The 58454-nt window shown below is 37.4% G+C and overlaps 1 protein-coding gene across 1 annotated transcript; it reads left to right on the forward strand.

Moving 5' to 3' along the window:
- The first annotated feature begins 14310 nt into the window (after nucleotides 1-14310).
- LOC105698961 (neuronal calcium sensor 2) lies at nucleotides 14311-53884 on the forward strand. The gene is made up of 2 exons (XM_023432934.1): nucleotides 14311-14433; nucleotides 53398-53884. Exons 1-2 carry the CDS (start codon nucleotides 14323-14325, stop codon nucleotides 53620-53622), a joined length of 336 nt encoding a protein of 111 aa, XP_023288702.1. The 5' UTR covers nucleotides 14311-14322; the 3' UTR covers nucleotides 53623-53884.
- Nucleotides 53885-58454: the final 4570 nt, after the last annotated feature.

Genomic DNA, 58454 nt, shown 5'->3' on the forward strand with positions numbered 1-58454 from the left:
ATGTTTATAAATTACTGAAACTAAATATGTCATTGAGATATTCAAGAAATGTTTCAAATATCTTCGAATGAAATCTGCAAGAAATCTTAGTAAATCTTTCGCTTGAAATACTTGGCAAAGATTGTAAAGAAATATTTCGAAATTATTCCGTGCTACTGGGAGTACGTATCCGTTTATCGCACTTCCGTTCAGGGCCAACTATGGCGGATTGCGGGAGAAAATCCGAGGCCGCAACGTGGGCCCTCGTAGTTTTCCGCTTCGGTTGTTCTCAGCTTGGCGCATACATTTCACCGGTGGTTTCCAGCCCTCTAGGTGTTTTCTTATTTCTCGTTCCCGCTCTTCCTCCGCGTCTCCTCGCGCCCCCATTTCGTCTTCCACGTTGCGCGCCATTTCGCGAACAGCTTCTCCCGGGTTAACGATTCGCCCTCCGGCGCGCTTCGAAGTGTTTTCCCGAGGTTTTCCTCGATGCGAGAAGAAAGGGAAAGCACGCCGGCTCGGTTTCCTAAAACGGAACTGTTTTTAAGGGCCCCTTCAAAACAAGTCCTTGGCTCCTCTTTGGCCTTCTTTCTCGAGCGACTCGCGAGAGAACAGGGACCGGGGAGAATTTCATGTACAAAGGTACCAAGGCGAGTCGAGGGTAAATTTACGGAACGAGTACACCTCCTTTTTCCTAGCGGAAGATAGAAGACGCAACGAACATAAACGGTTGAGAAAATATTTTCATCCCCTGCAATTTCGTAGCCCTCTCTTTCTTCGCGAATGCAACGAAAAAGACGCTGCGAAGGGTAAATGTCAATATATATTTTTTTTCTTATTTTTTTTTTAAGTAAAACTCTCTTCAAATCAATCGATTGGAATACAACACTTTTTTTTAAGGGTATTGGACCAAACTGTCCGAAACTTTGACACATGACTCGTGATCATTTAATAATTGTACTGACACATTAAGAATTTGGATTTTTTGAAAAAATTGTTTAACTTAGCCCAGACCAGAACCAAAATGCCGTCGAGCTCTCATATTTCGATCAATATACAATTATTGAAGGCCTTCGATATGAGAAACGTAAGGGTCAGGACAATTTTTCGATAATTTAGAACACTCTGGTAATCGATAAACTCGCATTTGAACGGGATGAAGGCAAAAAAAGTGTTTTATGCGCTTCTATGCTAAAAAGATGGGAATACGAGGTCTCGGAGTGAAAATTTAATTGACCTGGAAATCACAGATGGCGCAAGGTGTCCCTCTGCAGCTAATTAGGGCCCCAGAAAGCATGAATCCAGAGGATTTCTGGAGTCTTACTTCGATTTCTTTATAATTATTGTACGAAAACGGCAGGTGGAGTATGCCAATTAATGCAATACCCAATATAATTCAACACAACTGTCAATATAAAAACGAACGTCGGCAACTTGGGTATTTAGAAAAATCTTCTTTATCGACGTCGATCAAGGTCCTCGACGTGTTTCACTTCACCTTAATGCGCGGACCTTCCATTGCTAATTTTGACGTTCCTTTGCTGAGCCCGAAAGATTACAAAATAAATTTTCGAGGAATTCGGAAAAATAACAGTCTTGCTAAATTTTTCAGAGCGAGGCGGTTTTAGGTCTTTTCAAAAGTGTGTCTTTGTTTTTCCATTCATGTCCGGCGGTGGAATGAGAAAATGAAAATTTCTCGGATCTGTGGGCCTTCTGTTGTTCTGTCTCCTTTTTTTCGACGATTTTTTTCGACCACCAGACTCCTTTGTTAACATATTTTACAGGTGAACTATTTACTTCAAAAGCTCTACATTTGATCATTGCTCAAATATGCAATTCTGATTTCTAAAAGTAACAAATCCACGGTGTTGGATAATACGAGATTGGGTCATCGTGGAAATTGTGTTTTTGTTAACAAATTATCGAGAGGGAAGTACTTTTTTCTTGAATTGCTCCGTAATTCGAGGTAAGGGCTCCAGGTTGAAATAATTGATAATTTCACGGTCAGCGTAATTTAATCATAACTGAGGTAAATTACTGGGAGACATGCCAGCTGGTTTCTGCAGGAGCATCAATTTAATGCTTTTCCTTCCATATTAAATGGCAAAGTAACGTTTTTAAGCTTTATCCCTAGTAGCATAGAATAATTTCTAAATATTTCTTTGTAATCTTTGCTAAATATCTCAAGCGACAGATTTTTTTAAGATTTCTTGTAGGTTTCATTCGAGGATATCTTAAATANGATAATATTCTGAAGTAAACGTTTTGCAAATATTTCAAATGTCTGGTAAATATTTGCAAAATGTATGATATTCGTTAAATATGTAGAAAATATAGGAGAAATATTTTGTGCTACTAGGGATTTTACTATTAGTGAAACGTTGATTTCGGATAATGCTTTCCGGTTTGCAAAATTGGGAACCTTGGAATTAAGATATTAGCTGCACATTATCTGTATTGAAGAAGCTTTTTTGTTAATCATTATTTCTTATTAATAAAATTGCACTTTACTGGACATCAGAGTATTTTAAGTGCGTATGTAATTGAATTTTATCCGAATACGTATCTAATAATTATCTGGCTTCCAGTAGCGTTCTATGAATTATTATCCATTAGATCGTATTCTCGTAATTGAAGATGATGGCCGCGGGTAGATGAAATGGCTTCTTTAATAATCCAGTTTAATGAGTAACGAAGATTGATAACTACCGTCGTCAGCTCTTGCGGTAATTTTTCACGGAAAACGTACCTTCCTAGCAATTTTTCTAAATTTCACGCAGCGAGAAAATGCATCAGCTTCATCATCAAGAGGGAAACCGCTGATCGTGCATTTTTACCTGTAGAATATTACGTTAAAATCCGAATTTTCAGGTATTTTTGAAAAATTGCTGATTTTCAAATCGAATTTCAAAAGTAACAGCAAATTCCTACTTATCTATATTTTTACGCGTCTACCAGAATTATGTACCCACTTGGTTATCGAAGGAAAAGAAATCGTATTTATAGTACATTCATATTTCTGACAAGTGAGTTATTTAATTCAAATGGTGCAAATCGCAACAAAAATTGCTACTTGTGTACAAGCTTGATTTTGTTATCACAAGCTTCTTAACCTGTTAAGCGGGGAATTAAATTTTATACAACTCGTTTCACAATGAAGAATTTTTAGTAATATTGTCACAACTTCCATGACGAAAAAAGTCGTTATGCTCATTTGAGGTGTCTTCCTGACGTGACGAAAAACTAGTTAATGGATTTTAATATATAAGAATAATACTGTTATTTCTTCTTTTAATATTACGCTCTCCGTTTTTCCCTTAAATACAAACAATAGTATGACTTTCTTAATTTTATGCCGTGAAAAAAATTGATGCAGCGTATTAGTTTTTCTAAAACGCATTCTCACGTACCTCAGCGACTGAGGGCTCGAAGTTTTAAACAATTAAAAAAGTGGGTCTCAGCATAAAAGAGCCATAACGTTGCTTTCAAGGGAGCAAATTTAATTTTCGCAAAGTTTAAAAAATTATTACCCCTCACCGTCGACATAAAATTTCATATTACTTTTTTCTCGTCTCTGCTACTTAATAAGATAAGATTAGGTTTTCCTAAATAATATTCTCTCGTTCGTTGCTACAATTTTTTGAGATAAAAAGACACACTGGACTGCATTACTGAAACTTTAGTTTTATTCATTTCCACAGTTTAATGGAAGGTATTTATAAGCGTCGTCAAAATATTCTTCTTAGGACAAAATTATCTTAGATAACCTTGTCTTGTTCCTTGACATAATTTTCCAATATAAAAAGGATCCATCGGATTTCATGATAGAAGTCCTAGTTTCATTAATTTGCACCGTTTAATAGATTTTTCAAAAGCCTCTTCGAAATATTCTTCCTTGGACAAAATTATCCTAGACAACCTCGTCTTGTTTGTTGACATAATTTTCTGGGATAAAAAAGACCTACCAGATTTCATCACCGAAGCCTTAGTTTCATTAATTTCCCCGTTTCATGGGAGATTTTTCAAAAGCCTCTTCGAAATATTCTTCCTTGGACAAAATTATCCTAGACAACCTCGTCTTGTTTGTTGACATAATCTTCTGGGATAAAAAGGACCTACCAGATTTCATCACCGAAGCCTTAGTTTCATTAATTTCTCCCGTTTAATAGATTTTTTAAAAGCCTCTTCGAAATATTCTTCCTTAGACAAAATTATCCTAAACAACCTCGTCTTGTTTGTTGACAATTTTCTGGAATAAAAAGGACCTACCAGATTTCATCACCGAAGCCTTAGTTTCATTAATTTCCCCCGTTTAATAGGAGATTTTTCAAAAGCCTCGTAGAAGGGGCCACCTTAGGGAAGACCATTGTACCAGATACCGTGTTCGTTGGCATAATTTCCCGAGATGAAAAAGAAGCGCCAGATCGCTCTACCGAAGTCAAATGGGAGAATCAGCATTTTTAATGGAGCCTTTCCGTGTTTTCCCGGCCACTTGTAGGAATGCAGGGAGAAAGGGAGCAGATCTCCCGGAGTGGTCGAGTTTTTGCTGGGTTGTCTCTTCCTCGAGCTCGAAGGACGGAGGTCGCCTCTTCATCGGAGGACTCCGACTAAAGTGCCTTCTGCAATGTTAAAATCTCTGGAAAAAGTCGGTTTTCCATGCTCGGTCAGAACGTCCTTACGGAAAGTGTTAACAAAGTCCTCCTGGAATTTCTTACTCCCACATTACGCGGATTTAACAATTTCCCGAAAGGGTTGGCGCTTAATTTCTAGAAGGTTTTTCCGCACATTTTTTTTTTAATCTCTCGTTATTTCCCGATATGTGAAATGAGGTAATAGGATTGTATGCATCTGTATTGAGTTTTTAAAAACGGGATTTCGGCTTAAAATCGTTTTCACTCGTGGAGATGTAGATATATCTCTACTTTTCGACACTCTGCTTATGTATGGAATGGAAAGAGTTTTTGTTTTATATGGTATCATGGCATTTTTTGACGCAAATAGTTTTGCATTGTACAATACAGTATTTTTACGGTATTGTCTAACGTGCTAATACAATCTGAGAATAGAAAATATGGAATAAAAGAAACGTTTATATGCACGGTGCTCGTGTTAGGTATTCCACGCTGTCATCCAAATAAACGTTTTGTTTAGGATCCATGGCATTTTTTAATGCAAATAGTGTTGCATTGTAAAGTACAGTATTTGTACGGTATTGTTTAACGTGCTAATACAACCTGAGAATAGAAAATATGGAATCAAAAAAATGTTTATATGCACGGTGCTCGTGTTAGGTTTTCCACGCCGTCATCCAAATAAACGTTTCGTTGCGGACATAAACCTTGGCACAGATTCTCCGAATACGAAAAAGAAGAATGTGCTATTTGAATTTCGCGAAAGTCGTAAAAAACCACGGCACGTAAATTTTTTTTTTAATGAAATCCCGCCAGGCGAGTTTTTAAGCGGATTTTCGAGTTTTGTGGAATTTTTTGTTCGCAGAATTGGAGCTTGAAAAAGTAAACGCATTTGTTGAAGTAAGTAGTGGAGGTTTTCTGTCATTTCTATTTTTATGGGGGAGTGCTAGACATCAGAACTGAATCAGCTTCTAAATTGTAATTAATGAAATGTGACAAATTCGACGACATCGAATTGTTTAGTTAATAATATTGAGTACTATTCTGACGTTACACTTCAGTGTCATTTTTTTTTCTTTACACTTACGGAATCGTAATTTTTCGAAAATTTACATTTAATGAATATCAGCTTTTCAAGCATATATGCACAACATTAATATACTAAGTATTCGGTTGATACATAAATACCTGCAGTTTTTCCAATTATTTCGTTAAAAAAATAAGTTTTAAATCATTGTGTCTCATCCTATATATACGTCAATTCTGAAACGTACAATCTCCCTCAAATCTGCATTGTTCAATTGTTATAAGTTCATGCGAATTTTTGCGCTTAAATCGTTTCAAAAACAATTGCACGAACTGATGCATCAACCCAATACGTATTATAAATGAAAAAATAAACAAATTTCTTCAAAGTATGGATCACATTTAATTTCCGTAAGAAACTAAACTTTTGTAAAGTTCTCGTACTAATTTTGAAAATATACATTGTATGCGTCTTCACAAATATTAGTACCTGTGTATATTTTCGTACGATAGATGAATATATCAATTACAACCTCCCATTAAAGTAGGATTCTCATTTTACATCACAAATAAATGCGTAATCAATGTTTGGCGCGAGATTACATTTTCTGCTAAAAATGTGAGCGACGAAATATTACAATTTTTAGATTTTCCTCTTTCATCATCGAAATAAGCACTCGTAAGATGAAGTGAACTTGATCGATGTCGATAAAGAAGATTTTTCTAAATACCTACGTCGCCGAAGTTCGTATTTTTATATTGACAGCTGTGTTAAATTATATTGGGTATTGTACCAAATGGCACACTCCACCTGTCGTTTTCGTACAATAATTATAAAGAATTCGAAGTAAAACTCCAGAAATCCTCTGGATTCATGCTTTTTGAGGCCCTAATTAACTGCAGAGGGACCCCCTGCGCCATCTGTGATTTCCAAGCCAATTAAATTTTTACTCCGAGACCTCGTATTCCCATCTTTTTAGCATAGAAGCGCATAGAACACTTTTTTTGCCTTTATCCCGTTCAAATGCGAGTTTCTCGATTACCAGAGTGTTCTAAATTGTCGTAAAATTGTCCTGACCCTTCCGTTTCTCATATCAGAGCCTTCAATAATTGCATATTGATCGAAATATGAGAGCTCGACGCCATTTTGGTTCTGGTCTGGACTAAATTAATACATTTTCTTGAAAAATCAAAATTTTGAACGTGTCAGGACAATTCTTAGATGATCACGAGTCACGTGGCTAAGTTTCGGACAGTTTGGTCCAATACCCTTAAAAAAAAGTGTTGTACTTGAATCGACTGATTTGAAGGGGGTTTGTTTCACTTCACCTTAAGTAAGCTTAAATCTAGCTTTAGGGGATTCTACTCAATGCGACAGCGAGGACACGTTCACACGCCGGGAGGATTTTGCAAAGACTGCAAAACTGGACGTTACGTCAGGTTTCCAAAATGAAATGACGGGATGTGGGTCTCCGAGAGTATTTTCGCGTTTTGTGGGACACTTGTAGGAGTGGAGTGGAAAAAAGAAGCAGATTTCCCGGAGCTGTCAGGGTTTTTGCCGAGTTGTCTGTTTTTAGGTCGGGCCGCCAGAGGTCGGCACTGCATCCGAGGGCTTTGAGGTCGGAGGTACCTCTTAATACCGCGTGCTCCTCTTAAGTCTAACCTTGGATACGAACGCCTCTATTACGAATAACTTTTCGCGATAGACCGTTTAAGGTGAAAGGAAACCCTCCTCAAATCAGTCGATTCGAATAAGACCCTTTTTTTTTTAAGGGTATTGAGTCGAACCATCTGAAACTTCGACACATGACGCGTGAGCACCTAGGAATTATCCTCACAGTTTCAAAATTTGGATTTTTCTAAAAAATTTTTCAACTTAGCCCGAACTACATAGGAGCACCTAGGAATTATCCTTACACTTTCAAAATTTGGATTTCACTAAAAAATGTTCAACTTAGCCCAACTACATAGGAGCACCTAGGAATTATTCTTACACTTTCAAAATTTGAATTTTACTAAAAAATGTTTTAACTTAACCCAGCTACCGAGGAGCACCTAGGAATTATCCTTACACTTTCAGAATTTGAATTTTACTAAAAAATGTTCAACTTAGCCCAGCTACCTAGGAGCATCTAGGAATTATTCTTACACTTTCAGAATTCCGAGCAAAAAATCCTATTTAAAGTTATCACTCGATTTATATTACGGGGGTTTCAATTTTTTGTTTGATAAAAAAAATTTCAAATTTCTCAAGTGACTTGTGAAATTTTAGCCTTTTGTCGGTGAGACACTTCATGACTATTTATTACTGCGTTCCGGTCAAGAGAACATGTATAAAGTTATCACTCGATTCATTTTACGGGGGTTCCGGGGAAGTTTCTTCCGACAGTACGTTTTACGGTAAATCGGATAGGTGATGAATTTTCTCCAGCCCGTTTAAACTTTCTCGCAAAGCATTCAAGACGAGAATTATTGGAGCCGTTTTCGAACGGATCGGCCAAACAAGTAATTCAAGCTGGAGCTCGTTCTTTCTCGATTAACGCTCTTAGCTTTAAATAAATATTTGCTTCACCCTCACCCCTTCCATATACAATCGATGGCCGATTTATTAGTTACGCTATAGCTTTTCGCATTATAGCAGATTCAACATTTATTATTGCACACATACTTATTCCTTCTTTCAGAAACATTTTTATTTTAATGCTAGTAATATTACCTTTATTTTTTCTTATCAGCAATAGTGATCGTCGATTCCATCGAAAATGCCTGAGAACTCCTTGAGAGAAAAATATGCGAAAATAATAGTACGGTTCTTACTCGGAACTTACCGAGAACTTACAAAATGTACGATATTCGTTAAATATATAGAAAATGTAGGATAAATATTTTGTGCTACTAGGGTATATACCGAAAAGTTCCATAAACCTTTGTGTTATAAATTTCTGATCGATATGTCCATGAATTTGACAAAAAAAAAATTGAATTCCATTTGAACAGGCCGGGATCATTTAGATATTTCGCAAACATGGAATTTAAATGTAAAAAATCTATGTCATGTCATGTGTCCCCTCGAATCACGTAACACTACGAAACCATTTTCTGATACAAGAAATAAAATTCACATGTCCGCTATCGCTTCACTTTAAACTGACAAGGATGGTATCCCAGGTCGATCTCTCCGATTTGATTTCTTTTATAATATGTTATAGCAGACTAAAAACTAAGGGACACGTATTTTTTTTATCTGCCATTAAACACTTTAAGGGGGTTAAACCACCATCTAATGTAAAGCATGTCAAGGGGCGATTTGGCAGTTTCATCCACAAGAACAATATTTTTTAACCAATCCATCTGGAAAAGCTTTCTCATAACGAAAAATTAAAAATATAATTTTCTCAATTAAAAAAAAAGTTAAGGGGTGAGCCACCCCTCACAGGCCTTTCTTTGGATGGTGGTTTCACCCCCTTAAAGTGTTTAATGGCAGATAAAAAGAAATACGTGTCGCTTAGTTTTTAGTCTACTATAACATATTATAAAAGAAATCAAATCGGAGAGATCTATCTGGGATACCTTCCTTGTGAGAGTCGAAATTATTTATCATCACCATGATTCGTGTAAGTTAACTAAACAGTTTAAATACATTTATCTCGATATTTGATAGGATTTCAATACATTGGACCGTTTTTATTTATGCAATATGCATAATTATGTTATATCATTATATTATTATTTTATTATGCATTTATTGCAATATAGCAATAAATCCCGGTGATAGGCCATGGTAAATAAATCTCGCGAAGAATTTCATTACATCGAGGTAAGTATCTGAAGGAGCGAATCGTCCGTATTTTCCGGTCTTTTTACGAAGTTTCACCGGGCTGTATATTTTACAGGGAATCGACTAAGTGATGAATTTCCTCTTTCCTATTTAAAGTCTCTGCCCTCGAAGCTAGTCTCCGTTGGAAACGTTTTCGAAGTGTTCGCACGAAGTCCGAATTCGAGGTGAAAGGTAGCGCCTCCGCGATCGACTTTCCTAACCTAGAATAAACATTTGTTCTGCTCCGCCCCACCTGCTCCCTCTCGATATACTTACAAGGAAACATTCCCAATTGTTCGCCGCCGATCTTATTGATTTTTATACATGTTGAAGAACATAAAAATCTAAGAGAGACGTGTTTTTTCTTATCTGCAATGGTCCACATTTAAGGGGTGCAACAACCCCCCAAAGTTTGGCGAAAATTCGATTATTATATTAATTTTCGTAGAAGCAGATGAGGAATTTCGACGAAACTTGGTATAAATGTTGTCCATGAATGCTACACCACCTCAAGGGGGTGAACTACCCTTCAGGCGAAATTTTTTTCTTATATCTATTAAGCAAGCACTCCTACTTAAGTTCCACTTAGGCCGTGTGATTGCTCACGAAAAATGAGGAGATACGTATTTTTTCCTTTTTGCCAATAAACATTTATATATCGATTGAAAAGAATGGATGTAGGTGGTATATGGATATATCCCGACTATCTTTATTGGGTTATATCGTGGCCAATTCATTGTACATAAATCGTGTAAACGTGCTAATTCATGAAAATGTCGTTGGATCTCATAACATGCATTTATTTATAAACAAATTAAAAAGAATAGTTTGAGACTGAAATTGTTTCGTAACAGATTCGATGACGATATGCAGGACAGATGTTCAATGTACCTAAAATATTTAACTTGTACAAGTTGTACAAGTTACAATAATGTACAAGTTGTACAAGTTACAATAATGTACAAGTTGCAATAATGCACAAGTTATTTAACTTGTACATTGAAATTCGCATCGAGAAATACCGTACATTGATTTCAATGAATTGAAATCAATCAATCAATGTACATTGATTTGTTTCGATTGATTTCGTTCGTTAATTGATTCTGATCGTAACGTACCTTGATTCCGATTCATTGAATTGAAATCAGTGTATCAATGAAATTCAATGAATTGAAATTAGTGTATCAATGAAATTCAATGAATTGAAATCAGTGTATCAATAAAATTCAATGAATTGAAATTAGTGTATCAATGAAATTCAATGAATTGAAATCAATGTACGTTATTTCTCGATGCGAATCAAAAACTTTGTCTTCGTATGAATTAATTAAAAACTACTACTATTTGCATGGATTAATCATTTTTTTACGTCACTCTTTCCTGAACGTTCTTAGATAACGCAAACCAGGTGTCCACGTTAATTGATACTGTGCGATAATTAATTACTTTTACGAAGCATTCAGTACACGATGTTCGTTGGTCTGGTAAGCAAGGAAATGCCAGTAAAATCCGCATTCAGCGGTTTCTAAAGGCGCACTTAAAAGGGGCCACTGCAGCGGAAAGAAGTTTTTTAATAACGAAAAAACCAAAGTTCTTCGCCTTGTGTTACATGCTTCCGACAAAATCTGTCGTTTTTTTCTCCCGGCAGATTACTTGAAAATTGTGCGGAAGTTGCGACTTTGTCTGCAAACCTGCGCGAATGGGATAAGTTATCGTCTAAAAGGTCGTCATCACTTTCTAATAATGCCGACACACTTAATTTTTCTATTTTCATTTCCTAAAAAACACTTAACATTCCTGTATCCTTGCAAACCTTTTTTCGATACAAATCTGTCGCTTTTGCACAATTTGTACAATTCCCGTTGCGATAAATTGCAACATTTTCTTCATCCAATCATATTTTATATTTTCATCCGACTTTCTGTCAGCAGAGTAAAACATTTCTAAACCCGTACATAAGCAAATATATTTTCCAATATAATTAGTCAAATCTCGTTTCATGATCACGGTATTTTCTTTTCCTAAAAAACCCTTAACATTTCTGTATCCTTGCAGACTTTTTTTCGATACAAATCTGTCGCTTTTGGACAATTTGTACATTTCCCGTTGCGATCAATTGCAACATTTGAAATGACGTATGGCATGCTTCAGTTCGTACAATTATCAACGTGGACTGTAAAAGACTTCGACATAAATATAAATGTCGATAACGTGATGCGCCAGTTTATGCTACCACTTGAGTATTCAAAATGACGTTACCGCCAGAAAGGGTATAGCTGAATTTTAATTTATCGACCTGGATTAAATTTCTCGGCGTCTTTTATATCACCTTAAAGTCATGAAACGCACTTGAGAGAATGAAATAGTCTGACGTGTTAAGAACCGATATCGACCTGCCGGGCTGCACCAGCGATGACCAAGATTGCATCTACCGAGCCGTACTTAACATTGTTCGCCTCTATCCCTTCGATCTTAATGTCACACCGTGGAGGAAGAAATTATATCGGTCGATAGAAAGACTAGGACCTGCTTGATATGAATCTCGGTGCTCCGCTCTACTTTAGAATGCCTTTTTATGCGCCGAGTCCGACACCTGCTTCTTACGTCAGAACCTGACCATGTCTGACCGGCCACTCTTTTCTTTTTATTTTGTCTCCACCAACCATTTGTCAAATTTCTTACCGTTTTTTCCAGGACCTCTAACCCCTCCCGTATTGCTCAATTTTTGACTTCGTTTCTTCGTTATTCCATGTTATAAAAATGGTCAGGACGTGTATTTTGAACGGGTGTTCGTAAAATGTAAGAAGTAATGTTAATTTGATATAATTGAGGTTTTGAGTTGACACTCGATTAATGTCCACGTCTCAGGTCATCTTTAGATATATATTTTTAATTGAGCAATAAACTTGCGATTGCTGCACTTTATATCACTTTCTTCGTACTTGTAATGTAAATTTGATATAATTGAGCTTTCGAGTTTACACTCGGTCTCAAGCCATCATTACATATAAATTTTTAATTAAGCAATCAACTTGCGATTGCTGCACTTTATATCACTTTCTTCGTACTTGTAATGTAAATTTGATATAATTGAGCTTTCGAGTTTACACTCGGTCTCAGGCCATCTTTAGATATATATATTTTTAATTAAGTACTAAATTTGCGATTGCTGCACTTTATATCACTTTCTTTGTATGTAATATAAATTTTATATAATTGAGCTTTCGAGTTTACACTCGGTCTCAAGCCATCATTACATATAAATTTTTAATTAAGCAATCAACTTGCGATTGCTGCACTTTATATCACTTTCTTCGTACTTGTAATGTAAATTTGATATAATTGAGCTTTCGAGTTTACACTCGGTCTCAAGCCATCATTACATATACATTTTTAATTAAGCAATATACTTGCAATTGTTGCACTTTATATCACTTTCTCCGTACTTCTACTTATACGTTTTTTGTAAAACGTTGCAAGTTCAGGTTTATAATTGTAGTTCGGGGTTTGATGTTTTTAATCAGGGAGAAAAATTGCTGACAAACGTTCTTCAAAAGACAGGTGAATTGTAATGTCGATTTGAAGGTGCATTCCAATTTTTCTATTTCTTAAAGTCATTCATTATAGAAGAGATTACTATATGTTAAAAGTATATTTCAACGGTCAAAGTGTCAGGAATTATTTTCTAGGTGCTGACAAGTCATGTGCCAAAGTCTCACACACTTCTATCCAATACCCATAAAATAAAGTGTCTTATTCAAATCGACTCATTTGAGAAGGGTTTCACTTAACCTTAATCGCCCCAGGGTTGCATCTTCAAACATTGAGTCATTCTCGTGTCTTTTTCATCTCGTGGCCTCAGATTAATACAGTGAAATCACGATTCGAGTCCGTAATTCAAAGTCTCATGATCCATTCGCAACGGTGGATCGGGAGAAAGTGGAGTAGACCGAGATCGTTCACTGGTACAAGGACGGAATTTGCATTGCAATCGTCCTTCCTGCAATTCAACATCCAATGCGATTACACGGTTGCGAATTTTTTATTATTCTTTTTTTTTCTTTTTTTTTTCCGAATCGCTGGACGTAAATCGATACCCCTAACAGACTGCATAAGTCAGGTTGCAGTCGTGTTTTGCACGGTTACATTACTCAAGTGCATATCTGACGGGAGAAAAAACGAACACGAAGAGAAAGTGGTTCTAAACCGAATTTATTATCTCCATTCGGACGTATAACGCGATAGGATCGGTAAACTGCGTAATAACAAAAATAAAAGTAATGGAAAACGGAATTTTAGGTGAATTGGATATCACGATTTCTATACCGAATGGTTTTTAGTAAAATTATTAGACAGTGCTCGATGTAATTGTGAAAGTACTATCGATGCTCTATACAATCATTTCAGGGGAATAATTTCACCGATAGAAATCATTCTTGTTGAGCAGAATTAACTAATGGCTATTGATTTCTGTTTCTGAAATGAAGTTGATTTGAAATAGGGTTCTTTTTTTTTTAATTTTATGACAAGATGGGACTAGTTAAAAATGAGGAACTGATGAGGCTATTGTGGTTCTTTTTTTAGTTGAAGCTTCCAAAATGATGTCCATAAAGCTGGCATTGCCACGTTAGCACAATTCAATAAAATTTCTTGCGGAATTTATTGCTAATTTATTGCTACTTTATTGCGCACAAAAAAAATGTATTGCTCTTGTGTATATTCCAAAATGGGCTGTTCCGGGAGTAAGGACAAGCTGAAATGAAGTTGTTTTGAAGTAGGGTTTTTTTTTAAATTTTATGACAAGATGGGACTGATTAAAAACGAGGAACTGATGAGGCTATTGTGGTTCTATTTTCAGTTGAAGCTTCCAAAATGGGCTGTTTCGGGAGTAAGGACAAGCTGAGTAAGGAAGACATGGACTTCCTCAAGTCACACACGAGATACGACGAAGCTACCATCAAGGAGTGGTACAAAGGGTTCAAAGTGAGTATCACTTTAATTCAAGTTGATACGAAGAAAATTAACCTTCTCCAGAGGTACCTCCAAGAATTTCCTTCTGTTAGGAATCGTAGTTATCCGATTTCAGGACTTAACCCTTTCGTTACCTTGGACGAGATATCTCGCGACCCAATACTGGCCGATTAACGCTTTTGACGAGATATCTCGCGACCCGATACTGGCCGATCAACGCTTTTGACGATATATCTCGCGACCCGGTATAAATGATTAATAACGTCGATTTGTTTCGACCCTTATTATTTTTCCCCCAAAAGGAAATCGAAGTGCTCCATCTCCCTGGTTATATTCCCCCAACTTGTAAATCAAACGTGCTATCGTGATACTTTAACATGGCCACTTAATCAGGAAACTCGGTAGAGTTTCGCGGGAAATGCTAACACATTCATGTACACGTTGACACACGCCTGAAACTCTGACATTTCTAAACCAACCGTTTGCAATACTTTCACATATCCATATTTTTATCACTTACTATTCTCCCCCAGAAAAAGGTAACCGTTTTGCCTAAAATCGAAATTTCTTATCATACTACTTAAACCTCTAAAATTTCTAAACCAACCGTTTCCAACTCTTTATCATGACCATTTAATTTCTATTATATATTATTTTTCGCCTAAAATGGAACTTAATCGAATTTTCTCATACTGCCTAAAACTGAAATTTTGAAATCAACTATCTGCAATACTTCGACATATCCACATTTCCATCATTTACTATTTGCTCCCAGAAAAAGGGAACCGTTCTGCCTGAAATCGAAATTTCTTATCTTAGTGCCTAAAACTCTAAAATTTCCAAATCAACTATCTGCAATACTTCAACATGTCCACTTCACACATGTTTAATTTCTATTATATATTATTTTCCGCCTAAAATAAAACTTAATCGAAATTTCTCATACTGCCTAAAACTAAAATTTCCAAATCAACTGTCTATAATGCTTCAACATATCCACATTTCCATCATTTACTATTTTCCCCAGAAAAAGGGAAGCGTTCTGCCTAAAATCGAAATTTCTTATCATACTGCCTAAACCTCTAAAATTACTAAACCAACCGTTTGCAACTCTTTATCCTGACCATTTAATTTCTATTATATATTATTTTTCGCCTAAAATGGAACTTAATCGAATTTTCTCATACTGCCTAAAACTGAAATTTTGAAATCAACTATCTGCAATACTTCGACATATCCACATTTCCATCATTTACTATTTGCTCCCAGAAAAAGGGAACCGTTCTGCCTGAAATCGAAATTTCTTATCTTAGTGCCTAAAACTCTAAAATTTCCAAATCAACTATCTGCAATACTTCAACATGTCCACTTCACACATGTTTAATTTCTATTATATATTATTTTCCGCCTAAAATAAAACTTAATCGAAATTTCTCATACTGCCTAAAACTAAAATTTCCAAATCAACCGTCTGCAATGCTTCAACATATCCACATTTCCATCATTTACTATTTTCCCCAGAAAAAGGGGACCGAATCACGAAATCCTCTACGATTCGTCATGTACCTGTAACTAACCGGTTTAATATGTCCGGCTTGTTCCTAATATTTCGAGGTGCCGAGGTCGCCCTCGGACCGCTTCGATTAGCTGCTCGGAATATCAATTGTACCGTATTTGCCGGCAGACATTCGGAGTTACGTCCGGTGTGCAATCGGCCCTGATACGGCGAGGCAATCGGCCGCCTCGAGGCGGCCATACCCGAGCGGATTCTCCGAGAACCCTGACGCCGGCTTTTAACATCCAGCTTTCATAGTGCTCGCCTTTAAAGGCACTCCTTCGGCTGGCAAATGCTAATGGCCCTCTGCATTAGCATTCCCGACATACAATGCCTTCTAACTTAGGTCTCTGGACAAACGGTGTCGCTCCTTCGGCCAGGAATCACTTTTTTATCATCCCCGTGTCCTTCGTTAATGCCTCTTGTATTTGTGACTTAGCCTCTCCTCTAACTCGTATACTTCCATCAATTATTGAGAAGCTGCCGGAGAAAAATAAGAGCCTTAAGATGGGTTGAATGAGTCATAGATAGAACTGTCCGAAACTTTGACACATGACTCGTGATCAAACGGTGTCGCTCCTTCGGCCAGGAATCACTTTTTTATCATCCCCGTGTCCTTCGTTAATGCCTCTTGTATTTGTGACTTAGCCTCTCCTCTAACTCGTATACTTTTATCAATTATTGAGAAACTGCACGGAGAAAAATAAGAGCCTTAAGATGGAATGATAGAGTCATTATAGATAGAACTGTCCGAAACTTTGACACATGACTCGTGATCAAACGGTGTCGCTCCTTCGGCCAGGAATCATTTTTTTATCGTCCCCGTGTCCTTCGTTAATGTCCCTCGTATTTGTGTCTTAACCTCTCCTGTAACTCGTATACTTCCATCAATTATTGAGAAACTACACGGAGAAAAATAAGAGCCTTAAGATGGAATGAAAGAGTCATTATAGATAGAACTGTCCGAAACTTTGACACATGACTCGTGATCAAACGGTGTCGCTCTCCTTCGGCCAGGAATCATTTTTTTATCGTCCCCGTGTCCTTCGTTAATGTCCCTCGTATTTGTGACTTAACCTCTCCTGTAACTCGTATACTTCCATCAATTATTGAGAAACTACACGGAGAAAAGTAAGAGCCTTAAGATGGGATGAAAGAGTCATTATAGATAGATCTGTCCGAAACTTTGACACATGACTCGTGATCAATCGGTGTCGCTCCTTCGGCCAGGAATAATTTTTTTATCGTCCTCGTGTCCTTCGTTAACACTTTAACGACCGCTCACACAACATGTGTGTGATAGATAGTGTGATAGATAGAAGGGCGGTCGTTAAAGTGTTAATGCCTCTTGTATTTGTGACTTAGCCTCTCCTCTAACTCGTATACTTCCCTCAATTATTGAGAAACTACACGGAGAAAAATAAGAGCCTTATGATGGGATGAAAGAGTCATTATAGATAGAACTGTCCGAAACTTTGACACATGACTCGTGATCAAACGGTGTCGCTCCTTCGGCCAGGAATCATTTTTTTATCGTCCCCGTGTCCTTCGTTAATGTCCCTCGTATTTGTGATTTAGCCTCTGCTCATGAATTAAAATGACGTTATTGTTGAATGTACAATAAAATTGCACGTTGCTTAATGCTTTCGGTTATCGAAGCTGGAAATTTATGAAAAAAGGAGTTGCATGCAACACTTACCAAGTTAATTTTTCGTGGTCGATAATGGTAATTGTAATTTGTGTATTATAACTTTCAGAGAGGATGTATAAGGAATAATAAAGCCCTTCGAATTTGCGCGAAAAACGTTAATATTTGCAATCCAAATATTGACGCGCTTCGAATTCGGAGTTGTTAAAAGTCGCAGTAATAATGTGAACGGAAATTAGAGTTTTACGACGCGTTATACTTATTCATAAATCTATTCGGGTGACTCGTTAAGCACTCTTTTCCAGCGATTTGCGCACGCACGAAGACCACTCGTAAAATCTTTAATTTATGCATTAAAACCGGAGTTCATTTAAATATTTAAGGCGATCGCGCGCTGGAATATTCGCTGATTCAGACGAGGAATTCTGAAGGGTTCGGTTGGAAAAATGAGGGCAGATTTCACCCTTGGACTTAATTCGAAAAACCTCTTCATATTCAATTCGAAAAACCTCCTCGTAAAGGCGACCCCATATGTACGGAGATTCTCGTCGCGCAATTGAAATCTCTCTGCGAAAATATTTCATCTCGATATGTTTGTCTTTGCTTTTAATTTCCATTTTCGTATGACCTGTCTTGCATCGAACTTTTAAATCTAATTACGCATTTTAAGGTGAAGTGAAACACGTCAAGGAACTTCGACGTCGGTAGAAAAGATTTTTCTAAATACCTACGTTTGTTTTTATATTAGCCGCTGTGTCGAATTATATTGAGTATTGTACTAAATGTATTAATTCCAATCAAAATTAATTGTTTTTCGCTCCGCCAAGAATGGAGTATTACTTCAAAATTTTAACGAGCTACTTAAATGAAAACTATTTAATTTTAGACAAAGATAGAGAGTTTCGTTTTTCTCATTTACTCCAGAGTGGAGAGAGTTAATTACCCGGCAGAGAAGGGTTGAAACGACAGCTTAAGCCGGAATAAACAGGAACTTAAGCCCGATGCTAGAAATCTCCTTCCTTAATGAAATGGTTTCCTGTAAATGGAGATTGTTTACAGGTGCAGTTATGTGAAAGTAAATTTAAAATTGAAATACAAGCTTTTTGGATAAAACAGAGGCATTTCATTATCCCGGTTTTCAACGGTATTTTGCAAAATCCTACATGTAATGCGACTTTATGATCTTGTGTAAGTAAATTTAAAATTGGAACGCAAGCTTTTTGGAAAAAAAAAAGAGGCATTTCATTCTCCCGGTTGTTATTGGTATTTTGCAAAATCCTACATGAAATGCGACTTTATGACTGTGAAAGTAAATTTGAAATTGGTATACAAGTTTTTTGGAAAAAAAAGAGGCATTTCATTATCCCGGTTTTCATCGGTATTTTGCAAAATCCTACGGTTGCCTCTAAGGCTCCTAAGGCTCCTAAGATGACAACCTTAGTTGCCGTATGTTGCCTTGCAATAGGGTTACGATTACCACAATAGTGGTTTTCCTCCTCATTCTTTTTTTTCCGTGAAGCATTTACATTCATTGAAACATATCATTTATAAAGACTGATAAAATATCCGTTTTTTAACAAATTTATCCAGTAAATTAATCATAAGTTGCTTAACTAATTCCCCTAGTGGAATATATTTATGCGTGCCCACACAACGAACACTCACACAAAAAGCTCAAATATACCAATTCTTGAAAGACAGAGCACGACTATACATCCTAAACACTTTGCAAATTCGCATTTGGTTATCTCATTCAATCCATGGCAATTACATTTTCTCATTAGGGCAGAAAGAAAGGGTTAGGTGTACAAGGGTACAAAATGAATGTCCTTCTCGGACGCCACGAAAGAATAAATGATCCGACAAGGAGAAGTGCTTGAATCGACAGCTTTAATTACAACGAACGTGAATTTATCCCTTTACGAGGAATTTCCTTTCTTAATTTTCGAAATGGTTTTCCAGAGCTGCCCCCTTAACCCTTTCGCTACTAAGAGCGCCTAAAGGCGCCCAACGTTTGGTCCAATATTGCCTGCACGGTCAGACGAATTTCGCCCGTATGTCGAAATGGCTCCGTGTTCAAAGGGTTAAAAAGTTGTTGGTATATCGTAAGAATTGTATCCATCGCACCGGATACCCGACGTGTCTTTGAAAGCAGAGACTATTGGAATGCCGATTTTTTTAAAGTTTATTAGGTGAATTCCTGATTTTCAATTCATTTGTTCATGGTTATGTAGTGGGAGCTGCATCGATTATACGAGATATCGGAATTTCTAGGAATTACGTAAACTTTAATTTTCCCAGGAATTATATAAACTTTAATTTTCTAGGAATTATATAAACATTAATCCTGTGAATTTCTGGTCTAAACCCTTTGGCTACTAAGAGCGCCTAAAGGCGCCCGACGTTTGGTCCAATATTGCCTGCACGGTCAGACGAATTTCGCCCGTATATCGAAATGGCTCCGTGTTCAAAGGGTTAACGGCAAAGTATATTCGATATGTGCGGATTTTCAATGCAGAAAGGTCCAACTGCCAATTTCGATTTCTATCGACATTTCGCAAAGTCAAAGGTATAACGCGGATTTAGAGCTGCGCCATAAGGGGATTTCATGGGAACGAGCCTGAGGATTTCCGATATTTCGTATCCTTATACAATCCTAGGATCGTACCTCGGCGGTGTCCCTGTTCAACTTCTCCGCCTCCTTGAATATTCGTCCATTCATCGTACGCGACCCGGAATAAAAATGCTAGGACCATTTGTATCCCGAAAGGGATGCTGCAAGAAATTCGCTTCCTTTCGCCTCTCTGTGCCTTCCACGGCCATTGTTAGGCCGATGCTCAACTATTCAAACAGAAATACCGCGTGCATACAGCTCACGTTCACAGAAAGATTATAAATATTTTTAAGTGTTACGGAAGAAATCCGCAGATTTAATAGATTCAACGGGTTAAAGGTAATAAATAACTATCTGTAATCATTACGGATTTGAGGAACGAAAGCTTTATCGTAACGCTTACGGAAATAATCTGCTGTCCTTGTTTCAATGTATAAAATCTGTACATCTTACAGATTTTTTTTATATAGAAATACTGAGTTGCAACAATGACGAAAGAATTGTTCCTATAATTACGGTGTGAACACGTGTAACGTGTAAGGGGGAAATGGTGGAGGGAAACTTATGTGAGGAATGGACCCCCAAATTGATTTTCCGAGTCTTGTTTCATTGTAGGGCTCTCCGACAATGCCTCGAGGTCTGCGAGGGAATTTTTCCTTTCAGGCCTCATAAGTGATTTTCGTCAATTCTGCGTCCAATTTATCGGAACGTATGCCCTCGGTCGGCGCTTTGTTACTGCAGAGAGGAGATCGATTATTACGGAGGTGAGGAACTCCGCGTAAAATTGAGTTGGGAATTATTCAAGAAATAACTGCCCAAAGCGGTGTACGTAAGTGAAACTTAAGGTAAAGTGAAACCCATCTCAAATCAGTCAGCTCGAATAAGACACTTTTTTTTTTTAAGGGTATTGGATTGAACTGGGTGAAACTTTGACACATGACTCGTGAGCGCCTAGGAATTATCCTGACACTTTGAAAATTTTGATTTTTGAACAAAAATTGTTTCACTTAGATCAGACCAGAAACAAATTGGCTCGGGCTCTCGCATTTCGATCCGTATCCAATTATTGAAGGCTGTAATATGAGAAACAAAAGTGTCAGGACAATTGTACGACAATTTAGAACACGCTGGTAATCGAGAAACTCGCATTTGAACGGGATAAAGGCAAAAAAAGTGTCTTATTCGTTGCTATGCAAAACGATGGTAATCTGAGGGAGCGGAGTGAAGATTTACTTGACACGGAAATCACAGATGGCGCAGGGGGTCCCTGTGCAGTCAGTTAGGGCCGCAGAAATCATGAATTCGGAGGATTTCTAGTTTTACTCCGATTTCTTTATAATTATTGTACGAGGACAACAGGTGGAGTATGCCATTTAGTACAATACCTAAATTAATTCGGCACAGCTGTCACTATTAAAACGAATGTTGGCAACGTAGGTATTTAAGAAAAATCTTTTTTGCCGACGCCGATCAAGTTCCTCGACGAGTTTCACTTCACCTTAAGGGGACGTTCCCTTTAAAACATATAAAGGTGATAGTGCTACTTTAAAAGAAGAAAAACTATAATTTAACTATAAAACTATAATAATAATATATAATAAAACTATAAAAAACAATAATTGAAAAGGAGAAAAATGTACGTTGTGGAAAAGTAACTTCGAACACTTCTCATTTTTAATACACATTAAATATTATTTATCATATTACTCTTTCTCCCTTCAATTCTGCACTTTCGTTTATTATTTTCTGTATTACAAAGAACATGTATGAATACTTTTCAAGCATCTCTAATCTCGTAGATTTTAAAAAATTGGGATAATTAAAATAGTGGGTTTGGGCGGAATGATAAATTTAATTAAATGAACTGCATAATTTTTGTAACATTTTTTAAGAGTTTCTACGTTAATATTTGTATTTGTTATAGCAGATGGAAATATTTCGGAGCGTAAACTGAGTCAGGCACATCTTTTGCAGGCAATCAGCTAAAAGTTCTTTCTAGTTTTCAAAAAGTCCTGATAAAGCTTCCTGGAACGAGACACCCTTTTTTGTCCTTCGCTCTGGATTATGGACTTCATCCTTGTCTGTTCCATTTATCCCAGTTTCAGTAGTTGCCTTCTATCGTGTATTTTCTTTTTCTACCTTGTTCAAATTCCTATCTTCTATCAGAACAATTTGAAAGAGAGAGTGTACTTCATTGAAACCTTTACATAAAGTATATTCAATGTAATCATTTCTATCGTGCGTTGGCAATATGCAGGATAGGAACTTATTTTGCCACTTTTTCTTTCGAACCCATATAAATGTTCCCAGTCCACTTCATATTTAACCCTTTGCACTCCGATGTCCCCTTTGAGGAGACATTTTAAGTCTAAATGGGATAGCGTGGAGTGCAAAGGGTTAAGCACTGGAATTAACCCTAGTAGCACAAAATATTTGTCCTATATTTTCTATATATTTAACGAATATCGTACATTTTGTAAATATTTAGCAAACATGTTGAAATATTAACAAAATATTTACTTCAGAATATTATTTTCATAATATTTGTATAATATTAGCTCCATGTGATTCATAATATCTTTCTTACAGATATACAAAACATTTCGTTTCATTTTAATATAAGTATTTTTTTTAATATCTGCCGAATACATTATAAGCGTTTTAAAAATATTTAAAATCAAACTCGCACGTTTTGCTTCCATAATGAAATAGCGGAACGAAAATATTGCAAAAATTTCTCGTGTTTTTTCGATACCAAATGAAGTGTCCGATAATAGTCGTAAAGTAAAAAATGTATTTTTATTACATGTTCATAAATTAAAAAATATAATTTCTCTATATGTTTATAAATTATTGCAGCTGAATATGTCATTGAGATTTTCAACAAATATTTCAGATATCTTCGAATGAAATCTTAAAAAATCTGTCGTTTGAGATATTTAACAAAGATTACAAACAAATATTTAGAAATTATTCTATGCTACTAGGGAAGGGGCTTGGTTGGTTATGAAATGTGTTTCACTTAATGTAAGTGAAAGAGATAATGAAAAGGTATAGAGATTATTTTCTTGCAGAACTGTCTTATTTGTCGTTTTCCAAAGATTTTAACGTAATAAAGTTAATTGAATTAATTTAATTGATTAATTTTAACGCTTGAAATCACTTGGCAAATCAGCTGGAAGTGGCAAGCATAAATCAGTGGAAATCGTTGGAAATCAATACTGTCACAATTGTAAGGCCAAACGTCATTTGTTACCAAATCGCATAGTTGCTTATCATATGAAATCATAGGCAATCGGTAATCAAAGAAAGAAATATATTTTACTGATTTCCAAGTGAACATCTCCTCGACACTCATCTTCTTGGTAAAGTTTATTTTAGTAGATGAGAAAATATCGCTTTCAACGATCCTTAACCCTAAGGAAGTACTTCATCCGTATTTTTATATCCATTTTATTGCAAAAGACCCACAACCCACGTGTAATCGCTTCATCGTTCGTTTTTAGGGGTTAACGCGTTTCCCGGAGAAAAAACAATATCCCGACACGAGGAATCCTCTGCTGGGCGTTATCGCAGTGTAGGGGTGCTTAACCCGAGTCCGCACGCGTCCCTTATCAGCCGCCCCTTTGCGAGGTCGCAGACTCTCACCACGGAAAGATATAAAGCGAAGGGTAGACATACTTACTACAATATGAACTCCGTCAATATGAATTTTACATCTCGGTCAGACATAGATATGACTCGGGATCGTATCATAAGCTTCATTACTCTTGACTGTCATGCAAACGTTGAGGGACAGGAATGAAAACGATTTAAACGGCCGCAAGTGGTCTATAGAGTGAGCCTTAAACTAAGGTAAAAAGTCATCACCGGTCTGGCTAATAAGTTTTCGTTTAAAAAAGATCACAAGGAAAATTTCAGTTTCTGTCATTTAACCTTCATCCTTTCCTCAATTTACACATCGTTTCCTGTCATCGGGTTCAAATGGACCAATGGTAATAAAATGTGAATATACTAGTACAACCGTAAATTTATTCATATATCTATTATTTAATTAATCGAAAACGTAGGATGAAAGAAGTACAAAAACCTTAACCCGAATCTGCACGCGTCCCTTATCAGCCGCCCCTTTGCGAGGTCGCAGACTCTCACCAGGGAAAGAAATAAAGCGAAGGGTAGACATACTTACTACAATATGAACTCCGTCAATATGAACTTTACGTCTCGGCCAGGCATGGATATGACTCGAGATTGTATCACAAGCTTTATTACTCCTGACTGTCATGCAAACGTTGAGGGACGTGAATAAAAACGATTGAAACGGTCGCAAGTGAAGCATAAACCAAGGTAAAAAGTCTTCACCGGTCTGGATAATAAGTTTTCATTTAAAAAAGATCACAACAAAAGCCTTCAGTTTCTGTCATTTAGCCTTCATCCTTTCCACAATTTTCACATCGTTTCGTTTAAAAAAGATCAGAAGAAAAACTTTAGTTCCTGTCATTTAGCCTTCATCCTTTCCTCAATTTTCACATCGTCCCCTGTCATCGGGTCCAAATGGACCAATAGTAAAAAATGCGAATATCTAGTACAACCGTAAATTTACTCATATAGTTATTATTTTGTTAATTGACAACGTAACATGAAAGAAACACAAAAGCTTAACCCGAATATGCGTGCGTCCCTTATCGGGCCCCCCTTTGCGAGGTCGCAGATTCTCACCACGGAAAGAAATATAAAGTGGAGGGTTCGCACGAGTGGCGATATCAATCGCATCTCTCAAGCCGCGGGCGGAAACTCAGGGAGGAACGAAAGAGGCGGAAGAGACGGGGATAGACGCAAGAGAAGAGTCGGCGCGCCTATAAAGAAAATTATCTGCCGTGATAGGTGCAGGCGGCTCTCTTTCCCGGTATCGACTCGATCGCGGCGATATCACCATACCGCCTCTTCCGCGATCAATATGCTCCCTCCGACGCCCCTCTGGACCTCCGAGGGAACCCCGAGGGAACCCCATCGACCCCTTCGACCCCTTCGACCTCGACCTGGGGCTTAACGGCCCTCCGCCCACTCAGGGCATCCTCTTTCTCCTCGACCTCCCTCCAACCTTCTCTACCTTCCCCACCTTCTCAGTCTCCCTTTCGCGGAAAAGTCTGCAGAGCTTCCCTGGATGTCGTTTCGACGAAAGATGCAGCGACGGATCCAGCGGGGGAAATAACGAGCAACTTACAAGGAAACATTCCCAAGTGTCCGCCCCCGATCTTATTGATTTCCATATATGTTGAAGAACACCAAAATCTAAGAGACACGTGTTTTTTTATATCTGCAATGGTCCACATTTAAGGGGCGAAACAACCCCCCAAAGTTTGGCGAAAATTCAGTTTTTATAATAATTTTCGTAGAAACAGTGGAGGGATTTCGACGAAACTTGGTATAAACGTATTCCGTATAAGGACGGTGAAAACACAACATTGTCCAGCAATGCTAGTTAGTTGCAAGTTTCATCGAAATCCCTCCATTACTTCTACGAAAATTGTTATAAAAATCGAATTTTCGCCAAACTTTGGGGGGTTGTTTCACCCCTTAAATGTGGACCATTGCAGATATAAAAAAACACGTGTCTCTTAGATTTTTGTGTTCTTCAACATATATGGAAATCAATAAGATCGGGAGCGGACACTTGGGAATATTTCCTTGTTAGGATGATATGTAAGAGTTAGCCTATACATNTCTATATATTTAACGAATATCGTACGTTTTGTAAATATTTAGCAGACATTTGAAATATTAACAAAATATTTACTTCAGAATATTATTTTCATAATATTTGTATAATATTAGCTCCATGTGATTCATAATATCTTTCTTACAGATATACAAAACATTTCGTTTCATTTTGATATAAGTATTTTTTTTAATATCTGCCGAATACATTATAAGCGTTTTAAAAATATTTAAAATCAAACTCGCACGTTTTGCTTCCATAATGAAATAGCGGAACGAAAATATTACAAAAATTTCTCGTGTTTTTTGATACCAAATGAAGTGTCCGATAATAGTCGTGAAGTAAAAAATGGTGATAATATTCTAAAGTAAACGTTTTGCAAATATTTCAAAAGTCTGGTAAATATTTACAAAATATACGATATTCGTTAAATATATAGAAAATATAGGACAAATATTTTGTGCTACCAGGGTATAGAGCAATTTTAATTGATCTACCTCGATTAAATTTCTCGGCGCCTTTCATATACTCTTAACGCCCTTGGATTTATCCGACATGTCTGATCGGGGATTGACGGAATTTCGTATTCTTCCAGAGTATAAGGGGATAGGGATAATTGCCCTCCCGTGGGACGGGAAGATTTATCGCGGCAGGAATTCCTTATGACGTAATGCGCATGCGTCGCATAATAATTGGAAGGGTGATGCTGCTCCTTCCGAGGTTATGTATGGACTTAATGTTTAAGGGTGTGCCAAAGTTCTAACTTTCTTTTGCTTTTTTATTTATTTATCCGCGGGCATTGAGGAAATCTATCTTCGGAATGTTTGCACCTGTAACTCATAACCTTCTACTGGCTTTCTGGCGAGTTTCGAAAAGAAAAAAATGGTCGATTTGATGAAATTTAATTTGACGGGGGGAAGGGGTATAATTGTAACGCAGTGCAATTGTAACATGGGTTATGGGTATGTCAGATACTTGTGCGACAAGGTGGCAATGTTGATCTCGTCCCTAGTAGCATAATATATTTCTATATATTTAACGAATATCGTGCACATTGTAAATATTTANATATATTCAAATTAAGTCTACGAGACATCTTAAAAAATCTGTCGCCTGAGATATTTAGCAAGGATTAGAAAAAATATTTAGAAATTAATCTGTGCTACTAGGGATTGCGTACCAGAGGCATGAAATGGTAATTGTGTCTTCATATGGAAGAGGTGATAACGTGTCAGCCACGAAGCAACCGATACTGCATTTCTTAGAATAGTTGTAACCCATTACGAAGCTGATGCGACGTAATCGTAAATCGTTCCTTAATGGTAGTAGGTCGTAATACGCCATACACGGCGCAATAATGATTCGCTTCTTAGTAGTAGTAGCAATACCGCGTTAGGTTGCAGCGACAGTAGTAGTGGTAAATTACGTGTCAGACGACTCAACGGTAATTTCTCCTTAATGGTTAGCATTATGTTACCAAGCAATCGACTAAATACGGTATAATAAATATGTAAGGGAATGGGATTTTTCTTCGATTTTTTCTTGTAGGAATTTCTTAAATCTCACGACTACGTTAGGTATAGGTATGAAGTGTGCAATGGCGGTCATGAATGCCTCCCCTGGAGATACGGCATCGCTTGTGCAGGATGGGAGGGCATTGATGTCTCCCAGTGTACATTTATAACACAAGTGTACAAATATATAAGGGAATGTGATTTTTCTTCGATTTTTTCTTGTAGGGATTTCTAAAATCTCACAATTACATTAGGTATAGGTATGAAGTGTGCAATGGCGGTCATGAATGCCTCCCCTGCAGATACGGCATCGCTTGTGGAGGATGGGAAGGCATTGATGTCTCCCAGTGTACATTTATGACACAAGTGTACAAATATGTAAGGGAATGTGATTTTTCTTCGATTTTTTCTTGTAGGGATTTCTAAAATCTCACGACTACATTAGGTATAGGTACGAAGTGTGCAATGGCGGTCGTGAATGCCTCCCCTGCAGATACGGCATCGCTTGTGCAGGATGGGAGGGCATTGATGTCTCCCAGTGTACATTTACATATATATTAGATTTTCAATACTGGAGGGCACAAGTGGACTAATGAAGAAATTGTTTATTAATATTTTCAAATCTGTCAAATATCAGGGTACTTTACCTGGCATTTTAGTGTTTTACTTGACATTATTTATATCGGAATTTGTGATAGTACGTATATGAAATATAGGAAATTATTTTACACGTATATTATTGGTCACGTTTTAGATTTATGTAAGTTATATTTCTGGATATCTAGGTACGTAATAATTTTATAGGCCATCGGCAGTGCTGGAGTAATAAATGACAGACACTAAGCTAGAATAGTCAGGTCTGTAATTAGACTGATTAAGAAAATGAAATTGCCGTTTAAGTTCCTCTAGGATGATAAGCCGGTCTCTAGTAATAAGCGGCGATAACGCGAAAGCCGCGACGCAGCAATTCCACGTCCCATCCCTAGTAGCACGAAATATTTGTCCTATATTTCCTATATATTTAATGAATATAGTACATTTTGTAAATATTTAGCAGACATTTGAAATATTTGCAAATCGTTTTCTTTAGGATATTATCTTTATAACATTTGTATAATATTACCTCCGTGTGTATTCACAATATTTTTCTAACGGATATACGAAACATTTCGTTTCATTTGAATATGAGTATTTTTTAAATATTATCTGCCGAATACATTATATACGTTTTAAAAAGATTTAAAATCAAAATCACACGTTTTGCTCCCATTATGAAATAGCGGAACGAAAGTATTACAAAAATTTCTCGTCTTTTTTGATACCAAATGAAGTGTCCGATTACAGTCATGAAGTAAACAATGTATTTGTATTATGTTAATAAGTTAAAAAATATTTCTCTATATGTTTATGAATTATTGAAACTAAATATGTTACGAGATTTTCAATAAATATTTCAAATATCTTCGAATGAAATATCCGAGAAATTATATTAAATCTTAAAAATCTGTCGCTTGAGATATTTAGCAAAGATTACAAAGAAATATTTAGAACTTATTCTATGCTACTAGGGTTAGTTCGAATAATCGTAGTCTATTAGTCTGCTGATGCAGATTGACCATTAATCATTTCCTGATGGTAACGCAGCATAATGCGTAAGCCATGGTTCATTAATGATTACCTCCTTAGTAGTGGGTGCAATATTACCTTACCTTGCAGCAGCAATAGCAATGATGTATTACGCAGCAGACAACGTATTGATGCTTTATCGTTCAGACCGATTTGACATCCTTGCTATCCTAGGATTTGAATCATGGTAAACGCCAATCGAGCACCTGAGGTATATACTTCTAGCATATGATGATGATTGGTGCTCGTCAAATAAAATATTGTTTTCAAATTTTGTTTCTAATTTTTCTTTTATTCGTTCCGATATAATTTTTAATATTTATCTTCGGTTTGAGGAAGCAGAGAATCTTGTACATGCAACATACGTGAAACCAAATGTACTGTGACATTTGGCAGAAAGATTTTAGCTGGGACTTTTATGTAATGAATGTTCCGCCATGTTTGATAGAAATAATTGATTCGAGCTTTTCATAGAAAGGGAGCAATTTCTGCTATTTTTGTAATTAATTGAATGAAGATAAATGTATTTGGCTAAATTTTTGTACACCGATGTGTGTTTGAGGTGATATATTATCTCAGTAATATGATAACAAAGAGATGTGAAACTCAAAAAATCTCCTAGGTTCATGTTTTTTTATACTCTTACTGATTTCAGAGTGCCATCCTGCGCAATCAGGGTTAATTTTACTTTTTCTCTTCAATACCTAGAATTACTCTTCGTTTTAGCAGCGAAGCTCACAAGACACTTTTTTTTTTATTTTATTACTCTCAATTGCGCTTATCTCAATTACTAAAATATTTTAAATTGCTGTCAGACCTTCCTGATGCTTTCGTTTCACACATTAGGGCTCTTCAAGAATTGTATCAAAATATGAGAGCACGACCCCATTTTGGTTCTGGTCTAGGCTAAGTAAGAAATTTTTGTTTGAAAATTAAAATTTTGAAAATGCTAGTTCGATGGACTACTCGTCAGAAAAAGTGCCTTATTCACATCGACTGGTTTCAGGGGTGGTTTCACATCACCTTAACAGTTAAATATAATAAAATACCCGTTTCTAATTATTTAGTTATTAAAAATAATAGGTGAAGTAAGGAAACGATTTACTCGTAATACGCCTGAACGGGTCGCGAAGAGAAATTTACATCAAAATTTTGTGTGTGAATTTTTTTTATCGTGCTCGTATGGAAACTCGTTACTACCTTTAAGGTACGTTCAGAGGTAACTGCATGACAATTTATTCTCTGATAGTAGAAATGGTCTGATAGCGGACAGAAGCTGCGCCAGAATGGCCAGTTCTGTGACTGCAATAACTTATCGGCTTACGTAGTAACTTACGGCTTATCTTGGACTAGAGGCACCGAAACTGTAATTCGATTTCTAGTAGTATCCCTAGTAGTACAATATATTTCTATTATATTATCTTTATANTTTTTATTATATTTTACAAATTAAAAATATAATTTCGATAAATGTTTCTAAATAATTAAAACTAAATATGTCATTGAGATTTTCAACAAATATTTTAGATATATTCGAATGAAATGTACGAGACATCTTAAAGAATCTGTCGCTTCAGATATTTAAAACAAATATTTAGAAATTATTCTGTGCTACTAGGGTATGAGATGATAACTAGTCAGCCATGGAGCAACAATGCATTCCTGAGTTGAAATAATTGTAGTTTATTACCCTGTTAATCAAATGCGATTCTAAATCGTTTTCGCAGTAGTAACAGATAAATATGTCAGACAGAGCACCTTAAATCTTGCTTCTAACATTGTTCCTGTAGTATCATATCACGTTATACTCGACATAGTTGCATGTTTTGCAAAGATGATGAAGGTTTGCCCTAACAATGGCACTGTGATAGTTGATGTAGATTTCTTTTGTTTAGCCGATTTAGCCTTTATTTAGCTAAAGAAATATAACTTCATGGAATTTTTGAAAGTATACCAATTTCACCAATTGTAATGAAAATAGTTGAACGACGGCACGAGAAATGAAAACTGTAAAAAGCAACTTTTTTGTAAATTAGTGAAATCGATCAGACAGAGCACCTTAAATTTTGCTTCTAACATTGTTCCTGTAGTATCATATCACGTTATACTCGACATAGTTGCATGTTTTGCAAAGATGACGAAGATTTGCCCTAACAATGGCACTGTGATAGTTGATGTACATTTCTTTTGTTTAGCCGATTTAGCCTTTATTTAGCTAAATAAATATAACTTCATGGAATTTTTGGAAGTATACCAATTTCAACAGTTGTAATGAAAATAGTTGAACGACGGTACGAGAAATGAAAATTGTAAAAAGCAACTTTTTTGAATATTAGTGAAATCGAGAGGTACTTTGTTTGAGGATCTTTTTTTTCTTTTTTTACCTTTGAGACGGTACTAGAATATCGATATAAATGGTTACATAAAATATGCTAGTTTACGCTTTTCACGTGTTTAGTAATATTTGCAAATCAATTGTAGATCTACATGTTGCGTACAACGTAAAGGTGTGAAAGTAATTCGTTCCGCAGTAGTAATGCACGGTAACACGTCAGCCGTCTCGCAACAATACGGTGCTCATCAGTGAAGTAATTGCAGGAGCTATTACACTACGGGTGCATTACGACTATAATTTGGTCAATTGTAGTGGCAGGTCGCAATGCGTCACACTCTGAGCAACAATGATTCATTATATAGAGATAGCAGCAGGTCGTTTTGCAATACCGTTTGCATAGCCAAAGTGGCTTTTTAACATGGGATTGTTCCACTCTTTGTACATATAGTATTTCATTAATGCGTATTCCTCCTATCTAAAAAAACTAGGGCTATTTAAAAATTATTTGTATCCCATTTTCTTGTACCTATTCCATTTAGCTTTTCACAAAAAACTACTTAACTTTCGATTCAAGTCCAACATCTCAGAAATTATTTACATCTCGTCCTTGATTCCCGCCTCGGGATTCACTTTTTCGTAAAGAAATTTCGTGAAAATTGTTTTTATTGAGTTTATCGATTATCAGAGTGTTCCGAATTGTCATAAAATTGTCCCGATCCTTTCGTTTCTCATATCTGAGCCTTCGATAATTGTATATTGATCGAAATATGAGAGCTCGACGCCATTTTGGTTCTGGTCTGGGTTAAGTTAAAAAATTTCTTCCAAAAATCCAAATTTTTAATGTGTCAGGACAATTCTTAGATGATCATGTGTCAAAGTTTCGGACAGTTTGGTCCAATACCCTTAAGGGCGCTCACCACTCCAGCGATTTTGCAGGGCCTCACGGGGACAACGATTCCGAACGTATTTCTAAACCGATCGAGCTTAACGAGTACTCATATCGAAGATGAAACGTTGACCCGTGTTTGTATGGGAGCGATTTTCGATAAGTGGTCATTTTCATATAAAAAAGTGCAACGACATAATTTCAATGCCCTTTTACCTAGGAAGGAGGTGCTCGATCGAAAATCCCTTCCATATAAACACAGGTCAACATTTTATCTTTAAATCGAGCACTCGTTGAGCTCGATCGGTTGAGAAATACGCTCAAAATCGTTGTCCCCGTGGAGCACCTTTTTCAGGATTTTCGAGTTTCTCGCGAGGAATTTTGGCATTCCTTGGCAACCGTTGCCGACTCTAGGCGGAGCGTCCAACTGACGAGTGCGGGCGGCCGTGTGTCACACACATTTCGGCGCCTAGTCCAGAGGCGTCCAGCCGTTGCGTGAGTCCTATACGTGCAAAATAAGCACACATTTTTCGCCCGTTGCTAAACATCGCCCATTATGCGTCGCGTCTTCCTCATCCGAGCGAGAAAGTACGTTTTGGTTACCTCCCACCGAATTCGATGCTAATGCTATCTAGCGGTGGAAGTCATCGTCCCCACTTTGGTGGTGAACGCCGTTAAGCGAAAAGTGTTGTATTCGAATCGACTGATTTGAAGGGGGTCTCACTTCACCTTAATATCTCAAAGCTCATCTCTCTCATTTTTTAACACCGTCGCGGTATTCAATTTCCCGCGAAAACCCCTGCTCTTGGAAGCAATTGCCAACATTCCTTGCCCACTGTCCCAACACTGTGAATAGTCCACAGCAATCGCCGTGGATAGATTCCAAGAGGAGATTTGCATGCCCTCCGCCTAAAAGATCGGCAGGTGAGAAGCGGACCAGGCTTCGAAGGATCCAAACTTCCAGTCAACAGGACCGAGCCCATCGATCCGACCATTGTCCTCCATCCGCCGTCGGTCTCGATGTCATGCCTGAATAATGCATATCGACGTCGAATTTAATGGCCCACTTAGTGCCGCGCTCGTTGCGCCTCGACTAGAAAATAGAATTCCCAACTCTGAGTCGAGAGTCGACCATCGAAAATGGTCTGGTCGTTGGGGTTACGATTATTAAGGTGAAGTGAAAACTCCCCTCGAATCAGTCAATTCGAATAAGACACTTTTTTAAAGAGAATTGCCCCACACTATCCGCAACTTTAACGCATGACTCTGAGCACCTAAGGATTATCCTGACACTTTCAAAATTTTAATTTCTAAAAACAATGTTTTTTTCTTCGGCTTAATGTATAATGTCGGTCAAATTTCTCGTTGAAACCCCTTTAAACCAGTTAATTCGAATAAGATACTTTTTTAAAGAGAATTGCCCCACACTATCCGCAACTTTAACGCATGACTCTGAGCACCTAAGGATTATCCTGACACTTTCAACATTTTAATTTCTAAAAACAATTTTTTTTTCTTCAGCTAAATGTATAATGTCGGTCAAATTTTTCGTTGAAACCCCTTTAAACCAGTCAATTAGAATAAGACACTTTTTTAAAGAGAATTGCCCCGCACTATCCGCAACTTTAACGCATGACTCTGAGCACCTAAGGATTATCCTGACACTTTCAACATTTTAATTTCTAAAAACAATTTTTTTTTCTTCAGCTAAATGTATAATGTCGGTCAAATTTTTCGTTGAAACCCCTTTAAACCAGTCAATTAGAATAAGACACTTTTTTTAAAGAGAATTGCCCCACACTATCCGCAACTTTAACGCATGACTCTGAGCACCTAAGGATTATCCTGACACTCAAAATTTTAATTTCTAAAAACAATTTCTTTTCTTCGGCTACACTAGAACCAAAGTGACGTCGAGCTCTCGTATTTCGATCAATGTACAATTATTGACGATTCTGATGTGAAGAACGATACTGCTATAACAATTCTACAACAATTTAGGACACTTTAGTAATCGAGATGCTCGCATTTGAACAGATAAAGGTAAAAAAAGTGTTTTACGAGCTTCTATGCTAGACCGAAGGTAATTGAGGACTCGGTGAGAAAATTTAGTTGGCATTGAAATCACAGATGGCGCAGGAGGCACTCTGTAGTCGATTAGCGCCTAAAAAATCGGAAATTGAGAGGATTTCTGAAGTTTTACTTTGATTCTTTAACAATAATTTTGCGGAAACGACATATGGAGTATATCATTTAGTATGTGCTGTACTTTAGAAATTTGCGACTTGAAAAATCGATTTCGGGATGGTCTTATCCGTCATGAAGATCTTCCACGATCGCGTAGATACTCATTCAAAATGTCTGCAAGCTTCGTAAAAGCAGATTTTACTCGAGTTTCGGTAAACCCGAACTGGTGCAAGTGATGGCAAATGTTTACTATGGACGTGCATAAATATACACTATACCCCTCAAATGTCCCCTCAATGCACACTAAATAATTTATGCATCGTTATGCGTTTCATGTTCGCACGGTAAACGTAGATATAGCTAATCATCAAACACGGCATTTTCGGAATATGGGGTAATAACGGTTTATGCTTGCGTACGGTATTGTTAAATAATGTTTATATATCTCGAGGTGAAAATGTTGACAATGCGGCTGTTAAGTGAGTAATGTTAAGCGAATGGCGGATCGATCGGGTGTTCTGTCATAAAACTTGGGCTTTACGTGCTTGCAGTAAATGTTTAATAACTGTTGAGGGTATTGTTAATTTTTTTTGTTCATATGTTGGGTGACTTTATTCTGTCGGAGTTCCCATTTTCAGTGCAATCGTGTAAATACGGCTCCTTAAAGGCGTAATTTCAAATGAATGTATGAATTTCTTGGTTTGAAATGTTTACTAACCCGTTTTGTTTTTGTTAAATTTAACGCTAGTGTTCATAAATTGTTTTAGTACATTCCATGGCATGTTGAACTCATCTTGATACGTTATATTTTTTATGAAAAATTGAAAGAATATAGTAATTTTTCAGAAATTGTTTTTAAATGTATAGAAATAATCTATATTTAGCAGTTTATGTATTTCATTTTTGAACGTATGTGTATATGTTATGTTCGATCACTTGTCATAAACGTTTCGCGGCATCTTTTTTATACAGATTTTTCATCATATCAGATTTTTATCGTCAAGATTTTCTTTGTTAAACTTTTAATTCTACCGATTGCAAATTTTCATAAGAACAAAAAATTGGTAATAAATATCTGGATCTTGATTTTTCATATCACTACAATGAAGCTATGTAATTAAAATCATCGCAGAATATAAAATTAAAAATATTAATAGTATAATTTTACTTCGAGGGATATAAACTGTATGAAATAATAAATTCAAGAAATGCTGACGTCACATTGCAGCAGTGGTAATAACATAATTAATAACTGACATTTAATGTCCCGAATGCATTTCCCTTCGAAATGTGCCACCGCGAGTAATTATCTTAATATAGTTCCCCCACTGTAATTACAATAATTGTAACACTATTAAATGGATTTGCGATTTCGTACCGGTAATGCAATTGCTGTTAAGTACACGGTTCAAGTCCAATTACAGCAGGTAGATTTCGCTGGATTATGAGGACTGTAATTTAAATGAAACGAATGACGACAATCCCCGCGAAAATGTGCAATTACAAGTAGCAATTATTGGGAGATTGCAAGTGGCAAATATGGTCCCTAATTGAAACTGTAATTAATTTGCGGAAGCGGTGGATGCGCACGAGTGACCTCATCCCATAGATCATTTTGCAAAACATAAACGAACAAATGAGACATGATATGCAACTATTATTTTCTACAATATCAATCCTCTACAACATACAGCACCAACCAAATGTTTCTAAAAAATGAACACTAACAAATACGTTTTATTTTTCAACTTATAAATGAATGCTCAATTTTGCAATGGCACGTATTTCACCCCGTTCAATAAAATTTATGAAAAAACACATTGTTCGTTATAAAATTGTGGTCTTATAGATTTTTTTGCAATAACTTACAACAATTGGAAGAAATGTCTGATAGGGATGTTATGACTAAAAAGAATACGCATTGTTTAAATGGAACAATCCTCTAATACAAATATAATAACATGTCGGATGATTTTCCTTTATAGTTTATATCAGCGGCATGCAAAAGTTTCAGTCCTTTCCAAAATTTTCTTTTATAATTGATTAAATTGTGCCATTTTTATAGAAAATTTCGAAATTGGTCTGGATGTCATTAGAATACATCGCGACGTAAAAGAAGACTAACTTCTACATACTGCAAATAATACTAAAAATGCGCTTCCTTTAGTTCTATTGTACTGAAAGTAATGAATACATTTTTTTTTTTCACGAAAAAGGAATGAGGGGAATTCGGTCAGGATTGTTCGGTGACATTCTTCAGGGGGATGTACAACAGAAATACATTTCGAATCTGCAATAAGACAGTCACAAGTGACAAATGACAGGGGTTGTAAGAGCCGAGGGTACCTTGCAAAGCTCGTAAGGGAAAAATTGCTTCCCCTGTGTAGACTTTCCTTCGATATTCTCACTTTTATGATCTGTTAAGGGAATATATCGCCCTCGAGCCCCCCGATGGGAAGTTCCTTCAAAATTGCGGCTGGAAAATATCTTCTGACCCCAAATCGATAAATCATAAATCCCAGCGACTGCGCGCATAGATTCCACTAGGATTTCTCTCGTTTTATAAATCCCTGGACGGTGTATAAAATTTCAGATCTTCGGTAGTAAAGTAGACTCCCTCATTAATGCGCCTCCACCTTTAACAATTTTTTCCGTTTCATTTTACATGAAGTAATATTTTCAAAACGTAAATCCTAACGCTTCTGACACTACGAGTTTTTATTTCTATATTTATAAGCATGCCAGATTTCGAACTTGCAGTCGGAACGACTTCTTTTCTTTTCTTGAATTTTCCTCCAGGAGGTTTCGCTCTAAAATATTCATTGTCGAGTACGCAAGCATCTTCGGTACATCCAGTACACCAGTACACCAGATTGTGAATATTTTAAGACGAGATCTTCTCCACGGGAATTTAAAGTGGAGTATAAAATGGAGTTACCGTAAATGCGTCACGAATTTCGTTAGGAACACGATATCTTGTTTGCTTTGAAGTACACGTTTTTAAATTTTAGATCTTTACTATTTACTTTTTGATTAAATTTTTACTTCTTGACAAAGCCTCTGCAGTTTCTTTTTCTTCTGGGTCGTGAACGAAATTATGATTAAACAACAGAGTCGTTCAACTTTATGCCCTCGTTTTCCATTTGAAGTAATCCTATGTATTCGCCCATAAGTTCGTTATCCTTGTTTTTCTTTTTTTTTTTAATGTATCACAGTTGCATGCTTCGATGAAATTTGTTTACAAAATTGTAGTATTATTTGGTCTGTACATTTGGCCTGTTATTTGGTTTGGTTTGTAACGTTACTCCGCGAAACTGAAAAAATCAATCATTTGCGCTTATGTTACCACTCGAGTATTCAAAATGACGTCACCACCAAACAGGGTATATATGAATTTTAATTTATAGACGTCGATTAAACTTCTCAGCGCCTTTCATATCATCTTAAAGGACATAATAATCATTTATCAATATTGTTTCGTCGCTAGAATTTCGGAATAATTTTAATTTAGCGGCGTTGATTGAACTTCTCAGCGTCTTTCATATCATCTTAAGAGTCATAATAATCATTTTTTAATATCATTTTGTCGTTGAAATTTCAGAATAAATTTAAATTATCGAACTTCTCAACTTCTTTGATATTATCTTAAGGGTCATAATAATCATTTTTCAATATCGTTTTGTCGCTGAAATTTCGGAATAAATTTAATTTATTGAACTTCTCAGCGCCTTTCATATCATCTTAAGTAACATAATAATCATTTACCAATATTGTTTCATCGCTGAAATTTCCGACTAATTTTAAATTATCGAACTTCTCAGCGCCTTTCATATCAACTTAAAGGACAATAATAATCATTTATCAATATTGTTTCGTCGCTAAAATTTCGGAATAATTTTAATTTATGGACGTCGATTGAACTTCTCAGCGCCTTTCATATCATGTTAAGGAACATAATAATCATTTTTCAATATCGTTTCATCGCTGAAAATTTGGAATAATTTTAAATTATCGATCTTCTCAGCGTCTTTCATATCAATTTAAGGGACATAATAATCATTTTTCAATATCATTTCGTCGCTGAAGTTTCGGAATAAATTTAATTTATCGAACTTCTCAGCGTCTTTCATATCATCGGTACATGGTAACCTTTTTTCAACATCGTTTCATCGGTGAAATTTCGGAATAATTTCATTAGGTTCTACTGCAGGGCATTGATCACTCATTCGAAACTAACCCTGATAGAGTCCCCTGGGAAGGGCGGGAACGTCAGCGAATTATCGCCTCTTGCCTCTCACCTACGGAATTCGAGAAGATACCTCAAGACTTCTGGGTTTACGTGCTATTGGCACTGGTCAGAAATCAAACGACCCGGGGGGAGGTTCTTCGTGGTCCGAATAGTTCCTTTCGAATCCCCTCGGACTTCCCTCTCGAGGATGCTCGTGGCAGAACCACGCAAGAGGGTTTCGTGATTTAGGGATTCCACTGTCGCCCTCGCCGGGAATTTATTCTTTCGATTTGTCCTTCCCGAATCGGTCGAAGGGAGACGAAGTGAAAAAATATCGGTGGCGTCGACGGACTTTTGGCAGAACGTTCGGAAGATTTATTGACCAGTCCCCAAACTATTTATCCTATACTTTCTATATATTTAACGAATATCCTACATTTTGTAAATATTTACTACACATTTGAAATATTTGCAAATCGTTTTCTTTTGGATATTATCTTTATAACATTTGTATAATATTACCTCCGGGTGTTTTTACAATATTTTTCTAACGGATATACATAACATTTCGTTTCATTTGAATATAAGTATTTTTTAAATATTATCTGCCGAAAACATTATATACGTTTTAAAAAGATTTAAAATCAAAATCACACGTTTTGCTCCCATTATGAAATAGCGGAACGAAAGTATTAAAAAAATTTCTCGTCTTTTTTGATACCAAATGAAGTATCCGATTATAGTCGTGAAGTAAAAAATGTATTTTTATTATGTTCCTAGGTTAAAAAATATAATTCTATATAGGTTTGTAAATTATTGAAACTAAATATATCATTGAGATTTTCAAGAAATATTTCAAATATCTTCGAATGAAATCTACAAGAAATGTTAAAAAATCTGTGGCTTGAGATATTTAGCAAAGATTACGAAGAAATATTTAGAAATTATTCTAAGCTACTAGGGTCCTTTGCCCCGGACTATTTTAAACCTTAATTTAAAAGTGTCTTTTATTTACGATGTCATTACCCAGGCACCGCGGAACGTGGAATATCCGTAAATTAATCATATATAAATGTTTATTGAACGCATGTAAGATGTATATATAGATATCTATAAACTCCATTTTAGATACACTTAAAGGCGAGATGTCCGGATATGGGACGTAATATGTACATATATCGTAGACATCTACAACATAGATGCCGCAGTAGAAATTAAAAAACTGTAAACTTATATGGGTGAGAGTTCACACGGATGGATCTTAATTTCTTTCATTCGTATGAAACTACAATAATGCATAATCTCCAATTCAAGATAATTCTATAATTTGTGAATAATTGACGGATCGAGATTAACGGATTATTTCTCACATATTCTTGTGAATATTAATGACTCCTGTATTTGAAAATTATTTAAAATCATTTATAAAAAAAAAAAATATCAAGAGCCAGCTCGATCGGGGACGAAATTTCGAGGACCGTCTTTCGGCAAGGCCCATTTTCCATGAAAATCCCATTTCTCCTATAACTCTTTAATCCCGGATTCCGGGTAAAATGGAAGGAGAGAAGCACATTAAGTGCAACATCTCTATCCGAGCTTTCGGCGGAAATCGAGCTTTCCTGAAATCGCTTCGGACGGAATGAAATCTCAATGCCGCCTCTCGTTCCAGGAGAGGAAGAATGCAATCGTTTTGTAGGGCGCTGCCGAACTTCATCCATCCTTGTTCCTCCGGGAACCGACCGTATCCGGGAGTGCATTCTTCCTTGTTCCTCCCAGGGTGCAACCAACGAATGCCCCAGTAATTAGTTTCTCCGTCTTTGTCGGCCCCAATTAGGGGATCACTTCAGACCGAGCTCTTCTCCTGGCCTCCTCGATTTCTGCGTCGCCGGCATTTAGGGCGTACTCCTTTTTTCCTTTCTCCCCTTTTCTCGACTCCGAATTGAAAATATACCGACACCGTAAATGTGCGAATTTCCGATGCGATCTCAAGGATTTGGAAATTCGGCCGCAAACACTTCTCGGCAGGGAGAAACCCGGATAGACAGAGTGATGGAAAATTTGCATTAAATTTGCCTCATAAAAAAATCGTCTTAATCAGTTCAATATTTTATGCCTCGATAGAAAAATGTCACAGGGTAAGACCCGCTTATCATATAACGAAAGGCATTCCGGCCTGAGATAGCAGCTGTTCTGCTATCTCCGGAAAAATTGCAGCTGATGTGGACACATTTTCTGTTTATGATAGCCAGAAGAACATCTGGTGTAACTATACCTGATATGAAAGAGCATTGAAGCAGGACGTAACTGATAACCGCAAGTAGACGTACGCTTCCAAGTATCGGAATGATGTCAATGGTTGGGCCATTGTTATATATCGGCGATAAAAACCACGCCATGAATGTAGAATATACTTTTTACGCAGGAGATTCAACTTAACGTCAAAGACATTTCCGAAAAGATATTAAATAAACATTTCCTTGGTTCGAGCTGTACCCCGTGAATGTAGGAATTAAAAAGTTAATTGGACTCGGGGAGAAATTTATCTCACTTTCTTTGTAATTTCAACAGTTAATTGATGAAAACTCTTTGAATTCTTTATATCTAAAAATTTCGCCATTCGAACGAACTTGTAAATTTTAACTTTAAATTATATTAACCTAAATTTTAACTTCTAAACTTTAAATATATGTTTTTAAACATATCTAATGGACATTTTTATTTTAGTACATCAATAGGATTTATTACAAAACTTTTGAATAACCAGTGGCAAATCCCGGGTTTTTTTTTAGATATTATCCTTTGAGACCCCTGGATAATTGAAAACAATAAATATAAAAAATAAAAAACAAAATAAAATAAATTGAACATATTTATTCTCGATCAATGCACGTTTCGAGAAATATTCGGAGTAAATTAATTTTTAGTAAATTCCTAGGACTCGCCGTGAATTATTTCATGCGTTTAATCTTAGAGTACTTAGGCTCTTACTCTTTGAAAAAATGCAAGAAAATCGGAGGGACTAAATCTATTCCGAGTAAATGTAATTACGTATCGGATTACTTCGCTTGGGATAAGGGAGGGCGCCATTGTGATCGAACAAAGGGCCACCCTACAATGTAAACCTTTACATCCGTCTCGTAGTCACTTCCCCTTTTCCCTCACTAACACGTAGATGATCCATTTTAGACCCGACGGCTAGTATTAGACCTTATTACCCTACATTCTCGCGAGACACGAACTTCTCGCATTTATAACCTCCCTGCTGCATCGATGCACGTTCCGACTGCTTCCGGAATGTATTAAGTCGGCAAAACCGTCCGGCATTCTCGCGGGCCCATTACAAAATGGCCTTAATGCTTATTTACATACGGCGCCTGAAGGAAATGACGATAAAACGACGATTAATTCTCTGGGCAATCGTTAAAGCCTCGATAAGCAATTATCGGTAATTTTTAAGGTGAAATGAAACCCCCCTGAAATCCGTCGATTCTAATGAGACGCTTTTTTTTAAGGGTGTTGGACCGAACTGTCTGAAAATTTGACACATGACTTGGAAGCACTTAAGAATTATCCAGAAACTTTCAAATTTTTTATTTTCGAAAGAAACATGTTTCACTTACAAGGAAACATTCCCAAGCGTCCGCCGCCGATCTTATTGATTTTTATATATATTGAAGAACACGAAAATCTAAGAGACACGTATTTTTTCTTATCAACAATGGCCCACATTTAAGGGGTGCAGCAACCCCCCAAAGTTTGACGAAAATTCGGTTTTGATATTAATCGTCGTAGAAGCAAGAGAGGGATTTCTACGAAACTTGGCATAAATGTATTCTTTATAAGGATGGTGAAAACACAATATTGTCCATGAATGCTACACCATCTCAAGGGGGTGAAGTACCCTTCAGGCGAAATTTTTTTGTAATATCTATAAAACAAGCACTCCTACTTAAGTTCCGCTTACGCCGTGTGATTGCTCACGAAAAATGAGGAAATACGTGTTTTTTCCTATTTGCCAATAAACATTTATACATCGATTGAAAACAATGGATGTAGATGATATATGGGTATGTCCCGACTATCTTTATTGGGTTATATCACCATCGAATCTGTTGCAAAAGAATTTCAGTCTTTTAAACTGTTCTTTTAATTTATTTATATATAATTCCATGTTATAAAAACCAACGATATTTTGAGGAATTAGCACGTTTACAGGATTTATATACAATGAGTTGATCACGATATGACCCAACAAAGATAGTGGGGATATACCCATGTACCACGGTTTTTGTAAACTTTATATATACAATATATACAGCTTATTTACATTTTTTTTATTAACTATTGAAGCTAGGACAATTGTTTCAACGGTACAACACGGTGCAAAGTGAATACAATCTGGTAGAAGAAAAATGTTTTTCATTTTCCATAAAGTAGGGGCCAACTTCACGGACATTTTTTTCTCTCTTTTGTCACAGTAAATACAATTTCGTGCAAGATTATTATGGTCACTTCGCTTTCCTGACAATTAATCGAATTCTGGCTGAGTCAGGCCAGCCAACTCGAATTAGTTGTAATTGGCCTGCTGCGCCAACTTCTTGGAGAACTTCCGAGTTGCGAAGTTGGCTGCGCATTATCACCTCCGTGAGAATGTTCCTTGTTCTATAAATCGACTTAAGAGAATTGCGCTGTCGATAAGCGGAAAGTTTCCACAGATGGTCGAAGTTTACTGCGGATGTTGGCGATCCTAGATGAACTCGTAGGTTAACCTTAATAATTTGTAGATGAAGTGCGTACAGTTTGTTTAAAACGATTGATCCATACGTCGCATTTAACACTTCTGTTGATATCGTTATTTTACACCTTCTATAGTATATGAATGTAGTAATGTATTTAAATTAATGTATTAATTTTAATTAAATCAATATATTTAATTTCAATGTATTACGAATTAATGAGAAATCATGAATCTTGTGAAACTCTGTCTTTCATTTGAAACAATGCACAGAAACGAGCTTTACATTTTTTAAATTTTAAATAAGTTCGTACTCTGAAAGTAATCCATGGAAATTTACACACACTTTACCCAGTACATCACTGAAGTTTTGCACCAAAAAAAAAGGAAAATGGAACAACTACGAATCTGAATATGTATAAAAGCCCGTGACATCGTTTATTAACTGCATTACTGCATTTTTACTTCAATGAAATGTAACGCTACATTGTAATTTATCTCGTGGCATGTAAGACCTTTACCATGTACGTAAATTTACAGGGTACCTAGTACATCGTTTAACATCTTTTAAGATCTCTTACCAATAAGTTCAGCAAGATCTGCAGCGATGAACTACCAACGATGACTTGAAAGAGAAAAAAAAAGAAATTGATCCTATTGTGGTCCACCTAAACCTGGAAAAGGGCACAAAAGAATATGCAAAACAGATCATTGTAAAAACACCTCGAAGTCGTCAGATACTTTGAAGTGGCCTACCTAAAGCTGAAAGGGAACAAAAAGGTACAAACGAAACCACTGGGAGAGCCAGAAAGAGACGGTGATAAAAGAGTTAATAACTTACTAAAATGACTAAAAGCCAATACTATTTCGCGGTACATCGATCTCGTGCAATTTACCCAGTGAAAATGTATCCAATTATAGATTACTTGGAGTGACAACAAATCTAGAATATTTATCTTACTTGTATGCAGACTAGAGGAAATCTCATGACAACGATGGTTCACCGTCTATCTCCGTCAATCCTGACAAAATGATATAGAAACAAAATATGAGGGACAACGTGGCCAAAAAAATTCATGACTGTCCGTTCGAGAGAACGGAAGGCCATCATAGTTGCCCTCTTCTTAAGGGGCCGCTTCGGCATATAGCCTCTTCGACTCTTGCAGTCTCTTCGGGCAGAGCCCCCTACGTCTCGAACGCTTGGCAATCCCCTGATATATACGATAAAAAAAAAAACACTCCGCGAGCAGATCCAAGAGCTAGTAAAACGACGACCTGCGATCCGAGGATGCGCAGTCCGGACGTATTACACATTTATCTGGATTCCCAAGCGCGGCCTAATTAATTTGCATCCCTGAAAGAAAATTGTCACAATCGCGGGCGTTCGGGAGTACCCCGAGCGAATGATCTACTTTCCAGATAAAAATGAATGGCTCGCGGCAATCTAGACGTTTCTTGCTAGAGAAACTTCTTGGCTCCAGGAAAATTGATTGTGCAAGAATCAGAGAGGTAACCCGTCAACATCGGGCGGAAGTGATTTTACGAAAAGATGTTTATGTCCAAAATTGGTCTGAAAATTTTCGGAATGTCGATAAAAAATACATTACATGAATTTCTCTTTCTGGAAAGTTATTTCTTCCCTCGGCGTAGAACCCCGAGCGCAGGACGGACATCCTCCGCTCTCCCGGAAGCGCGAACGATGTAAAGGTATCACAGGTGCGGGATCTCCCCCCAAACCCCCGGGAAGAGATCTCGCCCTGGCCCTGCCTGCTTACATCTAGACATTCACTCTAGGCAACTATCCTACCTCCCTAGCTATATCTAAAAAATCAACCTCATTCGTTCCAACACATACACTCCACGATTCTCTCTCACTCCACCCGGGGACAAATAGCCTAATCCTAGGGAGGACATCCCGGGATGCCTCCGACCCCCGAGTTCAAATCTCTCACCTAAATCATTCATCGATTGCCATCGATAATCGAATTTACAGAAATTAAATGAATACGTGCAATTGGAAACCGGATGGCAACCGAAGGAGCTTATATAATTTTTTTACCACGTCCTCTGGCCCTGAGCCGTTCGACTCGCTCCTGGAGGAGTCGAAGGGCGGGAGCCAGGAAGGAACGTCGCCACAGAAGAGACACTTACCGTTGATGACGCTGAAAGAATCCTAGCTTGATTAATTTCGATATCATTAATACGATCTACCGACTCTACTCGACATTGATAATTGACATTTTTAATAAGATAGAAAGGCCAAGCCCAGCTCGCACTACGGCCCCAGGGTAGTGGAAGGCTTGGTCGAAAAAACCTGAAAACCCTGAAGCCGACCCCCTCGTCGAGGCGGCGACTCTAGGACGCAGGCACATCGAAATGCCCCCTCGACACGGGTCCGGCTCCTCGCGAGGCACTTCTCCCACGTCTTTTTTTAATCATCCACAGAGATTCCGCGGAACCGACGGCCCCGAAGTCGGAGGGTCGTCCGACTTCCCGGCACTCGATTAAGAATCGCGATCCAAAAACTAACGCGGACCCGGGAGAAATCTATTCCTAGTCTAAAATGGCACATGAAAAAACAATGAAAAGCAGTACGACCACTCGCGAGTCGACGAGAGGTCGTCCCGTCGACTCGCGGCCCCTCGAATGAACTTGTAAACATACAACCAGCCTCCGTGCCGGTACGGACCTTTCGTCCTTCGGCATGAGGAGGCCGGAGGAACGTGACATTCAAACTCACCGACGGGACGATTCGTCTACTTCGTGCCGTTCACCCCCAGGAGATCCCTCCCGAAGGAGACCTGGGGGTTTCAAGCCTCGGCTCCATCTGCTCCTCCGCCCCGAAGATGGAATTGGCTGCATGCCTCTGCTGCTTCCGCTTCCTCTTCCTTTCATGAACGATGTTTTATCCACGGCACTCGCGACCCGCGATCCCTGCGACGTACTTCGAGTCCACCACGTGTCGGCACGAAAACTACGCGGGCACCTCCCGGTTATCTCCTGAGCCTCCCCAGAATCTCTTTCCGATCGAGAATGCCATCGATTGAGAATTATTGCCCCACGTTGGCGTACATTTTAAACGTAACGCATAAAACGTCCCTCGCGTTACTCTCCATTCTCTTAACTTCGTCCGCGGTCCTATCGCGACAGATTTTCCGGGGCGACTGCCGGGCCGCTGGCCGGGCCTCGGTCCCCGGCCGCGACCCTATCCCTGATTGGCTCTTCTCGCGTTGGCCCCGCCCACTCGGGCCGCCGGGCCGCTCGGCAGCTCGAACTAGCTCGCGGCCGGGGATCGCAATGTTACATTTCATTCAAGTAAAAATGCAGTAATGCAGTTAATAAACGATGTCACGGGCATTTATACATGTTCAGATTCGTAGTTTTTCCCTTTCCTTCTTTTTTTGTGCAAAACATCAGTGATGTAATGGGTAAAAATGTATGTAAATTTCCATGGATTATTTTCAGTGTACGAACTTATTTAAAATTTTAAAAATGTAAAGCTTGTTTCTGTGCATTGTTTTAAATGAAAGACAGAGTTTCACAAGATTCATGATTTCTCAAGTTATCTCCCAGGCATCGCTGAACGTGGAATATCCGTAAATTAATCGTATATAAATGTTTATTGAACGTATGTAAGATATATGTGTAGATATCTATGAACTCTATTTTAGATACACCCAAAGGCTAGATTTCCGGTCATAAGACGTAATATATATATAAATCCATATATACATCGAAGAAGTTAGTTTTAGAAAGCTTCTTATTTCCAAAGTACTTTCAAGTACACGGAGACTAATTCTCGCTATTCAATTTTGGGTGGATCTCATTTCTCCTTATTAACGATGAAGATGCACCGAAGGGTTAAAGGATATCAGAAATTAGATAAAATTCTTCAAAGCGGGATCTAATTGTTTCAAAAGCTGAGAGCTTTGTGCGCGTTCACTGTATTAAAGAGGGGACGAGAGGAGGATAATGAATCGCGAGTTTTAACAAACTTTTAACAAGTAAAATAGAAGCCGTGATATCCTATGATTAATCCAGCATAATCCATCATTGTACAAATAATTCAGTTTTCTGCGATGCATTTACTGTAACTAACGAAAAACCATATTTCTGGGACATTTAAATTTACTGGTCCTAAATGAATCTAATTCTAAAAAAAATGGATGCATTTTCGGGAGAGGGGGGAATGATTGGATAAAACCTAGATGAATTGAGTGTTTGAAACAGCTTCATTTTGAATGGGAAATTTCAGTACAGAAGAGAATAGTATCTTGCGTATGAAGGACGTAAAGAAGGTAATTTTAATGAGGGTGAAGTTGCCGTCCGATTGAAGCGAGGCATGAGTGGAAATGATCTTTTCCTTGTCATATGCGCGATACCCCGACTAGTGAACGATAGTGCCCTGCTGTTTCACGTAGTTCCATTTTTTTTACGTTATGTTCTCATCAAAAATGAAGAACAATATTTGTGGAATAATTGAATCGCATCGAGCCCTTAGAATACACAATTCGGATGTTTTTCTAATTGGAGAGGATGAATTGTACGATATCTAGACGAATGAGCGATGGCAAACTGCTGTTTCAAGTAGTTCCATTGTTTCGACGTTATGTTCCCATAAAAAGTGACGAACAATATTTTTGGAATAATTGAATCGCATCGAGCCCTTAGAATACAAGATGCGGATGTTTTTCTAATTGGAGGGAAAGAATCGTGCGATACCCAGACGAGTGAGAGCGATGGCATACTGCAGTTTCAAGTAGTTCCATTTTTTCGACGTCAAATTTCGAGCTTGGTTATCTGTCATCCTGAAGTCAAGGGGAGCTCGTGAAAAAGCTGTCGGGGCTACTCGATTAAATAGAGGCCCACTTTCGCCGCCGTCCATTTTCGCTCGTCGATCCGGAGCATTTCACTCCCAATTATGAATTTTTTATGGACGTTTGACTTCCCGATAAATTCGGACTTTCGAAGTTCATTTCCATCCGGCTCCTGCCGAATTCGGAAAACTTAATCAAACGTCTTTCCCCATAAACGCAGGCCTTCAAAATTGACGAGACTTCTACGAAAATTCCTATTTCTTCCGAATACGTGAATTTGATTAAATTTACAGAATTCTAAAATTTGAATGAATGTCGGATATATATATCCTAATTAAGATAGTCAGGATATACTCATACACCACTTACATCCATTCTTTTCAACCGATGTATAAATGTTTTTTGACAAAAAGCAAAAAACACGTATTTCCTCATTTTTCGTGAGCAATCACACGGCATAAGTGGAACTTAAGTAGGAGTGCTTGTTTAACACGTTCCCTGCCAGACCGTTTTTTGAAGACTTTCCGTTCAGGCCGCGTGGGGCGTATACGCCCCACAGTCAAATAAGCGCATCAGCAATAGTATTAATATGCCCATAATTGACTGCATAATGAATTTTTAAAAAATTCTTCATTTTACAATGATAATACCAAATGGCTTGAACGGAAAGTTCAACGTGGGGCGCATACGCCCCACGCGGCAGGGAACGTGTTAATAGATATTACAAAAAAACCTGGAGGGTAGTTCACCCCCTTGAGATGCTGTAGCATTCATGGACAATATTGTTTTCACCGTCCTTATACAGAATACGTTTATGTCAAGTTTCGTCGAAATTCATCCTGTGCTTCTACGAAAATTAATATAAAAATCGAATTTTCGCCAAACTTTGAGGGATTATTTCATCCCTTAAATGTGATGTAGCATTACTGGACAATATTGTGTTTTCACCGTCCTTATACAGAATACGTTTATGTCAAGTTTCGTTGAAATCCCTCCTCTGTTTCTACGAAAGTTAATATAAAAATAGAATTTTCGCCAAACTTTGAGGGATTATTTCACCCCTTAAATGTGATGTAGCATTACCGGACAATATTGTGTTTTCACCGTCCTTATACAGAATACGTTTATGTCAAGTTTCGTCGAAATCCCTCCTCTGCGTCTACGAAAATTAATATAAAAATAGAATTTTCGCTAAACTTTGGGGGGTTGTTTCACCCCTTGATGTGGACCATTGCAGATAAAAAAACACGTGTCTCTTAGATTTTTGTGGTCTTTAACATATATGAAATTCAGTAAGATCGGCGGCGGGCACTTGGGAATGTTTCTTTGTTAGATGCAAACATTGTAATGTACATTAATTTCATTTCATATTTCATCGTGTATCTACGTATCTCGCTATGCAATTGCGTTGCAGAGCTTGAAGTTTCGTGCTTAAAGTGCAAGTCTCGTAGTTGGCGCAGTCACGGATATAACAAGAGCTACTTCAGAATGAGATTGCTCGCAGCTCGTGGCATTCTCGGCGAGCCAAAACTTCATTGTCACTGCCGATTTGTAAAAGAGCTATTGAGGCTCACTTAAGTCTTAAGACCCGAGATTACAATAGAAAACGCGAAGCTTTTCATTGCAAGCGTTTCCTGCTATATCAATCTGTTTTTACTCCGTAAATAGCATTTCCCTTACCGCAATAACCGAAATTCTAATTGGACATCTTAAGGTGAAGTGAAACCCCTTCAAATCAGTCGATTCGAATACAACACTTTTTTTTTTAAGGGTATTGGACCAAAATGTCCGAAACATTGACACATGACTCGTGATCATCTAAGAGTTGTCATGACACATTCAAAATTTGGATTTTTGGAAATAATTTTTTAACTTAGCCCAGGCCAGAACCAAAATGGCGTCGAGCTGTCATATTTCGATCAATATACTATTATCGAAGGCACCGATATGAGAAACGAAACGGTCAGGACAATTTTTCGACAATTTAGAACACTCTGGTAATCGATAAACTCGCATTTGAACGGGATAAAGGCAAAAAAAGTGTTTTGTGCGCTTCTATACCAATACGATGGAAATACGAGGAACTTGATCGACGTCAATAAAGAAGATTTTTTGGAATACCTACGTTGACTAGTAAGACTAGACGTAATGACTTAGGACCTTAAAAAAGTTAACTGAATATGTAGCCTCCGGATATTTCCTATTATTAATAAGCGTAAAAAAATGAATGTGGAATAATCTTAACTATTATTGAATATTTTAACAGTATATTAATACAATATATGCATGTATACATTTATATATAAACATATCTCAACACGGGACGTCACAGAACCTCGTTCAGAGTTTTTACATTCGTATTATTAATTAATAAAATAATGCAAGAAGCTGCGTAAATTCTCCTCGGATGTTATTTTAAAATATGATAACATGACGACTAAATAGTTATGTTATGGTAGTATGTATTTATAAAGTAGTATGTAAAGTATTATGGTAAAGTAGTAAGAAAAGTAGCATGTTAAATTTGGATGTGACCTTATCAATTGGACAAGTAAATTTCATATTTGCAACAACGTTGAATGCCCAATCTTCAGACGTGATCACGGGTACAATAACGATATTCTTGAACTTTTATCCGGCTTACTGCTCGTGACATTTTCAGCGAGCGAAAATTTGAACGTGAGAGCTGATTTGTAAAATACCTATTGAAGGCTAGTCCAAAAGAAAGGAAACCTCCTTCACAATCCACTTAGAATAGAAAAGCGAGAAGCTATTCATTCCAGCTCGGGCTGCATTCAAAGGACCTTTTTCACGTAGATGGTTGGCGTTAGGAAAAAAAGGAGGGAGAAAAACGTCCTGAGGAAGACGAAGGACGTAGGTGAACCCCGAAGATGAAAGCCGATTCCTGATGAAAGAGCTCTTCCACCTCGACAAATTGCCTCCAGAGAGAGAGAGAGAGAGAGAGAGAGAGAGAGAGAGATCCATTTTCGAAACCTGGTCACGCAATGAAAGCTTTTTCGAAGTGTAGAATTAAGCCACTTTGCGCTTTTCATGGGACCAAATTACAGGGTAGTGCATGGGTACGGTAATTACATGTTGGAAGGTTTGAAGTCTTGAGTACGCCACCCCGGAGTATTTATTCTGCCATGCAGAATGCAAACCGCGTTTTTGCAAATTGGTATTATTTCCCGTAAACGCGGTTTCTCGATGCCCCAATGGACGGTCTCTGAAAATCTTTGATTTTACATTATTCCAAACAATTTTTGCATAGTACATGTTTTTATTACCTTGAGTCTGATGTTGGAAGATTTGCACCAAGACCATGGAAAATTATTTCGAGACTTTACCAATGTACTCGTGAATAATTTCGGACCAGTTTATAAAAGTACTGTTTAAAAGACTTATAATGGTCAGTGATTGATTGAGTTTCGTTTGAGTGGGAATTGCTCTATCATAAGTGATGGGACAGTATGCTGAATAAAAACTGAAGATGCAATATTTAAATAAAAATTAAATAATGTCATTTTCTAACTTCTGTTCACAGGCGTAGGTACTTATTAGCTTTTCTTTTTATATTTAAAAGCATATTAACCGTACTTAGCATTATCCTCTCAAAAGAACTATCTCCACGTCACGGCGGATTTTCTTCAGATAATCTGAAGTTCAATTATTTATAAAATTGAATTATTCCGAGGCATGGGAATTACTCTCGCGTCTCGTGGCCAGATTCTCGCTACATTTCTAGATCGTTTCTGACATGCTAATGACAACTCCCACAATTTTAAATCATTTGCATACATCATGCGTGGTAACAACTTTGAGTTATTACAGTAATAAAAAATATATACTTACAAAATAGTCCTGCCGAGGCTACGAGGATTTCTGACATGCTAATGACAACTCCCACAATTTTAAATCATTTGCATACATCATGCGTGGTAACAACTTTGAGTTATTACATTAATAAAAATGATATACTTGCAAAATAGTCCTGCCAAGGCCACGAGGATTGCGTGGAATAATTTTGTACATACCCGGGACGCTGCGTCTTTTTTGCATTTCTTCTTTAAAAACAGGGCCCTATTTTTAAACTCATGCAATATTCAACGGTTTAGTTCAACTCGCATTCTCAGTAGTGCATTCCATACCAGAGAGGAATTGAGCTAATCTCGCAAGATCGTACTTTCAGTCATAGCAACTTCCTGCATCTTGTCCTGATGGAACTTTAATGCGATGATATCGCGAGCGCTTCCACGGATGAATTTACATAATTACGACTTACTCGAGATTGTGCTCCTCTAAACTTCACTTAACAATAAGTTTTAATGGATTAATTTCAGTTAAGCTGTGCTCTAAACTGCAACGTCTAAACGAATGCATTCTACGATCGTAACATCCGGCGTAATCTTTCAATCCTTCGAGATAACGCGATTTCCTCGCGATTCAATTAGACGTTTAATTATTAGGTTGAGAAATAAGTTCCCGCAGTTATTAACGTAACGTAACGTAATTAAAACGGTGGGAACTTAATCCTAAATCTAATATATTCATGATTTATAATTTTTTTTTTTTATTAAAGGAAATTTTTCTTAAGAAAAGAAGCTTAAGCTGATATGAAAGAAATAGGTAGGCTAACTCTTTCTTATCATCTTAAATGCTATATCTCAAAAGATACGCTATAATGCACAGAAAACAAAGGAATTTCAACTCAGCATTCCGTGATAAATTTTCACTTACAATGTTATTTATTTATCCTATTTATGAAATCGATTACAAATTGGTACTATCACGTTGGGTTTAATTAATTAATTAATTAAAACCGAGGGATGCGAAATACACCTTGAAGGAATTTATTCAATATGCTTTGAAAAACCTGTCTAATTCATGATGATTTTTATGTTTATTTATTGGTGTAACGCTTACGTTTATGCAACTATATTTCCGTAAAATACGATACGTTTTGTATGTCACTATCTTTTTCACTTAATTAAAGAAAGGGATGAATAATGGAAACGAAGCTTGTGAAACTCTTAATTTCAAATCACTTCATAAAAAAAATGAGTAGCAAGGTCATGCAATGTATGTCATGTGCGAATTTCCTTTTTGTTGCAGCAAGACTGTCCAAACGGCAGACTAACGCCGGCAAAGTTTGTCGACATGTACAAAATGTTTTTTCCCTCTGGCAATGCGGAGGAATTCTGCGACCACGTATTCCGCACATTCGACATGGACAAGAATGGATACATCGACTTTAAGGTAAGAGTTCTTTTACCGACATTTCGAGAGGAATGGCGGATCTTCAGACATTTTGACAGTGGACTCAACGGGCGGATATAGTGCACGGTTTTGTCGAGATAATAAACGATACATCTTCCATCACGACATGGAGCTCGATAAAGAGCTGCGACATACCTCGACAGATATCGTTTCACGGTAAAATGTTCGATTGCTCGGAAGATGAGAATTGAACTGGTGCAAAAATATCTCGACAGCCCTGTTTGACAATAAACTTAGTACAAAATAATTGCACAAATGTATTTCACTATAGCATCGTTGGGGTTTTTTTTCTATACGATTGCAACAACCCTCTTTAAAAAACGAAGGATTAGTAAATTACGTTACAAATATCACTGCATTGTTCTCCTATATTATAAAGGTATGTACGAGAAGGGAACCTTACATCTTATATTGAAGACAAATCGAAGGAAATTGATGTAACGTTAATTATTGGAAAATGTTAAATTATGAACATAGGTTCACATTGATACCTCACTTTTAAAATTAAAAGACGTCTTTTGTCTGTAGTCTTTAAGTGGTTAAAAGACTTCTTTTAACGCTAAAAGTGAGATATGAGGATAAACCATTATAAAGTTATTCATAATGGATAATGAATTGCGATCGTATAATATATTATTTCTAAGAATAACCTGGGATTAATTTAACACTTCTACAAAGGTTATTAATCATCACTTGAGCAGGTCTAGGGTAATAAAATTAACAATGTTACCAAGTTCCGGTACTCAGACTGCATTATAATGGCGTATGTCGCTCTTTGATCTGCCATGTCAAAACCGCGTGTAATTACGCTTTGTACGTAAGTGAAGGCATAATTGCAATTATTGGTCGGGTCTGAGACGTTATAAAGATAAAGTATGTTAGCATTTTCCTGTCGGGAAAATTCTTGAACCGAAAAGCCACGTCCGAAACAACTCTAATAGTCGTAAAGGAGTAATAACTGAAAATTATGAAATTTTAATGTTCAATGAGCATTCTAGTGGTCTACTTTGTCCTTTGACCTGTTATATTTGTTCCCAAAAGTGATTTCCCCTCATGCATCGATAAAGACACAATTGCCGTGATTGCACGGAGAATTCGCTCGAGCCTGCTTTAGTTGACGCGTTATTAATATATTATAATTACTGAAAGCTTGTGCAGAATAAAATTCTAGCAACACGGGGATAACAGTGATGGGTTGAAGGAATGCGTGAAAGGAAAGTTAACGTTAAAAAAAGGTACGGAATTTAAATAATGAAATTGTGCAAGGCATAGATGTTCGAAAAAATTGTGAATTTTTGGTTTAGGAGGATTTTACCTTTTTTTCTAAAAGGTAGCAAAAACGGGAAAATTTCTATAGGAGTTTTCTTATAAATTTGTTACTAAAATTTCAATATTTAAATTAGGATCACTCTATATATTTACTTCAATGTTGCACACCCTACGATACACGATATATATTTTTTTTATTAATGGACAATTAGGTCTTATAATGATTCTAAAGTACTAATAGTTTCCTCATGGCTGATCAAAGAGCGGCATGCTCCACTGCAATGCAGTGGAAACGAATTTAATTAACCTTGTGACATTACACGCAGGCAGTATATTGCTTAACATTCTTAATCTGAATGACATATCGTTTAATAACTTTCCTTAATTTCATTCGTACATCATACGATATTTTGTCATTACTAAATATTAATAATGCAAAATGTTTGAGACGTTCATTGTTCATTATTTGAGATAGGGCGTAACACGAATTACGTATTCACTTATTATTTATATTAGAGGTATTCAGCGTTTAATTGCAATTATTGCAGTTTTTAAAATGTACAATCTCTGACATATAGAGAAGTTCCACACTCGCAGTCCGGCTGACCATGACGCGACTAAAACTACTGTATCGACTACTGAGTATTGAAAATTCCCATTGACTAGTAATAAAAAATGTAACAAATTTGTGGTGTGAATTTCTCTCGTGAAACTTGGTTTTACAACTACTAAGAAGCTTGTTTGAAAATAATTTAAACTCTAAATTAACACATGGATATTACACCGTGTTTCGCCGTTTGCTTTGAAAAAGTATTTTTAATAAAAAAAAAAAGTATATCTATCAGAAATATGGGCTGGATTTCGATATCTATTAACGGAAAACAATGCAAAGAGAAATGTTAACGTTGTGCAGGAAATAATAATGAATTTTCGGTATTCGAATTACAGATAGGGAAGCACTTCATTCTTTGATCAGTCGCACTGAAACTACTAGTAGTTTCCCCGCATACGCGAGTACTTACGTAATTGCCGCGATATCTATTAACGGAAAATGATACAAAGAGAAATGTTAACGTTGTGCAGGAATTAGTAATGAATTTTCGGTATTCGAATTACAGATAGGGAAGCACTTCATTCTTTGATCAGTCGCACTAAAACTACTAGTAGTTTCCCCGCATTCGCGAGTACTCGCATAATTGCTGCGATATCTATTAACGAAAAACAATGCAAAGAGAAATGTTAACGTTGTGCAGCAAAAGGTGACGAATTTTCGGTATTCGAATTACACACAGCGGTACAGATGGTACTTTATTCTTTGATCAGCCGCACTGAAACTACTCGTAGTTTCCCCGCATACGCGAGTACTCGCATAATTTCCGCGATATCTATTAACGGAAAACAATGCAAAGAGAGATGTTAACGTTGCGCTGCATAGGGCGACGAATTTTCGGATTACAGACAGTGGTACAGATAGTATTTCGTTCTTTGATCAGTCGCACTGAAACTACTCGTAGTTTCCCCGCATACGCGAGTACTCACATAATTTCCACGATATCTATTAACGAAAAACAATGCAAAGAGAGATGTTCACATTGCGCTGCATCGGGCGATGAATTTTCGGTATTCGGATTACAGACACTGGTACCCATGGTATTTCGTTCTTTGATCAGTCGCACTGAAACTACTCGTAGTTTCCCCTCATATGCGATGTGACGTGGTATATTTTGCCACCCCATGGCGGCCCCAAATTTCTGCCGACATGTTTTTTTTTGCAGTCTTTGGTTGCAGGGTCCGAGGTCCGACGGTCACCGACCCGCGGGGGAGAGGGAGAGAAGGCTTATTCAATAATCCATTAAAATTTTATTACAGCCTAATTTAGCGATCCGCGGGAACTCTTCCCAATTTCCTCTAAGGAATCATTCATTTGCTGTTTTCTTTTTGAGTTCCCGGGCGTGCTCTCGAGCACTAGCCGATATTCGGAAGGAATATTCGGCGAGGTGATCGAGGGCTCGCGAAATCTTTTGTATCGCGTCGCGCGGCTCCGGTCGCTAGGCCGGAGTGTCAACACCGGCGACCTCTCGGAGGTCGCGCTCGCGCGCGCGCTACCGCTCGTCGCCCCGGCTGGGAAGAAAGAAGCCGTCGAGGAAGCCTCGGCGGTCAGGAGCTCCAGGACCGAGCTCATCAGCCGCGGTGCCACGGCCCGTTCGTCGGTCCACCCGGAGGGCAAGTCGGCCCTGCTACACCCCCCTGGTGGCCTTGCCTGCGGGGGCGGGCCGCAGACGGGCCCTGGAGGCTCGGGTGCGGCCGCCCGCAGGGGCAGCAGGACTACCCGGCCAGGAGCCGGACCAGGAGGCNAGTTTGTCGAGATTTGTTCGAGAGTGTTGGAATTTTAAGTTGTTGAGATTTTCGAGAGTTTGCCGTCGAGTATTTTTGGCCTCCGGGGAGGCCTGGCGCCCAACTTTGTGTCTCGTTCCCGAAACCGGGAAATAATTTTGAGTGGCTCGAACGGATCCGCCTAGACGATCGGGCGAAGGTGACGAGCAATCGTCCGGGCGCTGCGGGCCCGGAATTCCCCCCCCCCCCGAACCAAGTGTCCGTCGTCGACACCGTTCGGCGTATCCTTGCCATCCGTCACAGCGAATACTCGCTTAATTGTCACGATATCTATTAACGGAAAACAATGCAAAGGGAAATGTTAACGTTACGCTGCAAAAGGTGACGAATTTTCGGTATTCGGATTGCAATCACTGGTACCGATGGTATTTCGTTCTTTGATCAGTCGCACCGAAACTACTCGTAGTTTCCCCGCATACGCGGGTACTCGCGTAATTGCCGCGACTGCCGTCGAAGTTCGTTAACAATTAATGGTAACTAGGTCAGACGGGAAAAGTTAAATTGCGGTGGAAGTTAAACCGGAGAAAGTTTCGGCTTGAGTTGACGAACCGCCCTTGTAGTCGTCCCTTATAGCCGAAGGTGCGAACGTTTTCGCCATCGATTCGCCCGATCGGCCCTAATTTGGCGTTTAAAGGAATCGATGATAGCCTTTTGTCCCAATTCCCTTAATCGAAGTTGAATGGCTACCAGATTACGTGCCGAATAGCCGAATCGATCTGTGGGTAGAACTAGAAGTCGAGTTCGGAAGATATTTCGGATATCTGATTGTAGGATCAAATTGACTTGAATATATCTGAAAAAAAAATTAGAATAACTGCGAAAACCATTTCTATTTATGTATTATACTATCTCGGTCCTGGGCTACAAGGAATTCTTAAATACGGAAATATTAATTCATACGTGTTTAACAAGCCCGAACTTGGCGTTAAGAACTCGATAGCATTTAATATAGAAATATTTTTTAATTCATTCCCTAGTAGGATAGAATAATATCTAAATATTTCTTTGTAATGTTTGCTAAACATTTTAAGCGACAGATTTTTTAAGATTTCTTGTAGATTTCATTCGAAAATATTTGAAATGTTTGTTGAAAATCTCAATGACATATTTAGTTTCAATAATTTATAAACATATAGAGAAATTATATATTTTACTTTACGACTATTATCGGACACTTTAGTAGGTATAAAAAAAACACGAGAAATTTTTCTAATATTTTCGTTTCGCTA

Source organism: Orussus abietinus, unplaced genomic scaffold (assembly GCF_000612105.2).
Source record: "Orussus abietinus isolate OABI.00-Male unplaced genomic scaffold, Oabi_2.0 scaffold498, whole genome shotgun sequence".
Lineage (NCBI taxonomy): Eukaryota > Metazoa > Arthropoda > Insecta > Hymenoptera > Orussidae > Orussus > Orussus abietinus.

Excerpts from the sequence above, each read along its gene's own strand:
- LOC105698961 (XM_023432934.1), top strand. The coding sequence starts at position 14,323 with ATGGGCTGTTTCGGGAGTAAGGACAAGCTGAGTAAGGAAGACATGGAC. Across the intron at positions 14,434-53,397 it reads AGTGGTACAAAGGGTTCAAA|CAAGACTGTCCAAACGGCAG; the intron begins GTGAGTATCACT and ends TTTTTGTTGCAG.